Source organism: Styela clava, chromosome 7 (genome assembly GCF_964204865.1).
Source record: "Styela clava chromosome 7, kaStyClav1.hap1.2, whole genome shotgun sequence".
Taxonomy (NCBI): Eukaryota; Metazoa; Chordata; class Ascidiacea; order Stolidobranchia; family Styelidae; genus Styela; species Styela clava.
Genome location: NC_135256.1, coordinates 23,685,012 through 23,745,959, shown reverse-complemented (window position 1 = coordinate 23,745,959; position 60,948 = coordinate 23,685,012). Strand labels below are relative to the sequence as shown.

At 35.0% G+C, this 60,948-nt stretch overlaps 4 protein-coding genes and 1 long non-coding RNA gene across 7 annotated transcripts; 2 read left to right on the top strand and 3 right to left on the bottom strand.

Moving 5' to 3' along the window:
- Positions 1-1,065: 1,065 nt before the first annotated feature.
- LOC120328989 (uncharacterized) lies at positions 1,066-39,598 on the bottom strand. Its single transcript, XM_039395587.2, has 24 exons — positions 39,457-39,598; positions 39,162-39,232; positions 37,006-37,170; positions 25,816-25,933; positions 24,822-24,984; positions 24,111-24,267; positions 20,616-20,788; positions 20,216-20,397; positions 19,615-19,685; positions 18,848-18,968; positions 18,145-18,341; positions 17,305-17,341; positions 17,122-17,215; positions 16,146-16,881; positions 15,646-15,742; positions 15,033-15,112; positions 14,577-14,652; positions 14,180-14,310; positions 13,368-13,550; positions 3,044-3,182; positions 2,837-2,972; positions 2,229-2,442; positions 1,674-1,792; positions 1,066-1,416 (listed from the first exon to the last, which is right to left on the bottom strand). The coding sequence occupies exons 1-24, from the start codon at positions 39,545-39,547 to the stop codon at positions 1,284-1,286; spliced, it is 3,684 nt and encodes a 1,227-aa protein (XP_039251521.2). The 5' UTR covers positions 39,548-39,598; the 3' UTR covers positions 1,066-1,283.
- LOC120328991 (transmembrane protein 45B-like) lies at positions 28,314-33,984 on the top strand. The gene is made up of 7 exons (XM_039395591.2): positions 28,314-28,980; positions 29,607-29,710; positions 30,068-30,241; positions 30,341-30,508; positions 30,685-30,792; positions 32,659-32,852; positions 33,045-33,984. The coding sequence occupies exons 1-7, from the start codon at positions 28,898-28,900 to the stop codon at positions 33,255-33,257; spliced, it is 1,044 nt and encodes a 347-aa protein (XP_039251525.1). The 5' UTR covers positions 28,314-28,897; the 3' UTR covers positions 33,258-33,984.
- A 59-nt stretch (positions 39,599-39,657) lies between the features above and the next one.
- LOC120328990 (GPALPP motifs-containing protein 1-like) lies at positions 39,658-43,272 on the bottom strand. 2 transcript variants are annotated; one of them, XM_039395589.2, is made up of 7 exons: positions 42,712-43,272; positions 42,321-42,419; positions 42,066-42,159; positions 40,855-40,962; positions 40,682-40,780; positions 40,429-40,554; positions 39,658-40,180 (listed from the first exon to the last, which is right to left on the bottom strand). In XM_039395589.2, exons 1-7 carry the CDS (start codon positions 43,137-43,139, stop codon positions 40,079-40,081), a joined length of 1,056 nt encoding a protein of 351 aa, XP_039251523.2. In that variant the 5' UTR covers positions 43,140-43,272; the 3' UTR covers positions 39,658-40,078. The 2 variants fall into 2 exon arrangements, with proteins under 2 accessions (XP_039251523.2, XP_039251524.2); XM_039395590.2 differs by having other exon boundaries at positions 40,682-40,774.
- On the bottom strand, positions 43,192-48,419 carry LOC120328992 (trafficking protein particle complex subunit 4-like). The gene is made up of 4 exons (XM_039395592.2): positions 46,867-48,419; positions 46,156-46,306; positions 45,246-45,482; positions 43,192-44,662 (listed from the first exon to the last, which is right to left on the bottom strand). The coding sequence occupies exons 1-4, from the start codon at positions 46,962-46,964 to the stop codon at positions 44,501-44,503; spliced, it is 648 nt and encodes a 215-aa protein (XP_039251526.1). The 5' UTR covers positions 46,965-48,419; the 3' UTR covers positions 43,192-44,500.
- Positions 48,420-49,879: 1,460 nt separating this feature from the next.
- On the top strand, positions 49,880-51,922 carry LOC144425251 (uncharacterized). Of its 2 annotated transcripts, none has more exons than XR_013477403.1 (2): positions 49,880-50,165; positions 50,491-51,922. It is a non-coding gene; the product is annotated as an uncharacterized LOC144425251 (long non-coding RNA). The 2 variants fall into 2 exon arrangements; XR_013477404.1 differs by having other exon boundaries at positions 49,880-50,214.
- The last annotated feature ends 9,026 nt before the right edge of the window (positions 51,923-60,948 follow it).

The window sequence follows — 60,948 nt, the reverse complement described above, 5'->3', positions numbered from 1 at the left end:
CACAACCAAAACGTCGAGAAAAACCGCCATGTTCTCGGTCGATTGATAGATGTTTTGAAGTTCATTGGTTGTCACGAGCTGTCCCTCGGTGGGCACGATGAACGGGCTGGCTCTTCTAATAGCGGGGTATTTTTGGATATGGTGGAATTCACCGCATCCCCAGATACAGTATTGAGAGATCTTGATGCTGCAACTGTTTCGAAAGGGACATCTTAAGGATATCCAAAATGATTTGCTCGACTCAATGTATAAAATTTATTTACAACATTTGGCGTCTGTATTCTATACGGTACGCCTCAAAGCACAGAGATTGCTGAAACCCGTTCCAGGTTAATGAAGATAAAATGCCAGATATTATGTGGTATATCCCCAAAAAAAATTAAACAGCCTTGTCTCTTTCTTTATTGTTGGGCATCGCAAACTTCCTCATACACCCTCGGTATGTTGGCGACCACTAATTATTTTATTGGTCTAATTTAAACTTCAACGGCGGTTTTGCTCGCTATTAATAATACCTATTTTATATTTGTGAGCGTTTTCCACTTCAGTTAGGTCATGAAAATCCTCGGCAAAATTTCCACAAATAAACTTCCTGCAAAGCTGACTAGCCCATAATTCATCATAATTCACTGCTCTACAAGTTTGTCCACATAAATCTGAAGCATAGAAAAAATCACAGAAAAGAAAGAGAAATCACAAATCAACCCATTTTCTCGACAGTATTATTTGGAAATAAAAAAAGTTGGCAGTGACAAAACAGTCAAAATACAATACCATATCACAATTTTCTGTGTATTTAATAAGTGATAAGTAAAAATAACATGATCTCTTTCAACGAAATAGTAAGTTTATTTGTGAGCTTTCGTTAGATCATGGTCTAACTTCTTCAAACAATACAAGATATAACTTAATCAAACAGCGTTATATCTTGTATTGTTTGAAGAAGTTAGACCATGATCTAACGAAAGCTCACAAATAAACTTACTATTTCGTTGAAAGAGATCATGTTATTTTTACTTATCACTTTAATACTATCTCGTTCAAGCATCCTTGTGGTGAGTACCACATACGGATGCGAAGTAGAAAGTAAACAAGGAGAAAGGACCTGCAGTTCAATACACAATATCCAAGTCCCCTTAGTATTTAATAAGTGTAAAGACTTTTCAGTCTTCCTGAAGTAAAAAAAAAAACTTCTCCTCAATTCATGTTGCACAAATGAAAAAAGATATGCCTCATTACTGGTTGGCCATTAATCTTGCATCTCATTTATTCACTGCGTACTGCTATGTTAGATTGGCACTAGCAGTATTGACATCAGTAAGAAAATCAAACATAGAAGTTTCAAGAATTGCAGTGGCAACATCTAGCACATCAATGTCACCAGGAGCAACTCTGTTTAATGACTTGCCATCTCGCCTGGAAATAATAGCATCAGTATCAACTAAATCTGCAGTTTCATGCAACAACTCATGACTTGATAAACTTAACTGCAAAGAATTATTTGTAAACATACTTATAGAACTAAAACTAGCCAATATATAGGTAGTTTATAAATGCAATAATATTATCATCAGGTTAAGTGTAGTTAGGAAGCATACTCGACAGATATGAGGAGCAAAATCTATGGATTGATCGACTCTATTACTTCATTATAAAATAATTTTAAATCTAACCTTTTTAATGCAACACTAAGAGATTTTCGAAGTAAAGTTCTTGCAAACTGTTGAACCGCCTTCGCAAATATAACATGGCAGATTGGAAAACCATCGGTCTTTTGCAATTGTAATCCGATCTTAAAAACAACAGAAAACCGTTATTTTTAAACAAAAACCAACACAAATACAAGTGGAAGTACAGCAGATATCTTATTTTATGGTACTCCCGTAGTATCTGTAGCAGGTTAAGGTTAAGCGATAATTTTATTCCAATCTTCCTTATTTTAGTTCTATTACAAGTTTGGGGACTGTCTGTGTTAGCCAAGTAAATATACCCCCTGCCCATAGGTTTCAGTCCCTTTATACCTTTCATGATGTAAAGTAGGAGAACAAAATTAGTTACCTCCATATTAGTACACATACCTCTGGAGCGCCTAAAGACCATGTTAAAAACCGCAAGCAATACCATGCATAAAGAATGTACAGTAATTAATTTTGATTAACACATCCAGACCACTATAACAAGTAGAGTCAAGGGCAATTGCCCACAGAAATCTGCTTTAAAATTGTCACCTTTCTTGTGATCTCTTCAACAACAGACACTTCAGGTAAACATGCTAATGACTGAATTCTGGTAAATTCCGCATTGGTATTCGCATCAGAACAAACTTCCATATTAACATCAGCATTAGGTTCAAGTTTAATAGAAGACATTTCAATCACTGGTTTATCAACATTAACAACATCAACAAATATAACATCTTCATCATCTTTTGAGTTATCTTCCCTGAAATTGAAAACGACGATTCAGATCAATGATTTGAATGATAAAGTATAACCTCAGTATTGAACAAGTATTGATATTCAATAAGAAACTACATTGATTATTTTTTAATTATATTGAAACTACAGACACAACAAAAGTGAATAATTTCATTTTAATGGAATAAACCGTTTCACATAATCTGAACACTATCTCAATATGAACTGAATAAGAGCAATACCTTCTTTTTCAAAGGTCTCATTTTTCGTCTTATTGGATACTCATTCACAACTCTCAAGCATTATGGGATATACCCATAACGCTCTACATAAATAATAGAAGCCAAACGGTTAATATACCTCCCTGTAGTATATATAAAAAGACCAATTTTAAAATATATGATAAATTGACAATCTACCTTGCATTATCTTCCTTCAATGATTCCAGTGATTTTATCAGTTCCTCTGCAATACTGATGGTTGATGGAACATTTCCTAACACATTCTCTTCATTATTAGAATCAACTTCCATTTGATCGGTTTCTTCTTCATATTCTGTCGAAAACAGCACAAAGTAGAGTATTTGTCATGACATTATAAAGATATCTTGATCATTTCAATCTTACCATCAGTGAAAACAGAATAGCCATGTCTTAAACACCAATTCATGATGAATCTCTTTGTTGGAAGCTCACATTTTTGTAGTTTCTCACTTTTTGTTTGGATATATTTTAAAACTTTATGCACCAAAACAGCTCTTTGCCACTGAAAAAAAGGGAATGAGACAAATTATTAAATTTAATTCAACTCCATTGATCGAATATAAAATGATACAAGAACTAGAGATAATTTAATAAGTCAAGAATCAGGAATGTAAAATTGCTGAAAGAAAAGTCGCGAGTCTTCATCTAAGAGGGAGCATCACTGACAGAACAGTTGAAAGCACCACAGGTATGCTGAACAATTTTTATTTTGAATACTTAAATTGTTGGATTTTCACAATTTTAAAACAACCTTCAGCATTGTGGAACAATCATGCGAATATTGATTTAAAAATTAACACTTTAAATGAAGAGATTCGGTGCTTTGCAAATTTAACATGAGCATTTATCACATAAGCAAAATTGGTGTAAATAGCCCCAAACTAAGGCACACAAATAATTGACAACCTCGAGTTGCAACAAGAAATTCTATTAATCCCACTCTCGCCAAAAACACCTTTTCCATACAGTGCTACATTGCAAGAAAAACGTTTTAACTCAAGAGAATAAAAGAAACAAAGAAATTGAGCAAGACTGGTATTGCATCATCATTGGCAAGGCGCCAACCTTTTTCTTAGTGTCTCTCCTTTTACTAAATAGGAGAGAACTTATTTCTTTAACATGTTATAAACAAGCTTGGACTTGCAAAGTGATGTGCAATTAAGTATGGCCCTGGAAAGTTATTTATAAGTGATAACACATTAACATATTCCCCAGTTTTTCTTTTTAAATTAAAATTGACCATTACATAAAATGTCCAGAAGTTTTGATGATGATACTCCACTCTTTGTTAGGGTATCTGCCAGCTGTAGTTTTCCTTCAACCCAGTAAACATTTGAAACCTCCTTGTTTTTGATCATTTCTTTCACAATTGCAATATCCACTCGTAGTCTCTTATCTTGAACCTGTTTATTTGATTTAATCGCCTCGTATAAAGAAAGATTGTCAATCACCAATTCGATAGGTAGCTTTTCATCATTGATGTCACCATTCCAAATTTCAGCAAACAATGAAGCCACAAACGCTGCTGTGTCAATGCCATTTGATGATGCCAAAGTTTCAGCTGCTAAAGAGCTCTTGACAACTCGACGGATGCGTTTTGATTCCCAGCTTAGTAAATTGCAGTATCCACTCTCTCCTACCAGAAATACAAGACTTCCAGATTGGCTGCCTCCATCATTCAGACTTGCAAATGATGCATCAGTGTAACAGACAAGATTTAGATTTTCATTCGGTCCTAGATTTTGAAATTTCAAGCTGAATGGGTTTGACTTCAATTTGCGCAAGACTTTGTTTGCAAGAAACAAATCTCTCACAGTCGCATTTTTGAAATTGGTTGCCAGAATACATACATCATATGCAATGTCCGGTCTTGTTTGGCCACTGACCCATAAAAATTGTCCAATTTTTGATCTCAATTCATCTCGCTCTTTGATTGTAACTGAATCATCACTATTTCGCCCAGAATGTATCTTTATCGGAGTCAAATTTGAAATATATTCGGTTTGATTGAGCAAAACTTCATTTTTGTCATGGTCAATCTCAATTCCAATATACTTGAAGCTTTTAGATTCTTCATTCCCAATTTTGAATGTCTCGCGCAGCTTGGGTAGCACACTCTGTTGAAATTTTACTGTTCTGGCCCATAGAAAGTCGTCAACATGAACTGCAATTATTCCCTGCAATGATTTTGCTTCATGCCAGCAGAACACTGCAGGATCATTCTTTGTCATTTTCCCTTTATTTTCCAACATAAAACGCTTTACCCTACCATACCACTGCAGGGAAGCATCTGTAAGGCCGTAGACACACTTTTTGAGTCTCCAAATTTTTCCTGGCATACATTTAGCTTCTCTAGGAGGAATGAGGTATACATTCCGCTGCAGTTTCTCTCCTTGCAGAAAGGCAGTTTTTATATCTATGCTCTGCAATCTCCAACCTTTTTGAGCTGTGATGGCAATCACAGTACGCAAAGCATCTTTGCTGCAAGTGGGTGAATCTTTCTCCACATTATCAATGTCAGGATCCTCAAAACCACGAGCTACAAGTCTTGCTTTTGGTAATATTCCTTTGTCTGTATTCTTTAGGGAACACACCCACTTCACAGATATGCATTTTTGGCCTTCATTTGCACACTCATCAAACACATCATTTTCTTGCCAGCTTTGCAGTTCTTTTGCTTTAGCTTCATCAAAATCAATATCTTCCGTGACGAATACATGACTTTCTTTTCTGACATTATTTAGAACCATGGATTCTTGTTGAGGTGGTATCACTTGCAGTTCTTGAACCTGATCAAAATCAACACAGTGCTTCACACCAGAAAGATGTGAAGGTGATTTATATTCAACATTAAAACAATTCCGATATTTGCCAGTTGCCTTTCCTGCCCTGTTTAAGATTTCTGCTTCACACAAAATTCCATCATTTTTAAATGTAACCATTTGATTCTTCTTGAGAACCATGTTGTGGACCTGATCATAGCTTGGTTCTTCATTACAACTCTGGCAAGGAATATGAGCTTGTTCTTCAGATGAATCCGGATGCCTTTCTTGCAGTGTTTCAGGCAAAGCTGTTTCCTCAACTTGTGAAATTTCAGTTTTTTCATAATCAGTATCATTTGAAATCTCGCTCTGTTGTTCGTCAATTTGACGGGAGACATGATTGAGCGAGTTGTTGTTCTGCTTCAATTTCTGGACTCTGCTTGTATGTGCCCTTATGAGTTGTCCACCATGCCGCAAGAATACCAACACACCATCTTTTCCTAAAACTCGTCCTGGTCCCTTCCATTCATTGCTGTCATTCCTTTTATAGTAGACATCTTCCCCAATTTCAAAATTGCCACTATATGGTCGTGTGTTGCTTCGCAATGCCCTTCTTATTCTTTGTGACGATTCTGCCTCGATGAATGCTTTTCTTGAGGCATGCAATGTGTTGATATGTTCACCAACTTTTTCACTGATTGTTTTTCCTTCCAGGGCCGGTAGATCATCTTTCATCACAGATGGCAGGTTTATATTTCTTCCAAACATAATCTGGGTTGGACTGAATCCACTGTTGTTAACCAGTGAATTCTTTGCACAAACTGACCAAGCAAGTGCTGTCTCCCAGTTGCATTGAACATCTTTCTTGATCTTTATAAGAATATTTGTGAGTATTTGATTATGACGCTCACACACACCATTTGACCATGGTGAATAGGCGGGTGTTGTCTTTACAGAGATGTTGAAGTTTTCGCACATATCACGAAATTCCTCATTATTAAATTCTCCACCGTTGTCGGAAATTACCCTGCGTGGTGCACCAAAAATGCCCACCCAGAACTGCAAAAACTTTTGAATGATAATTTTTGGTGATTTTGAGTGAATCAATGCAGCGTTACTATATCTAGAAAACTCATCAATGACATGTAAATACCAAAGGCTTGGTCCAAGCTGATGCAAATCAAGAGCCACAGTTTCGTTTACTTCATTAGATCGAGGCAAACCGACCACTGGTCTAGGAGGTGCTCTTTTATGCAACAAACAAATTTCGCATTCATTTGTCACCTCTCGAATGATTGATGTTATGTCAGAACTCAAGCTCTTGTTTCCAGTCTTAATTAGTCGAATCAGATTATCTTCAGAAGCATGGCCGAATTGTTTGTGTAATTTCAAAATTTCTTTTCTCATTTCTTTATCGGACTTTGTATAAATTGATGAAGTGAACACATCTTTTCTGTCTCTTTGTTGAATCTTTGAAGCCTGACAAGGATGTATATCAATACAATAATGTCCATTTGTGGTAAACTGGAGCTCAACAGGCTTTCCCAGCATAATTGCTTCATCATTTTCAAGATTAATTGTTGTCCCTGCTTTTTTCAGTGTTGACTTACTTAACAGCAGAGGCAATTTATCTTTCACCACGTCAGCCTTAATGTAGCATAACGCACCTGAAATGATAGCTGGAAGCAGTGTTCACTATTAGCGCACTTTTTTGCGAAAATTGCGAAGCACTTTCGCAACTTTTTTTAGGGACTGCGAAATAGCACTTTTTTCCGATTTTGAAGAGAAATAGCACTTTTTTCCGATTTTGAATGGAATAAAAATTCAAAGTTAACAAATATTTTCGAGTATTAAGTTGACAAATAAGTAACATACTGGTACTTTTGTAACTCAATTCTGCATATCATAACGATATTTACCGGAATTCTAACCTATGAGATGCAGACATAGGAGATAAAGCTTTTGCATTAACGGCAAAATTCTGGTTTATAATATGATTATTATACAAGCACACGGATTCCGCTTCTCCCGGGGCGTTTCTTTGAACGAGAGTGGTCATGTGACTATCAATGATATCGATGAATTCAAAATGACTATAAAAAGTGTTAGTAACGTGTTATAGTCACTTTGGATGAATTGTGACCAAACTGCACGATTTTCAAATCAGACCAAACTTTTAGCAGCATGTCACAGATTTGCAAAATCAACAAATTCACAAAATACCATTAAGAGCCATTTTATTGTAATCACAATGTTGAAAGGACGTGGCACTTTCCGGAATTTTGCGATATTTACACAACTATTTCTCATTGATATGCGAGGAGGGGTGGGCAAAATTCAATATTTTTTTAAATCGAATATTTTTAAGGAGTACCGAATAAACGTGGTGGAAACATTAAAAAATCGGCAACAAAGCCTTTTTACTGGTTAATTCCGTTGTAATCGCTAATTGTTCTTGTCACCGATCGTTTTGGCGGCGATATCCAGGTTTTGGGTAATCTATATTCCCGCCCTCTCTTTTTTACAAATATATATATGAATTCTTGTGGGTCGGCGGACATCGAAGTTTTATATTTCGTGTTTACCCGTTCGTTCACATCGGCAACAAATTAACATTTGCGCTGGCTTTAATATTACCTATCAAGATTTGTAAATTTACCGTCCCAATTTTATGCGCCTGGTAATATTATTGTCCATACCGTGATGCAGATATTTATTAAGACGATAATTAACTTTCTCATGTATTTCTATGGTGATAAACTTCGCAAATCTGAAATTGTGCTAATCCTGAATGTTGATTTGAAATAGTGATTGAATAATTCGGCTATAAAGGCATTTCTGCGTGGTCATAAGACGAGATGACGTTAATGAACAGCACTTCTTTTACAGGATATTTTACGTATGCGACTTAATGCTAAAAAGATTGGGCTCGAGTGCTTTTTTTTTCGAGTGCTCGAGTGCCTAATAGAGGTCAGGCGCTAATTGTAACTAATTCCCTCAAGTTTCAACGTGTTTACAACAAAACAATACCCCGGCGATAATTATAGCTAAAATGTTACCGAGCAATTCACAATTTTATTTATGGAATTTGCAAATTCACCAGTTTCTTGACGATTTTGATATTGTCACGCCCTAATTATTAGTGCAAAAAATACTCCCCTTCTTCCGCGGCGGTTTGACGGGTTCTCTGTTCCATTCTTCAGAAAATTCTGACACGGGGGATATAGAATACTGAATCCGGAGGGTTGAATCCCTGTCCACTTACTGGTGGTTTTCCGTTTTGAAATGCGTGAAACATTCTCTATTTTAAATTAAATGACGTTTCGCGGGCTAGAGTTCTCCCCGAAAATGATGTGTTCCAGACGTTAGTTAGACGATAGATAAAACATTAAATTAATAATTTTCGTGACGCCCCGTTTTCGAAAATACAAAGTTATATCGCGTTATGCATTATGATACATTTGGAATGAAACATTATTTACGGTGAATTCAGATCACATTTTACTCTCCATGACACCCGGTATCCGAAAATACAGTTGTATCTCGAAAAATGTGTTTTGTTACATTTAAAATAAAACATTTTTGCGATTAATTTAGATCATATTTTGCTTTTCACGACACCCGTTTCCGAAAATACAAGGTTATATCGCGAAAATGTGTTTTGTTACATTTAGAATAAAACATTTTTGCGATTAATTTAGATCATATTTTACTTTTCAGGACACCCGTTTTCGAAAATACAAGGTTATATCGCAAAATGTGTTTTGTTACATTTAAAATAAAAAATTTTTGCAATTAATTTAGATCTAATTTTACCTTTCACGGCAACCCGTTTCCGAAAATACAAAGTTCTATCACAAAAAATGCGTTTTGTTACATTTATTTTGCATTCCCAATAAAATACATATTTTCCCTAATTAAGGTCGTCGATGAATCTGTTCCTGTCGTTCAAGCTCGACACACGTTTGGACGAGTGTGGGGCGGTTTTTTGATCGACAAATTAAAAAGTTGCCACACGCTATTTGTATAACGATAATAACTGAAAATTAAGATTTTATAATAGAAGTGAATTTGTCTCAAGATGGTATTTTACGATTCCTGCCCACAGAAAATAAACACGCTGACAGGCTTGATTATAATTGATATTCGTTTAATTTTATTTTACACTATTAATAAACGCGCCACACCAATTGCGACCATATAAATTGCAGTCGCATCGGTATGGACTGTATGTTTTTGGCGCTCTCAAATTAATAATAATTTTCAACAACAATTTGTTTACAATTTTAACATCCCGCCGGCCATGTATGGTCGAATAAAATGTTCACATATTCGAAACATGACTTGGCCAAGGATGGAAGGGATCACTAAAGAGCTAATAGAAAGTACATACGCGAGGGTATGATAATAATATCGAGAATAATTGTGAGCATATCACAGGACGGAAATATTTTGCACCCAGCTGTTTGTTGGCAGAACAACGATACGCTAAAGTTAATTGATCGAATACAGGGAAGTATTTATTTATCATCTCACTTGCGAACATCGAGGTTTTGACGGAATTGTACGATCATGTTGTCTTTCTTAAATAATAACTTTTTCAATAAATGTTCATTTTACTTTTGCGTCTTTATTATATGTCTGGTTTTCATTTATTTTAAATTCGAAATTGTCCGAAATACTCCAACAGGTGTATAGGTACAATAATAATAGTACTTACCAAAGTACCTACCAGGGAAGTTTAATACACACGATGTGTAAAGGGCGTCGTAACTCCCGTTTATTAATTATAAATTTTTTTACATTCTGCTTAAAAAACAACGGCAGTCATCTCACCTAACTCTCGCGACCAAATCTTTTTTGTTTTGTATGGCATCGTCTTGGCGACGAATTTATTGCCGACTGAATTTTAATTGTGTTTTAGGTTAGTTATTTTCTGTTTGCTGGTTTCTAAACTTTACAAACTTGGGTAGCAATTACTATTAATGTGAGATTTGTGCATATGAACCATTGAATATCGCGACTGGATGTCCGATATCTGAGAATGCGTAATTCTCTTTCAACATTAATTTTCAGGATATCAGCGTTCATGTGGTCGAATAAAAATTATTTATCAAATGGCTTGGTATTTCGAGACACTCTCAAAATTGTTTGGGATCCATTATCATATCATTCGTTTATTTTTTATATTCATGTTTTTCTCAAGAATCACCCTCGTTATATTTAGTGTACCTTCGCAAAAGAAAACTCTTTGATGTCATCGTTCCTATTAGTGTAATTGAAATATATGGAAACCTCGCAAGTGGCGTTGTGATGCGAATATTTGATACTAGGTCAGCAGCATTACAAAGAGTGCTATTTATGAATGCTGAAAGTACATGACATTACTAAACATTTTGCCAATATATGATGTTTTCTGCCCGATTTAAACTAACTCGCACGCAAACCAAGGCATGTGGACATTTAAAAATTACTTGTCTTTGGGTAAGCTCTGAAATAGTATAATATAAATGTAAATGAGAAATTAGGTCACGCTAGCTCACGAAACGGGAAGATTTTCAAAGTGATCTTGTGTAATATTTCGGAGAAAAAAGTTTGAAAGGAAAGTAGGTCAACCTATCTCCTAAAACAGGGGAGTATCCTGCATAATATTTCGGAGGGAACGTAGGTTAACCTATCTTTTAAAACAGCGGGTGGCGACTTTCACAAAGTGGTTCAAAATCACAAATTAATAATTATCAGATTAGGTTTGGGGATGAATCGAAAAGTTGAATTTCCAGCGCACCTAACCCTAATTAGTTGATTGCTATTTATATTTGGGGGGGAGATTATTTTGCACCGGATTTGTACAAACGATCCACCCTGTAACTAATATGGTTTCCAGCCGGCCTCGTGTCTGTTAGATGGAAGGAGTAACAAATGTGAAAGTCTTTGCTGTTTACGCGAGTAAGCAACTGACACCGTGATACATTGCATGAAAGTTTTGTCCGTGGCAGGTGTTAGCAGATGTCATTTCGTTGCCGATGAATTCGCTTGTTTTAATTAAACATGAATTCGCTTAAAGGGAACTCGGTTAACGAAAAGGCTTCTCTTTAATTCATAATATTAACCAGAGGAGCGCTTTTTCGAGTATCTATGCCGTTTTAAATGGGTTATATGAAAGGCTAGGGCACCTAACTTGTTAAAATCGGCAAAAGCACTTTCGCACTTTTTTTTTGGACTGCGAAGCACTTTCGCACTCATAATTTGCTTAGAGTTAACACTGGCTGGAAGCATAACACTCTTGGTGGAAATTACTTCTCTCCCATCTCCGAACTTGAAACCAGTTCCACCCTTCTGGATCTTGACAGACTTCTTGAAGTTGTCATCCAATTTGTCAACATAGTCACTGAACCAGCTCTCACCACAGACAGTCTTTGTGCATGCAGTATCGAGAATAGCACAACCAGATGTTTCTGTAACATAAATTTCATTGTCTTGACATTCGGTAAGAAAAATAGCATTCACAAACTCCATCGGATTTTCAACAACTTCTTCATCACTATCTGGTTGACATTTTGAAGGGCGAGGATCATCGATTCCTTCGGCTACATGTACGCTTTTGTGCCTGGGGTTATGAGGACATTTGTCAGCCCAGTGCATTTTTGAGTCGCACACAGCGCATCTGGATATCTCTCCAAGTTTATTCTTTGGATTGTACTGTTTATTTTTCATGTCAGGTTTGAAAAACTGTCTTTGGCCGAAATACTTTCTGTTTGCATAATATGCCTCTGCCTTTATGTTGATTGCCTTCGCATTTTCATCATCATTTTCATTTCCAAGAGGTTTGCTTGGAAAAATCCTTTTTAGAGCTGACTTCATTGTATCGTATTTCATATCGCTCGCAAGAGTGAATGCAAGCTGTCTTTCTGAAGATTGAATTTTTGCTGCATCGATAAGTTTAAAAGCCAAAATTGAATCTGGGAGTTCCATCTTATGTTCACTCATTTTGTGGTATCGATGTTCAAATTCAACAATGAAATCGTTCATTCCCACATCGCACAATTTTTCAAAACAGTTAAACCTTGCATAAGCTTCATAAGCATCATCAACCTGGTCTTTCTTAAAAACCGTATCCAACTTATTAAGCAAAGTCTTCATGCCATTTTCTGTATGTAGCTGATCAGCATTAAACTCAGAAGCAGCTTTTTCAGCTCTATTATTGCCCTCAAATGCAGTCAGAAGCACAATTATAGCTTGCTCCTTTTTGGCATATCCGGTTACAAGGGTCCACATTTCAAGTTTATTCTTCCAATTTGCATAAGATATTCCATCATGGAATTTTGGAGGATTTTGTCTTGTACTCACATTTTGAATTGGACTAGGTACACTCACACTTGAGCTAGGATTTCCACTTGGACTGTCAGTAGACATCTTATATAATATATATTCTTCAGCAAAATATTAAAAGCAGGGAACCATCCTCTGCTACCATGTAAATAGCCCCAAACTAAGGCACACAAATAATTGACAACCTCGAGTTGCAACAAGAAATTCTATTAATCCCACTCTCGCCAAAAACACCTTTTCCATACAGTGCTACATTGCAAGAAAAACGTTTTAACTCAAGAGAATAAAAGAAACAAAGAAATTGAGCAAGACTGGTATTGCATCATCATTGGCAAGGCGCCAACCTTTTTCTTAGTGTCTCTCCTTTTACTAAATAGGAGAGAACTTATTTCTTTAACATGTTATAAACAAGCTTGGACTTGCAAAGTGATGTGCAATTAAGTATGGCCCTGGAAAGTTATTTATAAGTGATAACACATTAACAATTGGTATAATGTACCACCACGCTTCTGTACAGCTCTTTTCTAATAAAATATGACATAGCCAAAATTGTCATCATGATATTAAACAATGATTTTATTCATAAAAATTTTCACCTCAGATGCTCGTTGTTTTCCAACATTCCATTCCAAAAATTCAGACTCAGTTTTAGCACAAAATGGGAATTCAGTGATATTTCTATTTTCTTTAATCAGTGGAATTCTTTTGATAACATGTGGAAGAATATCATCCACAATTGAAGATGTGTTGTTGTTTATTACAACCTGATCACCTATTCGCTGAACAGAAAAATAACTTCAATCAATGATGATTTATAATATCTGCCTGGCGGCATTGAGTAACAGTCCCCTAGCCAGTGGTGCCCAACCTTTATGGCTCGTGGCTCCCTCCTAGGGCTTTTTAGCACTCATGGCCCGCCTGTTTATCATTCCAGAGGTATTTATAGTGTTATTTTGGTTGGTAGATTCTCAACAAAAATAAAACCACCCTGTGAAATAATAACCATATCAAGCAATGGATCTATAAGAAGAACTGATTTTTCTTGTAAAGGGGGAAGGAAAATCAGTCTTGGGCCTAGCATTGTGGTCCCCATTCCACAGGCTCCTCCTCACATTTTTTTCATAACCCAGCTTATTTCGAGTTGATATTGTGAATTCTATGTTTTCAACACTCAAAAAATCATATTAGAGCCCTAAGTAAAGTCCATAAGTAGTTTCAGAATTAAAGTTCATTTCAAATAATTCAATCTACAAATCATTTGAAATCTCTGAATACAGGACTCAAGTCCCCAAAACCGACTTCTTTACTACAATTGAATAGTTCTGGATATTTTACTATTATGAAATTGCAACAGCAGTAAACTAGTTATTTGTAAACAGTGCTACCATAACGATGGAGTTCAACTTACCACATGTATAGGAGCAAGAACTTTAGGAGTGATGTTTTGTTGTTGCTGACTCAAGGTGACTTCCTTCGTCAATTTTATCGGTTGCTTAGACTGTGGTAATTGTTTCACAGTTGACACTGAAAATGCCTTACCTAAAAAATGATAGTGAATGCATGGATATACTTCCATGACTAAAAATGTAAATTGAAAAGATGGAAGTTATTTGCTTCTAAAATAAATGAATGAACCAAGGTATGTTATATTTTATTTTATATAGAAAAATAAAAGCAGCTGCTATGAGGGAGAGTCTTGATTAGGAGGGAATATAGATGGAACCATTACACAAATCGTCATTATCTCATCTCACAGTACAATCCTGCTATAAACAGGAGAAGAATTATAATTACAAATGTTCCACCTGCAATAGTTAAAATCTTTTTCGATGTTCCCAATGATAATGTTGATGGATTTATCAAAGCCAGTTGTTGTTTTCCCTAAATGAGAAAAAAATCATTAATAAAATATTTTTTGTAAGAGAATTAATAAAAAAAATTCTGTGAAAAAATTCAAACAAATGTCACATGGAAAGGATAATTATATTTAGCCAAAATACAAATTCACTCTGACACAATGCTCGGAAAGCAGTCCTCACATAGGACTTACTGTATCTGGGAAACCTAAATTCATTTCATTACTTCCATAAATAGGCACTCAATTTTGCATCACAGTTGTAATAATAAAACAAAATTATATGCAGGTAAAACTTTCATTTCATTTTGAGAGACTCCTATCCCAGGACATACAATATCTATGTTATCTAGTCTACAATCTGCCATATTAGTGGATATGCAAACAACAGAAATAGTGCAGCTACCTTTGGATTTACAATAGTGGCCAATACAAGTTTCTGTTTCCCGAGATTCAAGTCTTGTTTCACATTTTTTGGACTTGGATCTAAAATAAATAGATTATAAAAATAACATGGCAATGAAAAGTTGTGCATTTTACTGAAGTCACATAATTTTTACTATGAACAAAAAGTGCAAAAAATGTGCACACAAACCAACTTCCCACCACCAGCAGTTAATTTTCTTCGATACAATAAGACTCAAGCAGACGCTCCAAAAATGTGTGTACCAATATGGAGGTAAATAAGTCTGTTCGCCTACTTTACAGGCAGTGGGGTATATTCACTTGGCTAAAACAGACAGTTCCGGAGCTCGTAATAGAACTAAAATGGGGAAAATCGGAATAAAATTATGGCCTAACACTAATCCGGTACACACACCACAAGAGTACCCTCAAGCAAGTGCCTACCACACTGTAATACCATCAGTGCAGTGACCAGCAATTTCCTGACTGAGTCAATATTTTGAGTCTGAATGTCATGCTGCTTTACATTACATACTACTCAAAATGGTTTGCTATATTCTGGAACATATTTTCAAGTGATCAAACTTATACATATAAAATTTAAAACATCATACCTGGTTGATTCTGTGTTTTATTCTGCATAGACTGAGTTGATATTGATAAACTACCAGTTGATAAAGCTGCTTGTAATGTTTGAAGACTAACAGGAGACTAAAAAAATGCAAAAAAATGAGTTTTTTTTTCAAGTTTCAACTCAACCCTAGAGAATGTACAACATTACGTCATTTCAAACCAAGTCAATACATCTGCATGTACAGGAGATGGAAAATGTGAAAACACAATAAGAAATACTTTGAAATTAAAATAAAATGTAAAAACTTCAAACTAAGTGTCTGTTAGTGATGTATCCAGTGATCCCATACTTTTATTGAATGGAAGATGGGCATGAATGCTGTAGTGTAAACGCCTTTTCATAAACTCTGATAAAAATTATAATTGCTCACAATAAAATATTATATATAAATTATACTAAATTAAACAAAATTCTGCAAGAAACTTAACAGGAAAGAGAAAGAAAAATCTCCAAGAAAACATATTCCACAAAATTTTATACCTGTAGATTTGTAACTTTAGTTTTCTTCACTATTGGGCCTTGCTTGGATGGAGGACTTATGATATGATACTGCAAACCAGGTTGATTTGAACCAGGTTTAACATTGAGTGGTGAGAGTGTTATGTTTTTAACTAGTGATTGGTCAGCTGAGAAACTTCTTTTGTTTCTTTTAGCAATACCAGAACCAGGCAAAGCATCCATGTTGATTGAAAAAGTTGTTCCTTTAGGCAGAGGTTGAACAAATTTCAGTAGTTGAGGGGTTTTTACGTCACTGGCTTTAAACAAAGATGAGAGGGGAACTGTAAGAGGAATTGTTGATAGTTTGGAGTTTGGTGATTGTTTCGATTCATTTGATTTTGTTATAGCTGGATTGGTTGGAGATGTCAAGATCTTAGAATCTAAGATGTTTTCTTTAACTGTCATTGCTGTTGTGAGTGTTTCCTTTTCTATCGATAGATTCATTTTTTCTTTCAATGGACTGGAAACTTTCACATTGAGCACAGGAGTGACACTATGTCCAGACTTTATTAAACTTGCACATGATCTCATCGGAAGATCGTCTCCTGCTGAGGCAGAACGAACCCGAAAAAAGCCATTACCAGAAACTTCAGATCGAGGTAGAACAACAATAGGTTTTCTGAAATTTTCAGACACTCCTGACGAATTTGAACATTTAGAGTTTGAACTGATCACTGAATCGTCTTTTGCTGAATCAGCACTTTCAATATTTGATGACCTAGACAAGGAATAAGATTATCATCATCATGTGGTTGGATCTGGAATGTTGTTATTTACTTAATATCAAGTAAAACTCAGTCTACTTATGCCTGGCAGGCTGGCACTAAGATAATATTAAATTAATTTCGATATTTAGTTAAATTTTTACATTAATTTCATGCGTGAAAATATCTATCAATTTATCTATTTATCTAATAAACATACCAGCAATATAAAAAAATTGTCCAAATCAACTTACTTTTCAGCTTCTGTTTCTTCAGATTTTGAAGATGATGTTGTGTCAAGAGTTACCGATATATCAACTGACTTGCTTTCTACAGCATTTGTGACGGCTGAAAAAGTAACAAAAACAGATTTTATAACAATTTTAAGCAGTCTATGAAAACAAAGAACTGATTTGAAATCTATAAACACTACTTGCCTTGATCTTCTTTCAACTTTGGCAATGTCGCTGATTCCTGCAATATCAACAATTACATTATCAATAAAAGCTCAAACAAAAGCAAAAGATAAATGAGAGTTTGATTTTAATTAACTAACGTATCACAAAAAGAATGGTCTCTACCATGATGAACACATTCCGAAATTTGATTGAATTTAAAGTTTCAAAACATTCAAAGTCAACTGCCAATTTTATTTAAATTTCAAAAAATTCAATCTTTCAACTATTAAATACTAGCAAACAAAAGTACAAAACGAGGGTATGGGAACCAAGATGGTGGACACCGAAACGTAGAATGTGTACCAGGTGGGGTTAGGCCATAATTTTATTCCAATTTTCCTAATTTTAGTTCTATTACGAGTTCGGGGACTAGCCAAGTGACTCCAGTAGTATTTGTACCCGACATTATGGCCTAACCCTAACCTGGTACACATACTATGTTTCGGTGTCCGCCATCTTTGTTCACATACTTCGGAAGTACCAAAACGAGGGTTAAATATCTGATTAATTAATACCACTAACAATCTAACTTGAAAGTTGATATCACATTTCAATCAAAAATACATGCATATAAAAAAAATTGTTATTTCTAACAGGGCACTCAGGTTTTAGAAATTATTGTTATCATTGGTCAACAGAACACAAAATTAGAAATTTCGATTTTTTTCATTTTCAAAATTCTAATGTACTTGATTTTTATTTTTAAACACTTGTGTCTTGAATTGTGTTAAGACCACAAGCTGATTTTGGCCGATAAAATTATGTAAACTAGTCATCAAGTTTGCTATTTCAATACTGAGAAGGGAAAGCGTAATTTACGTTTGTATCAGACAGAAAATCGTCATCTGAAGCAGAAGACATTCTGCAACTATCTCTTCTACGTTTTCTTTTTTTCTTTTGAGGAGTTGAAGACTCCTCTTGTTCCTCTTCAACGTCATCATCCAGTGAAGTTTTGCAACTTTCCTCATTTTTGTCGATTTCACATCCTTTTCCACTATCCAATGATGTTTCTTTGTCTGAAATAGAAAAGGCAATAGTATCAAATTTAATTGTGATAAAAAAATTATAGTTTATATTGTTTTATATATTTATTTATTATGTAGATGAGAAGAAGATGATTACAATATAATATTTATTTTACAAAAGAATATCACCACCAAGCTGATGGATTAAAATCAATTTCAAGGTAGGATTACATATACATGTCTAGAGAAAAAGACCAGATAGCATAATTGATTGAGTTGGACATCAGAAACTGCCTATTCAAATATTTAGTTGCTGTATAAAACATATTGAGACAATAGCTATCCAACAATTCTTAAATACATGAACAAACCCATGTCGTCACATGAGATCTTAAAAACCAACATAAAACCTGTTGTAAACAAATAGCGTTCAGAGAAATTACAGGCTATAAACTTTCCAACATAGACCTAACTTGGATAGATATTCATATTGTGTTCATACGAATGGGAATGATATACAATTAGGAGAATGTTGGTTATGAATTGCCAAAACCCACCGTGAGATAACTTTCTCTTTCTTGAAATAGATTCTGTATCAGAAACTGATGAACCACAACTTTTTACTGCAGATTGAACATTTTGTTGCTCATGAATATGTTCTTCTTTCATTGAATCATCCTGCAATATAATTACAGATAAATCGCACCTCATACTTGGAATAATGAGGTTCCAAAATAGAATGCACTACAGGGAATTAAAACAAGACGGCAATGCAGTTCATTACAGTAAATGTACAGCATTCGCTGATGTTATGGTTAGTTGAAAGGGATTGGTCCAATGGTTATTGAAACAACAAGAAACCGATATAATCAATAGGTTTGAGAATAGCCCCAATAAGAATTGATGGTATGCTCACATTCTCTGTATATTTAAGGGTACTCCTGAAGTATGTGAACCAAGAGGTTAGGGTTAGGCCATAATTTCAGGTACAAATACTACGGGACTCACTTGGCTAGTCCCTGAACTCATAATAGAACTAAAATAGGGAAAATTGGAATAAAATTATGGTCTAACCCTAACCTGGTACACATACTACGTTCTGGTGTCCGCCATCTTGGTTCACATACTTCGAGGGTACCTATTTAAGAAATGCCATCACCAGGGCAAAGTTACTTGGGCAGTACACGCCAAGCCAAAAAAAAATTGACTCATCCAACCTCAGATGCTCAATGCATTTGTCTAATGTTGTTTAAAGTTTTTCATATAAGAGGCAAAAAATAATGTTCCAATCACAAATACAATGTCAAAGATTCATAATACACACCTCTGCTTTGACATGCTTAATATCATCTTCTTCAGTAACCATGGATTTCTCCTCCTCGTTTTCATCTTTCACTGAAAAAAGAGGACTCGAATAATCTATAAGATCTCTGTAACACCCATGTTATCAAAGGCAAACAGGACTGGTATTATGTTTTTTTTTCATGCTGTGTTAGTCCATTGAAGTGTACAACTTAATGTGTCAGATCGTCTCCATCCACTCTGTAAATGCTACTCTTATTTTATTCTACACGTATATGTAAGTTGCGTACTTTCTGCATTGGTGAAAAAATAAATTACTGATTACAACAGCTGGAAGAATTCTCACAAAGAGAATAAAATTTAGAATTTCCAAACCAATGTTGTTTGCTTAAGTTATATCCCGAGCCATATCCATTTGACTATTGGCTTCTAATGCAAAATCAAAACAAATGGAGAACAGTCAATGGTGAGAATAAAAATTTCATTCTCACTTCTACGGATACATAAAACATGAAATTTGAGCAGCATGAGGTTTTAAAATCTATATGTCAAGTGTGGACGAGAAAATTACATTCCTTATTCGGCCGAGATTTAACTTATCACACCCCTTGTCCTACATATACCTGGTGTACCACTTTCCACTGCAGCAGAAACTTTCTCTTCATGAATTGGCGAATTACTAACAGGAAGATCTGGTAGATCAGCAACATCTAACATGTCATCCACAGTCAGTTGTAAACTTGATCGATCTAATTCTACCTCACAGACCGTCTCTGCACCAAGAGTTTGAAGTCCAGTATAAGATCTGGAAATGTTTCAATGATTGAATATTTTACATCAATATATACAAGTCAAGATGAAATACTCAAAATAGATTTTTTCAGATGATTATTTTATTACTGACATCATATTAGTACATCAGATTTCAATATTTCACCTTCACTTATAAAATACCTTCAATATTTATATTCCATGAACTCAAGTCCATTTTGGCCAAATAAAGTAGTCTTGAGTGAGACATACCTGTCTAATCTCAATCCATGAATAATATCAACTGGTCTGTTTCTTCTATCACAGAAATGTATCTGAACTCTGATAGGAAATTCTCCCCAACCTCTTCTTGTAAGATGAAATGGAGCTTCACAAACTTCTACAAGATCATTTGGTCGATATGATGGATGGAGGAAGAACCAAACCTAAATTGACAAAAACTATATCAGTGAAATCTGGAGTTTGATCTGAATGCAAGAGAAAGACATACAGACATATATGGAATAAAAAGTTACTAGTACCATTGAAATACTTCACCTAAATCATCAGAATTGAAAAAAAAAAATCCAAAATTTACTAAAACAGGGTGAAATTTCAATGCTCCAGTAAGCTTAGAACATATATTTACAAATATGAACATCAGAGCCTTCTATGAAGATACTTCGATCCTAATTCATTCACTGAGAATAAAAGCCATGATGAACAATATAAACAGCAGCAATAGCAAAATGAAGCCTAGCTCCACTTTGGAACCAATGGATCAAGCAGAATTACCGTACTTAATCATGATCAGGATATAGCATAATGTTAAAAAATATAAGCCGAGACATTTATATTCAAAATTGACCCCAACATACAAATCTACGAGCGATTATTAACGGCATACATCGTCACAAAACGCATCAGCAAATTGATAAAAAAAAATCACATTGCTTGTCAGCCATGAATGATTAATATTTCCTGTTTGCTTGTTAATTAGCGTTACCGCGACAAATATTCAAATATCCGGTAACATGACTAGCGATATTAGTGATCATATGTCTATATTGATAGAAACGATATTGCATATATGCACATTCAGAATGACATCGTGGTCTTTAGATGATTTAATAGTTATCGAATAAATAGTATTTCATTGAAATTTCTCCACAGATAGAAGAAAGTCTTGGTTAGATTTTTCAGTGAGCATTAGCACTGACTAGCTTGATAGTTAGCAGTTCTAGATTAATACAGACAGAATTAGGGCTTGAGATATTTAATGAAGTCAACTTAAAAAACTCCAGTTAGATGCATATAGATGCCAGTGTTTTTGGTCAAAAATTTGCAATAACGTTTCTGGGTTTCTTGAACTTTTAGAAGATAATTTTGAAATAAAATAATATTTCAAGCATGGAATACCAAAAGAAAATTTATGCGATTTAGATCAGTGCTCTTCAACCTTTTTGTTATTGCGGAACCCCTGATATAATTTTTTGTTTTTTATGGAACCCCAATTAACAAAATTGAAAAAAAAAACACAAAATACTCGTAACACGAAATATTTGTAGTTCAAATATTTCTATATCAACAACAAAACAGAAAGAAGGTAACAAGCGTGAAATTCAATGACTAGGTTGTTCTTGAATTTCCTTTGCAATCTTCTTGAATCGTGGCTCCACGGCGCTCAATGCAATTCTCATACTCATGTCTACACTCTTTAAACAATTTCTTTTTGTTTTGTTTTCAATAGTCGTTAAAGCAGAAAATGCTGATTCACACAAATAGGTATTGGGAAATTGACACAGAAGTTTTGATGCTTCTTTTCCAATTGCTGTAATCTCCTTGTTGAGAGAAATCTAAAAATATTCCTTTCCATGTTTTTTGAAGGTAATAAAAAGTCGGGTTTCACACTATTTTTACTATATTCCAACAAAAGCTGAACAACATGTAACTATGGTGCGACAATGGCGTTCTTTTCTTGTTAGTTGCATAACAATGACTAAAGTGACGCAACAACCGAAAATATTTCAGTTTTGTCTATTTATTGAACTGTGACTAAACCTCCTATTCAACGAACTGGCCTACGACACGGTGGTCTACGAATATTTTTAATGACGCAGCAACATGCTGAAGCAAAAAATGATTTCCCCTGAAAAAAAAAAAAAAACACGGAACCCTATAAAGTCATGGAACCCCACTGCATGTGCGGAACCCCTGTTGAAGAGCACTGATTTAGATGAATGAAGTTTGGGACTGATGTCATTTTAAAAAAAAATCTCTGCAAGGTATATAAAGTTATTAAAGATTTTCAGTAGCAAAGTTCTTTGCTAGGTACTCGAATAGTCATCTCTTACTATAACTCCCAGCCAACAGTTGTAAATTAGTGTTTAATAGGTATTTGATGGAGTGATGAAAAGCAATAAACAAACCAATAGCAACAATCTGCAGATTCAAGCAAGGCCTCGCATAAAGTTTTATCCTATGTACTACTCTTGTACGCACCCTCTACCAAAAAATGAGATAAAATTATTCAAGGGGAAATCGATAATACTTTAAAGTCGATGTAGAAAAATTCTCTCTTTATGTTGGAAACTGGATTCCTAGCGACTCATGAATAATAGATGTCTGTGGTTGTTTTACCTCTTCAAAATGCACAAAAACCAATCTACTAAAAGAAAGTGAAAAGGAGAAAATTAATTCCAAAGAAAAAAATGTTTCAGAAACATAGAAGACTCTGTTGCAAGACATACACAGCAAAGCTCACAGCGAGATCAATAGTACAAAAATCGGCGCTTCAGAAGTATGTGTCGGATATGGAGGTAACTAATTTTGTTCGCCTACTTTACATGAAGTTGTGTAAAGGGACTGAAGCCTATGAGTAAGGGGTATATTCACTTGGCTAACACAGACAGTCCCTGAACTCGTAATAGAACTAATATAAGGAAAATCGGAACAAAATTTCAACCCAACCCTAACCTGGTACACATACTACGGGAGTACCCAAAAATCAGTGCAGCAACATATACAAAACCCAGCGTGAAGATTTAAAAACGAAAAAGTAATAATTGTAAGAATAACAGTAATAGGTGCAGGACAGTTTCATGTGACTGAAAAATGGAGTTAGATTTCAGGACAACAGAAAGTATAGATTGCATGCAAAAGTAATAGCTAATGAAAAAGTTAACAGGTGAAGAGGGCTGCATTTTAACACAACAGTTGCAAAACACCACAGAATATCATTAGCATGTATTTGTACTATTTTATCCACTGTATTCATTAGCGTTATACTATTGTTTATCGATCTGTTTTCAAAGCCGTTACCTACTGGAGCTGGATGAGGCATCTTTGATGTTAAAAGCTCTTTTTCCACAGTGCGAACTACCGGTAAGTAATTCAATCTTTGCAAAACAATGTATCATGTTTTTTTTTTTGTGATAACGAATTTCATAGTCAAAGTCTGCATCAGAAATAATGCGAAAAAGAATAGCACCGAATTGGAAAATTGTTCATATTCATCACACTGCAGATAATACCTTGTTATCATTGCGTAAATATTCAAAGATGTTGAGGCTGCAGAAAATAGCTACGACAGGCCACCTGTTGAGAACCCCCAAAGCTAATGTGTTGAGGGTGGAGTAGAGACGTTTATATACAAATAGTTGACGTGATACAGATATGCTGATTTAGAAATTCTTTATCATACATTGCGCAGCGACAAAAACAAAATTTAATCCAATCATGGCCATTATTATGTGAGAACAACAGTACCTTTTTAACGAAATGATCAATCCTTGGTTCTTCTTCATTTCCGCGAACATAAATCATCCATTTATGTGTTGATTTATCACTGACTTCTCTTTGTTCTGGTGAAATATATTTTGATACATTTCCGACGATTATAGTCTTTTTTATGCGTTGTCTGCCGCTGTAGAAAGATGTAGAATTAATTTATGATTGAGAGAATAAATAAATTTAGTTAATTAGAGGCATACATGCACTTTGAACAATGGTGGTCAGAAGCACCAAATAGCAACGTTTATGTATGCATAATCATAGATGATAACACTTGAGCAAAGTGCCTCTACCTGAAATATTTGAAAAGGAGATACCAAGAATCATATACCACTAGAGTTATGAATCGATATCATATTCACAGCTATTCAGACATATTTTCTTAACAGAGTTCATAACAATGGAGCAAAATTTTAACAATTTAAATCAGTTATAATAATCAGATGTCACAAAGCATGGAAATTCTTTATAAAACATTGCATACTTCCTTTTGGTGCAATACCTTGCAAACACTATACTTGTATTCTTCAAGTTTACATTTTTTATATTCATTCATATTTCTATCTCTTAGTTAGGGATGGGATACCAAATAGCAACATCATAGTCAAATCTAGCACGGGACAATTAGACATGTTTACGCTATTTCTATCAATAATTTCTATTAATAAGATTTAACAATTTCCTAACCCAAGATTGTTGCCAACAATTCTATTATGATCGTTTCTAAATTCCATATTGGCTTTTTTTCTGCCTCTTTTGTTCTTTTTCTGATTTTCTTTAACCGGAGCCGATGCTGATTCGATGGTGTTACTGTCATCATGTCCATCTAAGCTCCCATTTACAGAAGAGTCTGAAACAATGCCAATCATGCATTAAAATACTAATACACCATATTTGGAAAACTGAATTTTTTATTTTACATATTTTAAATGCAAGTAGTTATTTCCATATATTATTCTTACATATATAATTCATATGGTTTTCCTCTTCTCATAAAAATTTAAAATATCAATGTAGCAAAAATGTCATAAAAACATTTTAAACTTTAATGGCTTGATGAATTATGCAATACTTGCCATGTCATAGAAAAATAGCTTACCATAGGTAGTTCACTGGACAATCAGTTTATAATTAACCATAATGGCAGTGTTAATACTTTCCTTGCAATTCATTTGCGAATTCATATCTCAATTTCAAGCATTTGTGAATAACAGTTGACAAGATGTAAAGATGAAATTTGCTTTTACTGAGGTTTATTCAGAAAGTAATCAGAATATAGAAATAGATACTTATATAAACCTATACTATCAATTGATAGTCATCAAGAGGCATGTACCAATAGTTCTATCATCGGCACTCCAGAAGTATGTGTACCAATATGGAGGTAACTAATTTTTTTCGCCTACTTCACATCAAGTTGTGTAAAGGGACTGAAACCGATGGGCAGGGGGTATATTCACTTGGCTAACACAGACAGTTATCCGAACTCGAAATAGAACTAAAATAAGGTAAATAGGAATAAAATTATTGCCTAACCCTAACCTGGTACACATACTACGAGAGTACCCTATATCATCAACCTAAGCTCCTCTCGGAACGACCTATCATGACTCGGTGAAAAATATTAGCACAATGACTCCTGATTTCTCCATAACTATGTTTGTAAACAACTATCATTTACCGTTTTGATCCTGGTCAATATCTTGATCATCTTCGATCGGTTTTATTTTCTTGATTATTGGAACACATGGTGGTGCTTTTTTGCTCAAAACAGACGTGACAGCCTTGCGTATAACATTCTGCAATATTAATAGGATTTTATCAGAACCAAAGATATAGATGGGTAATTCTACTTTGAGCAACGATATGTAGTAAATAAGAAAAGTGGATTCCTTGGCTTTAGCATCTATCTATCAGACGATAATCTTTGTCAAGTATGGGGCACAGATCAACCACACTGCCATGATTTATTTCATCAATGCCCCATGCATGGTGTGGCTGCATTGATACAATGAAAATTCAGTGAAGTACAAAGAGGAAGTCCTCATTTTTCACCGATATACAGATAGTAAAAGAGAGTTTTAGAAAAACCAAATTTTTTTATTTTTCATTAAAAAAAATTCATAGTTTGAGTAAGCCAATGGTGAAGCTTTTATATTCACAACAGGCATGTGATAAGTAACTTCATCAAAGACTATAAGTTCTGAAATATTAAAGTATATCAAAATAGCATGTTACTGTTAAAAAGATCACAAATTTAACTGCTACAACAGAACATCAACTTGTGTATTTATTTGATGAACTAATTGATAGTTTACTGTGATAAATACACATTAGTGTTTAAGAGACATTCACAACTTTATCAGCTGAAGGCAGATCGTGAATGTAAATTAGTAAGCAAATGCGGAATACATTTGCAGTCCCTAAGGAGTGCACAAGTAGCATTCATAAGTTCATAACTGTTATCAAGTTGATCTGAATGTGGCTTTATATAGCATTGTCTTGGCACAGTTGGTGTATTGCATATGGATGTACATAGCCAAGAATATATCATGTATTTTAGAAAAAGAACATAACAGACAGGGAAAAATGAGTGCAAGTCGCAAGATTAAATTTGACATTTGAGGCTTTCCAGACCAATCTCCAGGCAAGACATATTTCAATAGGCTGGTGTAATTTGATAAAATTATTATAGGTCATGATTGTGCCATATAAAAATGTACACGATTGAGAATACATGAACGCAACAAAAAAATAAATAAATAGTGACATTGATCATTATATTCAGAAAAATGCAGGTTTAAAAACGATTGCAATATTGCGGTTTCTGGTACTGAGTAGTTGCGGGTTTATGTAAAATTAAACATCAATTATTCTTACAGGTTGATCTGAGTTGAATTTTGTTTTTGGATTAGTTGAATTTTTAAAATATGAATAATAGGACCATACTATGCAATTCGATAGTTCTGCTGCACACTAACACAAATGTATTTCTGTAACATTTTGTTTGACCAAAGTCAGACTTCCTCAGATTAGCAGTTTATGAAGTTATATTGAGAGTTGGTGTGCATTCTGAGTTGAATTTTATTTTTGGATTACCGTAGTTAAATTTTTAAAACATGAATAATAGGACCTTACTATGCAATTCGATAGTTCTGCTGCACACTAACACAAATGTATTTCTGTAACATTTCGTTTGACCAAAATCGGACTTCCTCAGATTAGCAGTTTATAAAGTTATATTGAGAGTTGGTGTGCAGCAGGAATCTGGAATTGCATAGTATGGTCATGTTTATTCCTACTACAGTTTCGCCGACCTCTACTGATGAATAATAATATATTTATGAATGAATAATAATATGAATGAATTTAAATGTAAAAAGGAAAATTCATGAAAACGAAATATTTAGCTTTTGATGGATATCTTGAATAGTTTTGCATGCTTTCTATGCCAATTCTCTTTGAAACATTACATTTAAATTGTCTTGTGACATTGAAATAATAAAATTTCCATCTTGAAGCTAGAAATATTGGTGAAGATTAATACGTGCAAAATCACATGTGACCAACATGAAAATAAAATGAAATTTTCAGTTCATATGTTAGCATTCTCTGAATACGTAATAGTTTTACATATAATTGGAAATCAATCGAAAATGACAAAATGTTTGTATTTCCGACATTTCACTGATGTAATGCGAATGGTTCAATAGCATTACTATTTAGATACAAAGTCAAGCATAATGTGTTAGATAAAACAGGGAACAGCATATTGGTTTTACGAGTTGACAAAAAGGCTATAATAATGTGTTGTGTTCAAAGCTTATGACTATGACCGGAAGGGTGATATATATATGTAATAGTGTATCGAATGGAAAGCAGGTTGCTCATTTATTATTTACTAACTCATGTACTTGTCATATGATTTAATGACATCTTGTTACTTACCAGTATATATACAGTTTCAGAAATCAGTATGTTGCAATAGCAAAATCAAATTTTTGACATTTGAGGATTAATAGTATGTGTGTCGGTGTGATAACACAATGCTTAGTTCAGTAGTTGAAAATGCCTTCCACATAAATAATATTCACACACATAGAAAATGTAATTTTCATTTGAATTTACATGTTATGTATGATTTGTTTATTTTCATAATGAACTTCATCTTTTTAATATACATCATTCGGAATAAGTGAATAAAGAGTAATTAGGCAAATAGGGCCAAACAAAATGGGATAATATATCTTATCTGACATATAGCCTACATGAATGGGTTCTAACCAGTCCATTGTCTACTTGCACTAAAGCCTCCAAAGAGGATTATTTTCATTCTAGTGGTAATGTTTGTGTGAGAGTTTCTCTCAAAAATTAGAGTTGTGTCAGAATATATGGAATTGAATATGTTCAAAATTAAATTAATGATAAAAATGACAATTTTCATAATGTAGTTGCACCAAAATGCCCTAAGGCAAATCTTCTCTGATAGTATACTAAGAGTTTATATAATTGATTCAGTTAGTTGAAGAGGGAGTATAATGGATTAATGAGGCATGAGAAAAGTTTGAATATTGAGTTATCAAATACACTGTTGAGATATACCAGTAAGGTATACATTGAGGTATACTAAATATTATGTATTTTGAATATGTTAACATAAACATTGATAACAAAGTTTTATTCTCAGCAACAAACTTTCGATCTAGAAGGAGTATATAATAAGTAGAATTATTCAGGTTATTACAACAAATAGCTCAGATAGAATGGGTTCGTGGTCTGGACATACATTGCCTGGATCCTTGTTTATTTTATATGGATTGACTTGGGCAATCAAGACATCATACAGGTAATCATTTCTAAGTTATTTTTCCTTTAAGATCAATTGTTCAAAGCAAGGTAACTTGCCACACACTGAGAAGGAAGGTCACTCCCTCTTGGCCAAGATAAAGGGCAACCACTAAAATTTCAAGAGCTAGGCTATTGAAACTATATATAAATCTTGTAGTGCATGATGCACCAATCGACGAATAATTGTAGCAATTCAATGTCAATACGCTAGGAGATAATAGATTGTATGAAATTCAGTTTCAAGAAATGATTTGGCTTATTAAAATAGGATATACTAATTTTTAATATTCGCAATAACTAACTATAACTGCTGTCGTTCTTAACCTAGAATTTTATGCCACAACTTTTTATAATTCAAGTAAGGCAAGGGCACATCATTTCATTCGCACATAAATTTGATACAAAGAAGATTAAAAAACACTCAGTGAATTCTAGTTAAAAATTTGGAAAAAAACAGCTTTAATTTAAAAAATGAATTAGAGAGCAGTTCAATTTGTAACAGATTAGTAGCATTGAAATAGTTTGGGAGTCAAAAGGAGCCTCCTTTACTATATCCTCAAACTATCTTTATCCAATATTAATAAACTTCAAATAAATAAATTCAATTGGAATTTCTTTCACCAGATACTTCTTCACCAGTACAATACGCCCTAATACAGGAAGAAGATGTGCAAAATTCAGGAGTGAAATTCTTGAAGCATTGTCAAAGATTATACTTGCTGGGTTTGGTATGTTAGGTGTTGATAGCACATGGAAAATATGTCAAATATTTAACAAATAAATGTCATAATTAACCTCCAAACATGACTTATTTTCATGTAAGGAGGCCTACGCCTTTAGGATGCAATTTTCATTCTTATAATAGAATTACATGTCCATATCAATTAGTGTCTTCATACACTGATTCTAGTCTCATACAAATAGGTACTGGTATTACCATATTTCGATTAAAGCAAAAATTGATATGTACGGTAAATTTGATTATTTGCATGAACCAAATAAACTGGTTTGTTTTTGTATTACCGTAGTTTTTTCCTGAAATTATTGAAATACTAGTTTTCCTTGCAACATTTATTTATTTGCAGGATTACTGATAGAACAACTGTTACCATGGGAACCCTGGTTTCGTCTAACAGAAAAAACAACTAACGAGTTCACAAGAGCAAATAACTGGTCGCATAGTACAATGTATGCATTCTTCCTGATATCAGGAATTGTTGATATACTTGTAATGAAGATGCCTAAAGTAATGCCACATTGTAAGTATATCAACTTACCTTATTTACATGTAGCTGATGAGAAAGAATTCAATCCTAATTAGACCTCTTTAATTTTCATTTTACATTTTTTTCATCCAGGCATCCATCATATCTGCCATGGACTAGCATATGCAATTGAAGGATATTTGTTTTACTTTCACACTCATGGACGAGAAGAATTAGACATTCGCGTTCATGTATTGCTTATCATTGCTATCTGGCCAGTTAGTTTGATACTATTCCTATTAGCAACAATAGATAATAATAGTAAGTATATATCTTGTCCTACAGCTATAACAGTAATTCACAGAACGTTTGATGAACTATTTGCGAGAATAGCCTTTTAGTAAATTCAATTTTAAATGTAAAATACAATAATAATAATCAAATATGTTGTGATACCAATAATCTAGCAGTACTAACTCTATCAATTAACATATCAGCAAATTTTTCGAACGGTTATGTTATTGCTCCACAATTGAGACATAAGATGAGGAATGATAATATGTTGCAAAGGGACACAACATCCTTATTGAATGATCAGAATGAAGGTAAAATATTTTGTAGCTTCTCAATTCTGTCTCATTGCATCCTCTATTTTGATTTGTTTTTTATTAAGAAAATTTCTGATCCGATTTCTTGAATATCCTATACAACAATTTCAAATATATGATATATGACAGTGGTTCCCAACCTTTCTACCCTGGCGGACTAGTAAAATTAAAATAAAAGTACTCGCGGACCGGCAAAGAAATTGAAATGACCGGAACAAAAAAGAATAACATTTATTTGCGTAATATAATGCAATGCCGGGCACTCAATATGCTTCTAGACAAAAAAGGTACACCTAAAAACATTTCACACGAAGAAAAACTATTAAATAATGTGCCGGCCAAAAATTGAAATGGGTGAAACATAAAATAATATCATATATTTGCGTAATGAAATGCAGTGCTGGGCACCCATCATGCGTAAAAAAAAGGCCACGCGTAAAACATCTTACATAAAAAACATGTAAATGCCAAATAATGTACAAACTCTCGTGAGAATTTTGCTGCTGTTTCGTTTCCGATGCACGATTGCAAACGAGGCCTCAAAGAAGTTTCTGCAAAACGTAGCTCTGCAGCGGTGTGCAGCCGATTTCTTTGCTTCGTTTTAATTAAAGCTAGTGATGAAAATGTTTTTTGAAATGTGTAGTAACTGGTTGATAATACGAACAAGAGTTTGATTGCTCGATTACTTAGCGATGGGTATTCGTTATCAAGAGATATCCAAAATTATGACAGTGATTCTTTTTTAAATCTGGACTGTAAGGTAGAGTCACAATTTTAATCAAGAGGTTTCTTTTTCATCGGGTTTATCATATTAATCCCTCTGCACTTGATCGATGCCTCAAACGGAATGAGTTTACAATACAATGACAAAGTCGTCGCTACCAAGCTCAAAATACTGAAAAAGATCTCTGCGCCCACGCTGTTTTGCGCGTCCCGTGATCACCTGCAGGATCGCAACAAGTTCATATCATATTGAAATATTATACTGTCCTTGACTGTTTTCTGGTTTGAACAAAGAAATATGCATAACGTTTTATATGGATGATCATATTAATCACGATAAGCACGCAGAACAGAAAAAGCACGCGTGCCGATTTTTAGGTTTCTGAACCTTGCGAGATTTGATGGAGCGCATTCGCGATGAATCGAAGAAGAAAAAGCGAAAAGTGTGATTACTCGGCGCCACGATGTCGCGAATAACGTCGCAATATGACGGCGGAAGAGAAATTGCGTAATAAACCAACGCAACCTACGGTAAAGGGATTGAGACGGCATAAAAACAAAATTTCTCGCGGACCGGCAAAAAAGCTTCCGGTCCGCGGACCGGCGGTTGGGAACCACTGATATATGATAATTATTTTGTATAAACATATGGTGTTAAACACTGATAATTACCAGTGCGGCGGTGTGGCTCAACGGGCTATGCGTTAGGAATACGCTCGCCACCGCACCTCTAATTACTCTGCGTGGGTTCGCAGGTTCGAATCCCATGCAGGGATGGTTATGTGCGAGAGGATTGCTGGACTCCTCGCCGTCGTTGGGTGGCTCACGTAACCGCTGGTCGGTTACGGCTTCCTCCACCACCAAGTCCATGCTTCCGAAAACAAACAATATAACTAATATCATACCCGACTTGGAATGGTAACTGGACGAGAGGCCGTGGTTCGCCATATGGATAAGCCATCTTATCGGCTTTCCTTTCCCCCGGGATAAATATGTAAATCCTATCCTATCCTACCACTCAACTTGCATAAATCCGACAAAAATGATTGATGACAAGCACTATAGTAAACACTTTCTCCACATTCCTAACCCAAAGGGATAAATATGTCAATCCTATCCTTTCTTTAAATTACATCACAGACAATTCTGATGAAAATATTCAACTGAGAGAGAAATCACCATCTAGTGGACAGTGGACAAATTTAGCAGATGACAATCAGAATTATTACAAACAAGAAGATATAGTAAAAGTTCTATCAAATCAAAAGAAAATCTTCACAATGGAACTCTGCATGGCAATAGCTATAATTCTACAAGGAACATGGTTCTGGCAGGTATGTCAAAGATAGCTCTCAGGCAACAATTCATTTACCGGTAACTTAAACAAATTTAAAATAATCATTTTTAGAACATAGAATGCTAAAAAAAAAAAAAAAAAAAAAAAAAAAATAAAAAAAAAAAACCATTGCATCCAAAAAAATTTGAACTTTTATTTTACTCACGCAAATATTTAACTTTTCTTTCAGACAGCCTATGTGCTATATCCACCCAATGGAGAACCATGGGAGCAGGGATCTCATAAAAACATCGCATTTTTAACAATGTTCTTCGCCTGGCACTTGTTACTTGCAATGCTAGTCGTGGCTGGAATATTTATGTTTTTTGGAATTCTCAGTTGCAAAACGAGAAGACAATCACAAAACAGAAGTTACTTGAGTCTACGAGATGAACTGCCATGATTTCTTCATATTATTTTAATGGAATTTCACTGTTACTGTAAACATCTCAATTAACATGCACCTTGAAGTTCATAGAATGACTAACATTGACTTACTGCTGCAAATTATAAAAGTTTCAATATTTGTCTGTATTTATTATAGCTGAAGAAATATCGTACATAATTAGCATTTGTCAAAATGACGCTACGCCATCAGAAAATCTGAGTTTAATTAAGGATTTAAGAATGACTTAAGCTATAACTTCCCAGCCTCTTTTTAAAAAACTAATAAGATTTGACATAAATCGTGGTTTCATTCCTTTCACCAAATTGCATCAATTTTGAATGTCGTTCCAGCAATCTTACATGTCTTCATGGGCTGACTAATCTTGCTTTGTTCATTATTTCTTCATTTTATACAACACTGAAATTGATGGGATTGTTTTGCACAATACTTTCTTATTAACATGTTATTTCACATTTCTTCATTGATTGAACACCTTACTAGCTCATTCAGATATCATTACTACATGAACGCAATAATTATTTTATTTGTATTGTCATCTTTTGATAGAGATTCAAGTCAGTGAGTTGACATAAGCATTATGGTTTACACCAGGGTTCCCAACTTTTGCCAACCGCAAAATTGATTTTATTGCAATTTCGTATGCATAATAATATGTTGTATTGTTTGATCATAATGGGATTTGGAATCTACCAGTCAAAATAGAACTATGAATACCTTCGTGTTCCGATTCATAGTTGATTGACAGGCCATCTGACTCACAGATGACGGTCAGACCTTAGTTTCCTTATAATGATAATTTCACAATACTGCAAGAATAGACGTCGTAAACATATTGTAGAGTAATGTAGACAGAGATAAATATATTTCAATTACTAATATTCCCGAGAAACAGAAATGGGACGACAATTTCGTTGCCTTTGGCTTCATCAAAGTAAATTGAGATGACCTAGAACAGGGATGGCGAACCACTGACCCGCGGGTCACAAAGTGACCCACCGCGTTTCATTCGTGACCCGCCAAGGCACGAATAAAATAAAATAAATGCTAACATATCAGTGATAAAAATTGATAAAACCGGCCTTAAGTTAATCTAACAATCAATTTTATAATGTACCGTCAGTTGAGCAGTCAGGGCCGCGATCGCTCATATTCAAATTGGTGATTATTCGGGTCGGTATGATAATTTTCAAAACCCTTAATCTTGGACGCATGTCTGCACCGCTGTGTACCGTTATTCAGCTATTGACTCTGACATCGTTTATGACATAACAATGCAGCCGACATGTTCATTCGCCGCTACGTCTTGTCTCTTTAGGACAGTGTTTCCCAACCCGAGTCCGCGGTCTCAAATGAGTCCGCGAAGCGTTTGAATGAGTCCGCAACGAGTCAGAAATTCACTAAGGGCCGCAACATTTTTGTGAAATTTAACCATCAGTCAAGTTACGTTAGAATTTACATAAGACATAAAAATCAAGTTTATTCACATAACATTAATCGAGTCAATAATTACTGGATACTGAGTAGGGCTGGGCATATATTCGATTATTCAACTATTAGAATAGCAATTTACTCTTCGAAAATTTGGTTACAGGTGACGCAACAGGTCACTTGCGCGTCGCTTAATCAACGATTGGATTTCACAACTCACTTGCGGATATCCGACGAAAACACGAGTCGGCACACTCGTGGATAGATACCTAAGTGGTGTTTCTCGCGAGCTCGAACAACGAGAAATAATTTTTTTCTTTGTAGTTGTGAATGGTGGCGACCTAAATTCAAAAGCGCAATACAAAATACTAAAAATAGAAGAACGGAGAACATCTTAGGTTTTGTTTTATGATGACCTGCGGCCGATTAAAAACGCGTTTTAGGAACATAGCAAATTCGGGTGCTACCTTGCCGTGGCATTTTGAACAAGAAATGCTTTCATTTTGTCATAGGTCAACGCAACCGCGAGTGACTACGAACACAATTAAATTAAAATAGAAAGACGTTTTAAATTCTCGTTGTTGTCATGGATTGAATATTGTGCGACAGAAAAGGCCATTTATACGCTAAAAAGTCGACTCTTTTAACAAACGCGTAATTGCGGTGAATTTCCGATTTTGAAATTCGTTAAAATTCTGTTATGTTTGGTTTTATTACTTCTTCACACATTATTGCAGTACGGCTGCAATAAACACACGTTGAGTCCGCAAAGGTTTTCGCCGGTGAGAAAATAGTCCGCGACCAAAAAAGGTTGGGAAACACTGCTTTAGGAAGTGCATCTACAGACTGTTTTAGGGGTTATGCGAGAACTAGATGCTACTTTGTATCTTATTAGTTTCTTGCATACGATGCCGTTATGAGAAATCTGAAACAACAATGGGGCAGTGTAAAAAAGCCTTAATGTGGTTGAAAGCTGATCGAAAAATATAACACTATCAGAGTGGAATTCCCTCCAAATTTTTTGGAACCGTAAAATAATTTGCCGCATTATCCTAAACATTTTTGGTAATTCATATGCGTGTTTTCGTACTTTAAGTTCATAAAATCGAGTGCCATGAAAAGTCTCTGATAGAAGTGCTGCATAAGTAAAGCCCAAAACTACGCCAACAGAAGCTTATAAGATTTGTTTCAGAAGTTTCTTATAGATACAAACATTGATGAAATATCTGTGACCCACTCTCTTCTGTTCCGCGATAAAAATATAATTTTTGTTCCATTCATTGAAAAAGGTTCGCCATCCCTGACCTAGAATGTGCACAATGCGCGAAGGATGAACAGGGGGCCATGAGTGCTAAAAGCCTCCAGAAGGGGGCCACAACACATAAAAGGTTGGGTTCCACTGGTTTACACTGACTTGAATCTAATATAAAAGATAGGTAGATAATGATAGAATACTGTTTGAAACTTAGTGGAAACCATGTTTCTCATATTATGTTATGAACCTTATGGTTAATTCAAACGTGCGAATGCTGCGATCCTCATACTTAATAACTAGTTGGAAATGAACTGAATGTATTAAGTTTCTAAGTGAAGTGTAGCTGAAGGCAACATTGATCTGAAGCATCATTCTACTTTTTCATCAATCATTCATTTAGCCTAAGTGGCAAAATTAAATAGCCATATTTGAACTGCTTGTTTTGAACTTTTGCAGTCTTGAGAAAAGAATGTAGTTTACTACGCTATTTGGGAGATATCAAGAAAAGGTACTCCTGTGGTATGTGAACCAAGATGACGGACACCGGATCGTAGTAGCCTATGTGTACCAGGTTAGGCCATAATTTCAGGTACAAATACTACGGGAGTCACTTGGCTAGTCCCCGAACTAGTAATAGAACTAAAATAAGGACAATTGGAATAAAATTATGGTCGAACCCTAACCCGGTACACATACTACGTTCCAGTGTCCGCCATCTTGGTTCACATACTACGGGAGTACCCAGGGAAATAACAGTTACAAAGGGTATTAGAAATGGCCCTTAGGCAGACTTCAAGTAATCAAATTAATATAAACCAATAAAACCACACAATACCTTATAAGTTATAACCTTGTGCATAACTCAATATTCATTATAACCAAGAAAACTTCACAGTTATGTAAGAAAGTTTTTCAATGTATACTAATTGGGATTGAGTAATTTTTGAAGTAGGCTATGCTGTAACATTATATTTATGTACACATTACATGTGATATATTGAAGCCATAAATGTTTTTAGCGAAAGCTGAACTTTTCTGTCCAGAAAAAACATGACAAACCTGAATAGCAGGATGATACGCAGCCCCAGCATCTGGTCCTCTAGCACCATCTACTGGTTTAGTAAAACTTGCTGCATAAAAGCTTGCCACAACACAAGCTCGCAATCTATCCATTACACATCTGGCATCAGCAAGTTTCTGATTTATAGCCATCAGTTCATCTTCCTGAAAATCATTAAAATATTGGAAAATTATTTTTGATGCAGTAATATAAAATAAAACTGTTTCCCATCTAAATTAGAAGTACTTTTCTGAATTAGCGATGTGATAAAATGACAGTATTATCATTCTTTCAAAGTGACATATTTGATTCATTTAAAGTGACAAAAAGAGCAATATAAGACAGTCATGTTATTACATAATAAAGTCAAAAGAAAGTCAACACCAGTAATAAGACTACATGCAAAAATGTGAAATTCTATCTCCGGTTTAAAAACTCTGCATTAACACTCTAATATACACATTAATATATTACTACATAGGTTCTCAAAGTGCTCCGTACGGAGCCCCAGGGCTCCGCGAGCTATTCGATTACTTTTCAAAATACTGACTTGGTTAATTTAAAACTGTTCCTAGAAGCAATACTAGCTTTGATGAAATTTGACAAATATAGCCTCGAAATATGGCAAAGGGGCGGAATTAAAAAATGACATTATTTATAAGCAGAAGCACAGCCAGGATTCTTAAGAGGGAGGAGGTTCAAAATTGAAATCGGAAATTTACGCGCAACATTCTTGGCGATTCAAAAAAAGCGGATAACGAGATCTCTGTTGCGTAAAATATTCAATTCATGACCGATGCGAGCATCTAAAGGGTCTTGTCGTAATAATTTAATTGTGCTCATCGTTACTCACATTCGATTCGAAATTACTATTAGGATTACTAAAATGATAAAATACTAGTCTAAAATAACATAAACTGCGTGATAAACTGCTAACTATAAATAAATTGGAGTCGTATTTTGGCGATCTTGGGATTTGTTAAACTTGATTTGTTCTTTCGCACTCGAGATTATTTTTAAGCAAGATGTCGCCGTTTGAAAAATCACCAAGGGGTTGGCAAAATACGAACGATAGAAATTTATTTTAGTGCATGCGGCTCTGTCGGTAGTTTCAGAAAGGAAAAATGGTACATCGCGCGCATAATTAAATGACTGTGTTTCAATTTTGCAGTTACTACGATGAATAACCGAAAACCTAACATAACACCAAATTTTATGATTTTCGATGTCTATAACAGCGTTTTTATTCTGACGTGAGTCTGCTGAAACAAAACTTATAGTGTTATCTTCCATTTTAAGTTTTAGTTCTAATATTTTAGAATGCCGCTTTTTAATCAAGAAATTTGAATTGCAGATTTACCTCTTTATTAACTATTATTTTTAGCATTTCGTCGCCGATGATTATAATATGGTAACATGTTTTTCACATTGAACTCATAATTCCCCACGAGAACGAAAAAGCAATTATCGTCGTCATTGTGGAACAATACATGTATATGCCGAAGGAAATTTTTGATTTAGGGAGAATAAACACCGGCGTAAAGATGTTTGAGGTTCAAAAACACGCCATGCTGACGAAAACAATCGGCGATTGTAACAAAATGCAATCGCGCACGTTATTAGCAGCCTTTTAAGTCTTCCAAAAATGTCAAGAGGGGAAAAGATTCGACCCCTAATTTATTAATATGTTTGTCATGTGTCAAATTTATAGCTTTAGTATATTATACAATTTATCTTTGAAATTTAGATTTATTTATGACTTGTATTAACCCTATTAAAAGTGTTTAGTATTTAAATTGAGTAAAGTACGTTTAACTTACTCAGGAATATTAATCAGAAAGTAACAATTTTAACATTTATTTTGGGGCTCCGTGAATAATAGTCAACCTTTTCAAGGGCTCCGCAACGCCAAAAGTTTGAGAACCCCTGTATTACTAGACCAATAAATAATGTAAAGTGAACAACCCATTCATGTCTGTGAAGACTGTGACTGCAGATTAGCGATGAGGTAGAGGAGAGCATGATATAGCCTTCTCTATTCTATTAACTGAATAATCTGTTTATTGAATACCTGCTTTGCTTTGTTAGTAACATACACAATGTTGAAAACTTGGAGAAAACGTTATTATTAATATTTATCATAAACTTCTGGCACCTTCAATTCAATCTCTTTGTTAAACTGGTCATCAATGATTGTTCTGATTTTGTCAACTGCAGCATCACGAGCTGAAATTTAAAATTGATTCTCCTAAACTTGAATGAAATAAGACAACAAAGCATATTTAGGTTTATGAAAATTATTGTAATACGAGACGTTTGCTTGATAAAACAACCATTATTAAAATAATTCCAAGATATCATAAATAACTCGAAATTGTAATAAGTTTGACCTGAACCTATTTGATCTGTCATTAAGCAAAAATTGAATTAGTGACATTATACAGACATACCATTTTCTTGGATAATCCTTGACCTTTCCACTTGTGGGTCATCTTCCGTAGCACTAACTATAAAACCAGTATAGTCGGGATCGACCTCCATTTTTCTCCTCCAGTAATCAACAGTTGTCTTCAGTTACAATAGATCTTGGGCAGGAACAAAGAATACAGAATATCATACCAAATTTAATTACATACTATTTACTTTTAAGATTTATATCTAGAAATAAAGGCAGTGCAAGGTTAGTTGAAATACAAAAGCTACTAGATATGCTGATATTTATCAAGCCCTGGCATCAGATATGACTGTCAAAACACCAGAATAAAAACAATATCAAATAGTCCTGATAATTCATTCCCCTAACATTGATATTCGATACCAGAAACCAACAATCTTTGTAGCATTTCATATTTCCAATATTTTACTTTTTGCTATTCTGAAAATAGTGACGAAAAACATCTATATTTTCACATTGCATATCACATGAACAGACATGATTCAGAATAATGTCAATTGTCAATGCAGCAGTTATCAGCAATACGATCTTGGCATTCTCTTCAGTTCATGCTGAACATCTCATAATTTCCGAAACAATTTTTCAAGCATGGCTATAGATAAGCCACATAAAAAATTTCATAAAAATTTGGAGGTTGTTGATCCAGAAGAAAAACGAGAAGAAAGCCCCTGTGTTTTCTTGATGAATCTCTTCTTAGCAGCTTCATCAAACTTGTTAGTCTAAAAAATGTAGCAAAAATTAACAAATTTTCTACACTTGGTTGCAGCAAGTAAGCAGGTAATTGTAACAAAACCCAGAAAAGGGAAATTCTTTAAGAAGGCATTTTGCAAATTTCATTGCTTTCATTTTATACATATTTGACACAGGTCACGTAATCTTCATATGTACGGCTTTGCTTTGAATAATATGTCATATCATGTCCATTTAAAAATATTCATACAAAGTAGGCTACATTTGAATTTCATACTTGTAAATCGAGCTCTCTATCAAATGGTCTTCGGATATTTGCTTCGCCAGATTCCTGATCTTCTTCTAATTTTCTTTTCCTTGCTTTCTCGTGGATATTCATTAGTGATTCACCTCTTTCAGAACTCTGATTCATAAGAAAAACTTCTTTTAGTGAGTAAGAAAAAATAGACTATGCCAGAAATTTTTCTTTTGATTTTTCAAAGCAACTTAACACTTTGGTGGCTTCATAAATCATTTGTCCAACAACTTACAGTTTTATCAGAAAGTTTCATGGCAATTTCTGCATCACGCTTGGCCGATGCTTCTTGTTTAATCCGTTCCTCATCCGGCACACTGTTAGATGTCTTTCCCTATATTAAACAAAAAGTATTATCCAACAAATCGATTTTCAATTTCAATGAGGCATATTTGAAAAAATACATACTTGAGCTGCCTTCTTTGCTTTGTCTGCAGGAGTCTCTGTCCATACAGAACGATCACCAATTTCATTTTTTTCTTTAGCCCGAAACTTACGAGGACCAGTTCCAAAGCCCTAAACATACAGAAACACATTTAAAAAATCATACCACAGCAGATCAAGTTTAATCGAATCAACTGAATATTACTAATGAATATAAGCAAATTTTTACTTGGTAGATTCAGCCCAGTAAATTCTTGCTTTGACTGGGCAAGTAAATTGAGCTATCGAATTTCAATCAAATCAAAAATATTTTATTTTAAACCATTTTGGGGTTATTTTATATCAGAACAAATAAATAAAATTGGTAGCGATGTTCGCACATAATTCTAGCTCACATCTTCAAAAGTTCGCAACGCGCTGAATAATTTATATTCCCTGAATTTGTCACAGGTCAAGCCCCAATCTGCTGTGCTTTGAGGTGGTAAATTAAATTGTATTCATACATCCACAAGCAAGATAATTTGATTGTGATATCTTTGTTATATCGCATTCATGGCAAACTTGACAGATTAAGATTTAAGACATAAATTATGCATCCAGATAATGGATTTGGTCAATTTCAATATGACTGCAATTTTGCCATTATGGAAAAATATGACTAATCAGAATAATCCCATCTCTTTTATGTACGAGTGCAGCAGATGGTCCAACAGTTCTTATGTTAGATACTGCTTGGCCAGTTTAGTGGTTGAACTAATTCATACTATGCAAAAGTACACTTGACCCCTGTTTTTCATAGTCATGCTAAAAATGCCAGCAAGGCACTATTGTTTTTTTTTTTTTTTCAGTCTACAATACACCGAAATGCTTCAACTGCTGTTCAGTTTTTGTCAAGAGCAAAATTGCATGATTCAGACAATCAATTCTGATTTGGAACTGCTAGATATTCAATTTTGCCAAGCCCGAATGATCATCTTCTACGGCAAGATAATAGGATAATGCAAGTACAAGTGCCGAATAACAGAAAATAGCACAATTTATTTCAGTTTTGTTCTGATTATTACAATAAACATCGTAAGTAACGTGTGCTCAAATATTCATCTCATTATTTGATAGCCAGATATTTCATACTCCATCTAACAATTTTCTTCCATTAAATTCAATGTTCAATCATATTTACATTAGTCGATATTCTTTCTTATCATTCTGGACAATGAATGTCGTCCAAAAATTACCTGTAATAATGGTGGTAACTCAGTCATCCATTCCTCTCTTTCTAATTTCTTTGGTGCTTCTCTTCCTTCCAACTTATCTTTCATTTTCTTAGATCTGTGGTGATTTGCAATTACTAGATAAGCCCTTTGCACAGATCAAGATGTGGACAATATATATCATTTGCAATATTTACTTTCTGTTAATTTATTTCTCGCCTGTGAACATACTGATCCGAGATTAGTGAATGTGTGTTATTAAGATTAAACCAAACAAACCTTTTTTCAAATTGTTCCGCAACAGATAATAAACTGTCTTCGTTTCCAGAAGGTGGTAAGGGACCAATAATAGAATCAGCATCTCCTAGGTAATCAGCACTAGGATAAAAAAAATAGTTATGCATTAGCAATAACAGTAAACCACCCCATAATGAAAGTAACACTGCACTGCCCGATCAGTTCAGTCCAAGCTTATTTCATCATACAAAGTCACTATGTGTGATACAGAGGTTTGTTTGGAACAACAAAAGTGCAATGCACTTTATAAGAATACAATTCTTATAATAGCAATATCAGAATTCAGAACCATACAGTCCGTTATTTATTAAAATTTTCAGTGTCATTTTTTAAAAATGGTTTTTATATATAAAATGGTGATAAAGTACTTTACTTATTTGGATAAGTTGATTGTTGTGGCTCCAAGTTTGATTGTTGAAATCCTGGTGGTAAAGGAGGACCAAATGAATTCTCATCATCATTTCTCACTTCTGGTGTTTGTCTATCTTCCATCCATGGTGGCAAGGCAGGTCCAATATTGCTCACTGTGTCTTCTTTACCATCATTTGACTTTTTTTCTGGCTCATCAGAATTTTTATTTTTCAACCATGGAGGTAGAGCAGGGCCAACTGCAACTGTTTCTTTTTCCTCTTTGCTATGAATTGGGGGCCTTTGTGTTCCAGTGTTCTTTTGCAACCATGGTGGTAAAGCAGGACCAATATTATGAAAAGAACTTTTATCTCTTTCCTCAGTATTACTTTCCTTAGACTCTCTCTTCTGTTGTAAATGTGGTGGAAGAGTTGGACCAATGTTGTTACTCATTCATATGGTTTTAGGTGCCTAATTCCTAAAAGATGGCCCAGAATCTAATTTACTAAAATATAAAATAACATTATTGCACACAAGGTGAGCCAAAATAATAACAAAACAAATTTATTCATCAATGCGGATGGGATCGAATTCCTGGACTCGAAAGAAGTGAATATAACCAAATTTTCGACGTGGTTGTGGCCTGAGTGAAAACAGTCAGTTCCAAAATATTTATAAATAATAAGATATATTAGATCATAGTGGCATAACATTTCAACTATAATTAGCCTAAATTAAAACATATAGATTCGTAATGTAAATCCGATTGAACCAAAAATAATCCAATCCAATAATCCAAATACTTTCCAGACATTTTCAAAAATATACAGTCAACAAAGAATGATTCCCTCATGAATAAATGATCAATCATTCATGAATTACATAAAAGTTTCTCAGTTGTTTCGTTTTAAAAACTATAATTACTCGAAAGCCAACACCCAGTTTTGCAAATAGATTATCTCATTATGATAGAGTAATGACAGTTGAGAATTTGGCGCTCCCGTAGTATGTGCAACAAGATGGCGGACACCTGAACATAGTCTATGTAGGATAGGGTTAGGCCATAATTTTATTCCAATTTTCCTCATTTTAATTCTATTACGAGTTCGGGGACTAGCCAAGTGACTCCCGTAGTATTTGTACTTGAAATTATGGCCTAACCCTAACCTGATACACATATTACGTTCCTATGTCCGCCATCTTGTTGCACATACTACGGGAGTACCGAGAATTTTGATAGGCGACTTCTTATTATGGGTACATATACTAACTACATCTACTATGTTCATAGTCAACGATTCAGAGATAACTTCGTTTAATAACTTTTGTTTCAAAGCCTTCAGAGAGGGGCACAAAAATAGGACATTAAAAATATAAATTAAATTAGTTAATCCAGATGAGAATATTTTCAATGAACTTTTGTGGGTAGCATGATTATGTTCCTCAGCCTTTTTATACATTTTTATTTATGTAATTCTTCTTCATGAGTTTCTCATGAACATCTTGTCTTCTCGTTGGAGAAAATGTCAAAATGGGAATAGAACTGTGACATCAAGGTCGTTGAGAATATGATCCCAATGTCAAATGCCAGAAGAGCACAGAGTTAATACTCTCAATTCCGAATAATAGTATCCACATTTGAACAATACAAGTACCAAACTTTTCCAGAGAAAATAACATCATTTATGGCTGCGATTAAATAATTCTAGGAAGATTGGAAATGTTCATGTCCTTCTGATTCCAACTTTCATCATGCTGTTTCTCAGATATCTTGGATCTATGGTTTGAATCAATGGTGTGATATTCTGACATGATCAATAGGCAGAGCCAGTTTTCTGTGTTTTTTCCACAGTTGCTTTAACATGATTATCAAATTGTTCTGCTCTTATCGGCATTTCTAATGAATAAAACGGATTTTTCAAGGCATAGTCTGAATAGACATGATATAACTTGTTCAATAACGTATCCACGCCAACCTGAAATACAAAATTGAATATATGTTAATACAGTGACAGTATAAGGATACAAATTATAAATGATGATTGCATTTTATAATGATTATTTGTGGGTATGATTGGATTGTGGTAATGATTGTGTAAGTATGTGGCATTTATACAAAAGAAATAACTTGTCGTTTGGTGGATGTATGTTAGTGGGATGTTGGACATACTGGTCGATTGGAAAGTGTATTACATGGCAAACTGGTATAGATTCCCAATTACGTAGTTGGCAACAAACATCGAGCATAATTGTATCACAGAAACAGCGTGTAGGAGCATGATCTACTAGGATACCAGTGTTAGGCAAATACAGTGAGAATATATTTAATACAAAGTCCAAACTTTGGAAAGCTACAACCGAGCTGAATGTATTTTCCTCAAGTACAACATAGAAAATATGCATCAGCCTGGTCTGAACCAGCATGCAAACATATACAATACGTTATTGAATTCATGACAAGATATATACATAACTTTCCCCCAATTCTACTCTGATAAATAAAGGTTCTGGTAGTATAGTAAGTTGTTGGATGGTATAGAAACGAACTAAAGTACCTACTTGCTTATTATCAGAAATGACAACAAACTTTACTCCTGTGAGTGTTTGTTTGCAGTGCAATGTAAACACATCAGTTTCAAGTTTTTCAATTCCCGAACTTCCACTCTTTGGAGAAAGTTGAACGCTGATGGCATATAATGAGTGAAACATGCTCGCTAGCATTATCTTCTGATTTGAAGAAAGTTTTGGTCTACCAAACTTGATGCTGAGCGGATAATTTTCTTTCTTACTAATTGTCTGAATATTAATTATAGAAACATTATTTTAACAAGAAAAATCTTGATTCGAGAGTTACCTTGATATAAATTACAGGAAGTTATGATAGGTTGAAGACTGGTTGAAGCAGTGAATTTTGCTCTGATATTGATGTATAAATAACTACCGTACATATGATAAGGTGTTCACAACACGACGTAAGTACTTCTAGCTGGCGTGCGCGTGGCACGACCGTTTTTGCATATGTTATTCCTAGCCACGACCTGGCCACGTCATTTCAAAATTATGTCACCACAACATCACAGTAATGTAATAATGACCCCAAACTATACTAACTGTCATCCAACACATACAGACGATCACCCGAAATAGAGCAAGCTATTTCTCTCATTTTCTCGCCGCAACGATCCCGATATGAGAGAGATTGCTGGCATAAGTGAGTTCGTTATCGATGGCAAAGATGCCATTTTGGGCGATCGTTGCTATACTTTGGCAAGCTCTTTGTCGTGACTGTGAGGTCGTAGTGACGTAATCTTTGGATGACGGAGCCATTGTGGGGGTTAGGAATAACATACTCAAAAATGGTTGTGCCACGCCAAATAGAAGAACTTACAGCGTTTAGTGAACATGCACCGTAAAATGAGAGAAAAGTATGAGAAAAGACTCATAAATATGGAATAGTATAGAACTGTACCTCCATAACGGGGATGCCATCTACTTTCCCACTTTGGACAGGTTTGCCATTGATTGATAATATGATGTGACCCACTCTTATTCCATCTCTTTGTCCAAATATGACAGTGATTCCTTCAGATTGCTCTTCCAACTTCAACTCGAGCGGGAATCTAGTAAGTAAATATGTAAGCTTATTTTGATTTTCTGTTACAACAAAACAAAGAAACAATACAGGGCAAATCAAATAAACATACGGAACATTGGGAAAATTGAAATATTCTAAAAAGATCTAAGACGTGCTGATACATGTGACCACTCTCACCCTAAACAGCAAACAACACACTCAAGTAAATTCATAAAAATACATGAAAGATAATTCGGGTGTGTGAATACTTGGGTGCGGAGTTAAACAATTTGAATGACATGAGTTATAGATTATTGCAAAAACTTGGAAGCTATAGTTTAACATTTCAGAAGCAGCATTTGTCGGTGAGACATAGGAATGCATACAAAACATTTTTAAGAAAGAAACTACTTTGGTTTAGAAACGGTTTGTCTGAATTCGGTACAAATTAATGAAGCATTGCTTATGCAGCAGAACCATAAAAGTAACCACAGTTTGACAGGTCACCAACTGTTGCTGGTTTTGCCATTTCCAAACAGCCTATATTACATAGTAATTTACTTAAAGAGGTGAACAGGTATAATTGTATAATAATGTTTCACAAACCCAAAAGTCTTTTCCATTTCGATGACTGGCTTGTGATGATCATACTGGAATATTAGTCCTCCTGCTTTATTAATAACAAATACACTATATATCGTCATTGCAGCAATTTCAGAATTCAGGCAAGGCAGTGTACTAATAAAGAAATAAATAAATTTAGCATATTACTGTAATATAATAACAAACTAGAGTGCATCCATCCATGTCAGACTTCACCGCTCTTCGCAACAAAACAAATGATAGGGTAAGTATAATTCTCTAATTCCTAGGATAGAATTTACATATTTATCCCAGGGGAGAGGAAAGCCGATAAGACGACTTAATCATATGGCGAACCACGGCCTCTCGTCCGGTTACCATTCCATGTCGGGTATGTGATAAGTTAGTTATTTGTTTTCAGGAAGCATGGACTTGATGGTGGAGGAAGCTGTAACCGACCAACGGTTACGTGAACCCCCCTACGGCAGCAAGGAGTCCAGCAATCCTCTCGCACGTAACTATCCCCGCATGGGATTCGAACCTACATGAATCAGACTATTGCTCCTATGAGTATTCTGATATTAGATGAAAACACAACTATATACCGGTAGTCTATATGTGTGAATAGTTGAGTTTTCATTTAATATCAGAATATTCAAGTAGAATTTCTAGTAATACCATTCTGCCATTTGCAGTATCTAGATAAATACAGAAATACCAATAGTCACTGAGTCATGGGACATTTGCAAAGTATATTATAAATATATTACACTATAGAACAGAACGAAAGTTAGGAGCAATAGTGATATGCATGTAGAACCTACGAACCCACGCAGGCAGGGTAACCAGAGATGCCATAGCGAGCGTATTCTTAACGCTATAATGCTTAGCAGTTTAGCACGATACGCCACACTGCCGAGCTAGATTTTGAATAAACTGAGGCCATTTACTGCAATAAATAAAGTATTGGTTTTTATCATTACATGGATCTGGTGGGATTTTTGGGTCTAGCGAAGTTTATGCCAATGTGATGTGAAATGAACGCCATACCAGCATGCGGTGCGGGTACCTGCTCTGTAACTGCTCAAATAACTGAATAACACCAAACATGGTGGTGATGTCAATTTTCAGATTTTGGTGTCAAAATAATGTCTGTTTGACAAATCACAGAATCAGCAAACTGGCAAATGTCTGGATGGAATGTCAGCTGAATGGAATGTACGCCGTTAACTTCGTTAGACCCGGATTTACCAGTCAGTATATCTGGGAGAGGTGTTTTCATTGACCAATGTTACCGTACTGTGGTTCTGGAAGCCTGTTTGTTTGTATTTTTTTAACGTCACGGATCATAAATTATTGTAATGGGGTACAATATCCACCTAAACCTATCAAAACGGACCTAAAACTATCTCAAGAACTTTTTTTTTTTGCCAAAGTCAAATCCATTGCCAAAATCCGATTTATAAAAATGATAGTTTTGGTTTAACCCAATATATATTTCAATATTATTGCATGAGGCCCAAATTTTATTTTTGTAATGTAATTTATGTGATTTCATACAATGAATAAGTATACAATGAAAAGATAAGACAAATATTAAATAATTCAGACCAGATACATTTAGTCTACCATATGTCAGTACTGCAGTATGTCCCTGAAGTACAGAAGTATGTCCATTTGTGAATGAAGTTGAGACATACCGTAATTTTCCCATTATCATCAGTTATAATATATAATATAAATAATCAATTTATCCATCATTAGCATTTTTTTAAAAACAAATTTTTTGAAGAATCAGATAAATAATCAGAAAAACACCTAGCATGCAATTAGGTGATTTCTACATTTTCCATCTAGATAGGCTATGTAATTTTCTTAGAAAAAAGTAGACATTTTACACAAATTAGTAAATACGGTAATCTGTTACAATGAAATCTGTTACATAATGTCATGAGATTGCCAGTGGTTGCAGAGTATCGATCTTATTGACTGTATTGGAAAGTTGATATTCAGATACCGGTATTATAGCATGATGGATTTATTTAAAACCTCATCAACGTGTTGATCTTGCATAATATCATTTCTGCATCCACTGTCCATCAAACCCATGCACCCCAATACCTTACATTTGAAAACTGCTCTCAAATTGCATTGCATCCCATAATACTGTAATACCGGTACAATACAATTTTATTTTAATCTTTCGTCTACAACTTGACAACACGGAACACAAAATAAAAACACAGACAAGGGCGACGAAAAGATCGGGAAAATGATCAAAACCTCGAGAAAGGTCCATAGCGAACGCTGCAAGCGTTTGTGCCCATTTACCCAACATAGATTTATTTTCCATTCCAAGAACATTTGATAGCCTGCCCTACATAGAAACTTTTTTAGTAAAATCAAAGAGGGTAAGTAAAAATACCACTTGAGCACCACCTAGCGGGTGCAAAATCAACACATTTCATTTCTTCTCGTGTCGAATTGACTACGTATCAAAAAACTCTCTTTTGTTCCCAGCTTTCCACCTAGATTTTCCGATAGTTTTTGACACGTACATATAGGCCGCGAGCCTAGGCCATTTATCTTTCAGTTTCGTAGCGCACATAAGGTAACTACCAGAAAATGATTTTAAAATGTTCCTTAGAAATTTAGTAACAAATATTGCCTTGTTCCCACTTGCAAAAGTTGCACGTTTCACAGAAAATACACTTTTACTACAATAAATATGTGTTACCATCTGTCCTACTTTCTCTGCTTTTTCGGTATCATGGGCCAATGAACGCAGACACCTGCATGACGTAACAATCGAATTAGTCAGCTGTAGGTGAATCCCCAGTGGTCGGATGAATATCAGATGTACTACTACTGCTTGCTTTTCCGTTGTAGCCTTTCCATAGTTTTTTTTTCAGTTATTATTAGTTCAGTTATTCTAAGGAGGTGTTGAAAAGTATAAGTAAGATATTAAACACTTGTATATTCTTACCATTAATAGCAATTTTAGTTGAGCACTAGCTCATAAGACGTTGTTGAATAGGTACGGTGCGGTAATTCCAAGGAAGGCTAGACCTAGAATAATATGTCACAAACAACGATATTTTCTGGCTTGCATGAAATGTTTATGATTAATTTAATGACTCTTCTTGACTATTCAGCAGACTTATACTACTATATAGGCCACAGCATATTTGGAAATAGAAATTAATGGCTGTTTCTGTAATGCACGGTTGTGTGAAAGAGAAGAAAATAATCAATTTTACTAATGTCAGTTGGTCTAAATCTAAATTCATAGAGTCGACAAGAACCAGGGAAGCAATGATACGGTAAGTTATGCCGGAGTGGAAAGAAAGTAGCATTGGAAACGATTGAGAGGTGAGAAATCGAGTTGTAGACAGACAGTTGATGTTTTAAAATATAGTCTAGGCCTATAGTCCATACTCATACTGTCATAGGGCATTTCAGTCTGTGATATATCAAAATTTAGTGTAGATATAGTCTAGTAATGGTATGCAAACACTGCTGGACTGTAGTACATACGCTCATTGAGTACATCAGATAAAATGCATTATGTATTCAAGGTATTAGTTAGTATTTAGTGGTATTTTTACACTCATGCTGTTCCAAATATGATTTTCTTCCTCATTTTAGATACTGTACTACAAAAGAAGACGGCAATGTTCCACCAATCCGACCTAATGCCGGCTCTAATCCATGCTGCTATAGAATAAATTAAACAAGAAGTCTTGAAGCGTAAAGGTATATGAGAATCATAATAGTTGCAAACAGCTTAGATGGGCTATTCATATTGAAATACTTTAGCACTTTTCTGCAATTGGAACTGCCCATCAAACTCATGTTGGAGACTTCATTGTGGTTTTCATTTCATATTTTCTCAACTATGAAGATCTTTTGAGGTTAACGAGGCATTAATAAATAAAGCTGAGGAATTTGTTTGTTCACTGTATGAAGAGGATATGAAGAATGTAAATGATACCAAGGCACGTCTATTTAACACTGGCAAACATAGGGATTATATCCAACAATGATTCACTGAAGAAGCATGTGGCCCTCAAATCAGTTCTTGAGTTGGCAAACGCAAGTGTAAAAAAAATAGTCAAAATAATTTATGCAAGTGTGCCAAAATCAACTTAAATTGCACAGATTTTTGTATTGACCGCAAAAATCACAGTACACTTATAGAGGAAAAGTCGATTTTCAAGATAGTGGATTTCGAAAACAATTCAGAAGAAAGTGAATTAGATATTGCAGTTGATTTTTAATAAGTATCATTTATTTGTTTTTTTTTCAAACATTTGTTAGTGTCGTAGTCCTGTTCCTAGAAATAATATTGCCTTTGTTCAAATACATACCCACATAAACTAAAAAAAGACTACTTGTAATATTTCTGTTCACTATGTTATGTACATATTATACAATTTTCTTGACTTTTCTGGTAAATTTCCAAGTGAGAAATAACTGATTTATTTGTGTTTTCGTGCTCACTATGTTATTTGTGACTTCATTGCTTAAAAATAAATCCGTTTGATAGCTTCTATAAAATGGATGTAGCTTTTTATGCTCTTCTTGTTGTAAACTGCTTGTGGTTATTACATAAAATTTATTCGCTAATGTGAATCAGCGTTGTTGGTGTCGCTGCTTTCGAGGTCACTCGCCACTCCTGTCACACAATTAAAGTATTTTTTGTTGTTGGTTACACGTATGCCATATTTTTCATAATCTACCTAATAAATTATGATTGACTGAGGAAGTCCGATTTTGGTCAGGCAAAACATTACAGGAATACATTTGTGTTAGTGTGCTGTAGGGCTCTCGAATTGCATAGTTCTTATGTATGTGTTGTGAACTTATGGTTATTGAATTTCCGGGAACCTCTTATATTCAATTTCGCATCAGGATTGTGGAACAAGCTGTAATGCGTTCAGTATGTTCATTTTCACACTAAACTGAAGAATTTATTCAGTTACCAGATGTGCGCTACGAAACTCATTTTCTGGGCGTTTTCAAGGCTTCGTCTCACGGCCCATATCCGTTGTAAGGATCTACAAGTGTTTAATAACTTACTTATACATTTTTCAACAACGTCTTAGCATAACTTAACTAATAATAACTAAACAGGGCTGTGGAAAGGCTGCCCAACTCAACGCAAGGTCGAGCAGTAATAACTAATATTCATCCGCTCGCTAACAGCTGATTCGATTCAATTGTTACGTCATGCAGAATTCATTGCCGAAAATGTAGAGAATATAGGACAGATCGTAGCACAGATTTCTTGTAGTAAAAGCGTCTTTTCCGTAAAACGTGCAACTTTTGGAAGTGGGAACAAGGCAATATTTGTTATTACATTTTTTAGGAACATTTTAAAATCATTTTCAGGTAGTTACCTGATGTGCGCTACGAAACTCACTTTCTATGCGTTTTTCATGGCCTCGGCTCGCGGCCTATTATGTTTTTGACATGTTTTGCGTATAGAAAAACAGAGGAAAAGATTTAACTTTTTAAGTTTAATGCTTTTATTGTGAAAAAACTGATGCGGCCCGGACTCACTAAGGCTCCGTCTTGGCGGCCCTCAAGTAAATTGAGTTTGAGACCCCTGTCCTATACCCTAGCGCAGAGATGGCGAACCTTTTTCAGAGAATGGGTCAAAAAATTATATTTTCATCGCGGAACAGAAGATAGTGGGTCACAGATATTTGATCAATGTTTGTATCAATAAGAAACTTCTGAAACATATCTTATTAGCATGTCTTCTATCAGGGACTTTTATGGCACTCGATTTTATGAAATTAGAGTACGAAAACACGCATATGAATTACCAAATACGTTTAGGATGATGCGCAAATTATTTACGGTGAATTCCCTCCAAAGAGTTTGGAGGGAATTCCACTCTGATAGTGTTATACTTTTCGATCAGCTTTATACCACATTACGGCACTTTTACACTGCCCCATTGTTATTTCTAGGTTTTTATTTCAAGTCTGAAAAATTTTGTTTTCTAAACGGCATTGTAGGCGAGAACTAATAAAATGCAAGTAGCTTCTAGTTCTCGCAAATGACATTGTTTAACGTCATTGTTCTCGCATAACCCCTCTAAAACAGTCTGCAAATGCACTTCCTGAAGAGACAAGACGTTGCGAGATATGAATATCAATTGCATTGTTATGTCATAAACGATGTCTGAGCCAATAGCTGAATAAAGGATACTCCCAAAGTATGTGTACCAAGATGACGCACAACCTGAACATGGTATGTGTACCAGGTTAGGTTTCAGGTTATGCGTCATCTTGGTACACATCCTCCCGGAGCGCCGAATAAAAGTACACAGCGGTGCAGACATGCGTCTAAGATTAGGGGTTTTGAAAATTACCATATCGGCCAGGAATTAACAATTTAAATATGAGCAATCGCAGCCCTGACTGCCCAACTTACTGTACATTATAATAGTTTACTTATTGTTAGATTAATTTAAGGCCGGTTTTATCAATTATAATCGCAGATATGTTAGTATTTTTATTTTATTCGTGTCTTGGTGGGTCACGAATAAAACGCGGTGGGTCACTTTGTGACCCGCGAGTCAGTAGTTCGCCATCCCTGCCCTAGCGCAATCCTCTCAGAAACAGGAGACCGCCTGACAGATTAAATCTATAGTGATATTGATAATGAACATTGAATCGAGGGTTCATTGTAAATTTGTTAATTTAGTGACTTTGTTCATTTCTTCCTAAGGGGAGAGGGGTGTTGTGTATTTACGTCATAGTCTGTTGTTTTTAACACGGACTGGATTTGTGATTATGATGTCATAATTGTTTTCTCGTAATTGCTCCTTGCTTTTACCTGTCTGCGTGCCAGAGCTGCCACTCTAGATGTAAAATTTGGAGCCTAGATGTTAGCTATAAAATCTAGATATTTTTTTTTTCAAGGTTCTAATTATTATTCAGTGGGAAATAAATAAAGAGATGTGTGTAATACTGTAATAGGTGAATGAATATTATTTCATTATTTAGAAGTATTGATGTAAGATTGATAAAACAGTATGTATTTACGATAAAACTCATTCATATTGTATAAGTCAGTGTTTCTCAACCGGGGGTCCGCGGACCCCCGGTGGTCCGCGAAGCATTTCCAGGGGGTCCGCGATTAAATTAAGATTTTAGGGAATTATTTTCAGTTTAATATCGTTTTTTTGTAATACGCTCAAACATTTGCTGCCTATGACAATGTGACAATAGCCTACAAAAACTATTTTGATTTATCTCCCGTAGACCTATTGTGACAAATACAAGTTATGACAGCACAATGATAAATACGAGAACACAGCTACAGTGATCACTTTCTCCGTTTTGGTGCGCCATTTTGCCGTCCTACCCATAAGTATCGATGGAAGCATTACGTGTTATTGTTCCATTCGCCTCCCCTTACCTTTGTGAAATTGGATTTTTTGCTCTCGTTCATATCAAATTCAAGGCTCGTCACCAACCAAACGTCGAAGACGATTACGTGCTCGCCTCCACTTGCGTTTGTGAAAGTGGATTTTCTGCTCTTGTTCATATCAAATCCAAGGCTCGTCACCAACTAAACGTCGAAGGCGATATGCGTCTATCGTTATCAAAAACACGACCACGTATTTCAAGACTTGCTTCTGATATGCAACAGCAGAAATCCCATTGAGTGTATTCGATTTGACAAAATAAATGGATATGTCCACTAGTTTGGTGTTATTTTTGACTTGGTTAAATCTGTATGGAACATTAGGTTGCTGTTTAAACTATAAACTAAATTTCAAATAAAAAACTTTTGAGGGGTCCGCGACCGCTTTGAGAGCACCAAAACGGTCCGCAAAGACAAAAAGGTTGAGAAACACTGCTATATGTGCTATTGAATGTGTCTCTCTTTAAACATCAACTTTTCAAAAGGCCAAAGTGTATACACTACCAGCAAAAATTTAGAAAAGATTGGCTTAAGGAATGGTTTGCCCATTCAGATAAGAACAAGGTCTTTTGTAAGTTGTGCAGGTGGGAATTGAATTCTAGTTGATGATGTTAGCTTCTTCGACATCTAATATTACTGTATTGTGGTTACTTTTCATTAAATTCAATGACTTCATATCTAGATGTTTTTCGAGGTCAATCTAGATGTTTTTAGTCAGGCAAAAGTGGCAGCCCTGCTGCGTGCTTGTTATTCATTCTTGTGTTTGGACTGTCTAGCGTTAAGCTGTGTTATACTGACGTCTTACTTTGCCGTATAATAAATTGTAATATTTCTGTCTACTGGTGATTTGGTAATACCCAAGACATCACACCTATACTTTTACTATTGCCAAACTTTTGATGCTCATTTCGCGAATGTTTTGGAGAATTAGCAGTTACAAACTGAGTTACATGCTTAAAACCACCTTTTTTATTAAAATATACAACCACGTATCGCTTATAGATAGCTGATTTTAGCCTGGTTTATCGCAGCTTTTCCGGGACCAATTTAGAACTAAAGCTCATCGGAAGACATGATAACAATTAAATTACTGCATTCCCAACCAATTTTACGAAGTGACAAATGCCACGGAAAACTGCGGAAACGATGCAATGCCTACGACCATGCTTGAATAAATGTCTGAGCGAACGAAATGTCTGAGCGGCTGCAAATATGCAATTGTTACGTCATCTTTTGCTGATTTGTCATTGTTACGAAAATAAACAAGGAAATCGATGCGCGGGAAAGCATCCATTACTTGGACTGGACTCGCGTCCCCTCTTGCTGATGTCAAGAACGGTGACCGTACATTTGAACCCATGCGTATATCCACGGGTTCAATCTATATGCGAGTGCTAAAACCCATGGGTTAGGGTTAGTATGGGTTTAACTATCCGTGAAACAAAAAAAATTCCATAGGTGCAATAGCAATCAGGTGCAATTGTCATGGGTTCAAATGTACGTGGGTTCAAATGTAATGGAACCGTCAAGAACATGGGCAATTTTTTTTTTGTTCCATGGTTTCTCAGCTGAAAACTCTTTGTGACGTAAGATATACAATAAATAAGAAACACCAATCAGTTGATAGCACTGTTCGAACAAAATATTCGGCAGCTAATCTATACGTTCAGTTATAAATCTTTCATAACAACGTCTCTGGTGCAATGATTTATCAACTATGATTTCGTGTTATTACTGTGAGATAAAACCGTAAGATGGCAGCGGAGCCTCGCAAAATATTATACAAACGATAGACTACGCTATTTTGAACACACCAGCCTTCCTGAACTCATGTAGAGATCAACAATAATTCAATGTCCATTTTGACTTGTGAGTGATTTTAGGTTCAGTTTAAGTAATCAAAAATTAGTTCTCGAAAGCTGCGATATACTTGTAGGCGAAAGTTAGTTATCAGCATCTCAATGTCAGGTGGTTAAATATTTTGCATCATATACATATCAAAACAATCTGTGTTGGCCTAAACTTATTTCGGGATTCCCGACACAAAGTTTTCTTGATCACTTCACGACCAAATTTCTATGGTAAATGTTTTTCTTGGGAACCTTCATTTTGTTCACTCCTAGATGTTTAGTTGACAAAATGTTGAACTGCAATCTACTGACATCTCTGTCAAAAGGACAAATCAAGAATATATATATTATTTATTTAGGAATTTATACTGCGTGTGAATAACTTTGTAAAAAAAACAAGCTCATGTGAAATGAATATTGTATTGTGAAATGCGAAATAAAAAACGACACTTCTTATTGTAGTATTTTGATCGCTGAAAATGAGTGCTAAAGTTACAAAATGATTGTATTGGAAACATTGAGAATAATGATTGTAACAGGATGGTATTTGTGTTTCAACATCTCCTCGTAAACCACCACAGATTTTTTTTATATATAAGATATCATTAGTTGACGGACACTCTCAGATATAGAAATGCACTGAATTACGTGAAAATGTTTTCAAATGTCGCTTTTTTGTCTTGAAACCCTCGATATATATAATATTTTCTATTTGACTCGAGTGAAGAAAATTTTATTTAGTCCATTTGTAAACTATCAGTGAATTGTATGCCCGAAGAGATTGTTTATGTTATGAAAATCCAACACATTTAATTGATATATATATAGTTTTGAAGTAGCATATTTGTATCAATTAATTAAGTCCAAAGGGCTAGACGTTTTGTACTTGACTTATTGTTGTCTTCGTAGAGGGGCGTTCAACAAACATTGTCAAGTTAATCATTAGACGGAGTTGAGTGGGCAGCGGCGCCCATATTGTCATCATGATGCTTTTGTTAGTAACTCTCGAGTTGAGTGTTTTGATTGGATGAGTTGGGATATTGATTGGAATATAAAATCCACATACCGTTCACTCAAAAATAATCATTGCCAATGAATATTTAGGCAAAACCACTTGTTTGGACTGTTCATCAGCAATGCACATCCATCCATATGAGTCGCATCACGTATGTTTCTGTCAAACGTTGCCGTATGTAGCTAATGTACTATTTTATGGAGAGCTCTTCCATATTTTTATTTTTTTTGGCCGCAATACAATAATAAATGTCAGGCGACACCCGCCTTGATTTCTAGTAAATTTCGACTACGATAAGTCTTCAGGATGCTGTTAATTTTAGTCGTAGAGTTGTGATGCCCACGCAGATTGTAGGGTTTCCACTCGCCGATAAAATATCATGTAGCTGCTATCACCTCAGAGGCGTAGCTTAGGGGGGGGCAGTGGGGTACATATGCCCCCGGGCGCCAAGGTACAGGGGCGCCAAAATGGGGCTGGCAAAAATTTCACAACAAAGGTAAAAAACGGTCACAAGCAAGATCGCACCGGCGGCAGACATCTAATCTTAGTACATGGCAAACTGCACACTTGGTCAGACCACTTACGACTGCCGACGTCATCACGCACATATCACGGTCAGATTTCCATCGTAATTACATGGCCAAAAAAATCTGGCCGGAAAACAAAGCAAAATTTGATTTGGTAACGTTAGGTAACAAAATGCACCGGGTTAATTACGTGGTTCTGTATCGTTAAGTTCTTGCCTGCGCACTCGGATGTAAGTTGATATTAGTTCTGCGCTGGAGACAAATGGAAACGGAATTTGGTTGGATGATGTTAATACATGTTTTGAGTAATACGTGGTTTTGTATTTTGTTGTCAAAGTACCGTACTTTGCGGCAGAGTTACATAAAATATATTATACTGTGCTAAAAGACCTCAATGCCGTTTTCGACAATTCGTCGAGATTGCACAGATTTTGCAAATCTCTACCACACGGACATCAATGGCCACGAACTTTTCACCGAAATTGGAGATTGCAGAATGCTGCTCAGTAACAGAACTGTAGGTCAACCGGAAACTCCTTTGGCTCTTCTTGGTTTTATTGTGTCTTTTGGAGACGACGTTTTACCCAATCTGCGAATTTCTCTACAAATTTTGTTAACAATACCAGTTTCAATTGCAAACTGTGATCGGACTTTCAGCAAATTGAAACTTATTTTGTCGTATTCGCGTGCATCAACGGGACAGGATCGTCTCCGTGATCTTGCACTTCTAAGTGTTGAAAGAGAAACATTGGAAAAAACAGATTTTGATGACGTGTTAACCAGTTTACGACAGTGAAATTAAAAAAATGAATTTATTTTAGACTATGTAGATCATCTTTGACAGTAACTGAGTGGGACATATGCTCTATTTTGTATAGCTTTGCTTCTCCTTTAAATAAAATGTTCCATTAAAATTTGAATTTACATATACATATATCTTTGAATAAATAATAAAATATATAAATACATATAAATTTGAATTCACATATCGTCACGCTAATAACCGAATTGCGTAAGTCATTTTGGGCGGTTTTGAATTTTTCATAAAATAGGTATTTATGTAATGCTGCGCACCTGTCTGTTAACTCAGATTTTATTTTAAGAATTCCGAAACCCATAAAAATAGAAATTTTGTATGATATGCAAATTTGTTCAATTGTTCCGTCATAATGAATTATCATTGTTAACGCAGGACTATTGTGACGTCACAAAGGCAAAATAACCTAGGCGAAGGATTTTCGAGTTTTTGCATCTCAGATTCTAGCTTAGCGCTAATAATTTTCAATTTATACTACTGTATAGGAAGGCGTGCACTTGTGATATTTACTGTCTGAGTCCAATTCACCTTGGTTGACTTTTATATAAGAGTACATTACTGTTTTATCTTTATATTTAACTTTAGTCTTATTTCGGTGATGTGCAGAGCGTGTTATATTGATGAAATATATATTTTTAAACATAAAAAATAATGTAATTGAAACAGATTAGCTATTTTGGGGATTTTGGATTGTTTGGTTTTCAGGACTGGTACATATAGACAAGTTGCAAAATTGCGTATGTCCTCTAGCCATAGACACATTTTTGCCTAAATCACAGTGTGCCATTATGACGTCACATGACTGCGTCATACAAATTAACTTAAATCCGGCTACGATCAAAAAGTTGAACTATGGCAAATTAAAGACTCTCAATGGCATAGCATAGCAATATCATTAGGAAGTTTTTCTCAAAACAGCTAAAAATGACTTAGGCAATTCGGTTATTAGCGTGACGAAATATAATTTTTTTTTACATATACAATTAAATGCAATAGAAAACATGATTAAACGTGGGGGCCGGGGCGCCAATTTTATATTTTGCCCCGGGCGCAAAATATGCTGGCTACGCCTCTGTATCACCTCTAATAGCTCACGTAAATATTCTAGCGTCATTCACTGTTGAGTTTTTTTTTTAATTCATATTTAACTCTGTTGTGAGTGAACTTCCGTCGAAATTTTCTCAGCGTGGTTCCAGTGAAATTTTACTAAAAACAGCCTGTGATACACTACGAATACATTTGCAGAGTTTCCTATGTCACCGACCAGATAGTTGTCGACAAGATATTTTTTGTGTGTACTAACTAGGCTTTATAGCGGTTATCGTGCATAAGGATGCGCCATAAGTAAGTAAGTAATACCGGTAAAAATCATAGTTCGACCCGAGTCCAGAATCGAATATTTTCACATCCCTAATCTTCATAAAAAACAAGTAAAATATATATATGTTGTGCAGAATACAATATTTTATTTATAGAATTTGAATAAATACGTCAAATCAGCTAATCTGTGATTTTTTGAAGAGTGATAGTTAGACCTGTAATGAAACATTTTTTGCAGTGCAGGTGTGATTGACGAACCTTCAAGTCTAAAAACCTCTGGCCCAATGCAACTTTTGACTGCAGTGGTTTTCGTGCTTTCAAACTTTAGTTATCATCCTTTGATATAAACGTATTGTAGTAATATCGGACAATATATTATTTTTTATACTTGCGATCGTACAACTTCACTCCTTAATTTGCGCAAGAATTTCGACACGCCCATACATTTTAAGCAGCTCACATGTGTACATGAACGAAAAGAGTCTATGTGGTGCGGATGGTTCCATTACATTTGAACCCATGACAATTGCACCTGTATGCTATTGCACCTATGGATTTTTTTTTTGTTTCACGGATAGTTAAACCCATACTAACCCTAACCCATGGGTTTTGTCACCCGCATATAGATTGAACCGGTGGATATACGCATGGGTTCAAATGTACGGTCACCGGTGCGGATATACGTCAAAGTTCAACAATTGCTGTAATACTCTATAAAAATAAAGCGAAGTTTTATCAAAAATGGCTGGACTGGACTTGAAACTTCATTCTTGTAGTCAATAGTTTGATCAAAATATAAGTTTTTATGGTTCTCACGTACGGCTGTCCCAGATCGTTGTTTGGAATGAAACTGACACAGAAACATTAATATTGCATAATGCCACATACACGAAAGTTAATGAAACCGAAAAATTATTTTTGATATGATAGAATATCACAATGAAAACAAAAAACTGTCAAACCCCAAATCAAGTTTCGATGAGTTGGCAGACTATATAAGTGTGGGCGCACACATTTAAAAATGGCGGGAAAATTCCTAGGTTGACACTTGCGCCGATGCGAACAGCTTATACAATCCACCACCAGCGAAAGTCAGCTACGCGATTGCTCAAACGCAAAATTGGATGGTTA

What these genes read in the sequence shown, in the direction of transcription:
- LOC120328991 (XM_039395591.2), top strand. Translation starts at nt 28,898, where the DNA reads ATGGGTTCGTGGTCTGGACATACATTGCCTGGATCCTTGTTTATTTTA. An exon ending in GCAATCAAGACATCATACAG is followed by an intron (nt 28,981 to 29,606) that starts GTAATCATTTCT and finishes TTCTTTCACCAG; the next exon opens with ATACTTCTTCACCAGTACAA. An exon ending in GATTATACTTGCTGGGTTTG is followed by an intron (nt 29,711 to 30,067) that starts GTATGTTAGGTG and finishes ATTTATTTGCAG; the next exon opens with GATTACTGATAGAACAACTG.
- LOC120328989 (XM_039395587.2), bottom strand. Translation starts at nt 39,547, where the DNA reads ATGGAGGTCGATCCCGACTATACTGGTTTTATAGTTAGTGCTACGGAA. An exon ending in AAAGAGAAAGTTATCTCACG is followed by an intron (nt 18,342 to 18,847) that starts GTGGGTTTTGGC and finishes TTTCTATTTCAG; the next exon opens with ACAAAGAAACATCATTGGAT. An exon ending in CTAAAGTTACAAATCTACAG is followed by an intron (nt 15,743 to 16,145) that starts GTATAAAATTTT and finishes GCATTTTTTTAG; the next exon opens with TCTCCTGTTAGTCTTCAAAC.
- LOC120328990 (XM_039395589.2), bottom strand. Translation starts at nt 43,139, where the DNA reads ATGAGTAACAACATTGGTCCAACTCTTCCACCACATTTACAACAGAAG. An exon ending in AAGCAAAGAAGGCAGCTCAA is followed by an intron (nt 40,781 to 40,854) that starts GTATGTATTTTT and finishes TGTTTAATATAG; the next exon opens with GGAAAGACATCTAACAGTGT. An exon ending in ATAGAGAGCTCGATTTACAA is followed by an intron (nt 40,181 to 40,428) that starts GTATGAAATTCA and finishes TACATTTTTTAG; the next exon opens with ACTAACAAGTTTGATGAAGC.
- LOC120328992 (XM_039395592.2), bottom strand. Translation starts at nt 46,964, where the DNA reads ATGACGATATATAGTGTATTTGTTATTAATAAAGCAGGAGGACTAATA. An exon ending in GAAATGGAAAAGACTTTTGG is followed by an intron (nt 46,307 to 46,866) that starts GTTTGTGAAACA and finishes TTTACTTACTAG; the next exon opens with ATTCCCGCTCGAGTTGAAGT. An exon ending in ATGGCATCCCCGTTATGGAG is followed by an intron (nt 45,483 to 46,155) that starts GTACAGTTCTAT and finishes ATTAATATTCAG; the next exon opens with ACAATTAGTAAGAAAGAAAA.